The 72,089-nt window shown below is 35.8% G+C and overlaps 2 protein-coding genes across 2 annotated transcripts; one reads left to right on the plus strand and one right to left on the minus strand.

Annotated features, from left to right (window-relative positions):
• Window positions 1–18,487: 18,487 nt before the first annotated feature.
• On the plus strand, window positions 18,488–29,599 carry JCHAIN (joining chain of multimeric IgA and IgM). The gene is made up of 4 exons (XM_003808990.5): window positions 18,488–18,719; window positions 22,931–23,054; window positions 27,853–27,933; window positions 28,603–29,599. The coding sequence occupies exons 1-4, from the start codon at window positions 18,656–18,658 to the stop codon at window positions 28,811–28,813; spliced, it is 480 nt and encodes a 159-aa protein (XP_003809038.1). The 5' UTR covers window positions 18,488–18,655; the 3' UTR covers window positions 28,814–29,599.
• An 8,625-nt stretch (window positions 29,600–38,224) lies between these two features.
• Window positions 38,225–55,613, minus strand: ENAM (enamelin). Its single transcript, XM_003808989.5, has 8 exons — window positions 55,560–55,613; window positions 53,389–53,457; window positions 53,229–53,273; window positions 52,438–52,479; window positions 50,567–50,827; window positions 49,245–49,307; window positions 47,285–47,338; window positions 38,225–43,116 (listed from the first exon to the last, which is right to left on the minus strand). The coding sequence occupies exons 1-8, from the start codon at window positions 55,611–55,613 to the stop codon at window positions 40,276–40,278; spliced, it is 3,429 nt and encodes a 1,142-aa protein (XP_003809037.3). The 3' UTR covers window positions 38,225–40,275.
• Window positions 55,614–72,089: the final 16,476 nt, after the last annotated feature.

Genomic DNA, 72,089 nt, shown 5'->3' on the forward strand with positions numbered 1-72,089 from the left:
ATATCCTGGTTCAGAAACTTTCATTTACTATCCAGATAGTAAAAACTTTCGTTTACTAACAAAATTTACCGCATACATGGCTGTCCTAAAGTTTTACCCCAAAACAACCTTTCCAGCCATACCTTTCATTACTACAAAAACCTTCAATGCTAAGCTAAGTACTCTACTATGCTTTATTCTCATTTGTCACTTTACCAATCTTCTGGGTGTTCAGAATTACCTGTATCAGAAATTTATAAATCATTGCAGATATCTTTTTGGTTAAGAAATTCTCACGTAAGCCCATCCATAAGGGGACCTGTGCGAAGCTATTTGAAAAGTTATTTTTGGTAGCAGCGAGTTAGAGACAACCTGGATATCCATCACTGGAAGAGCAGATCAATAAAATGTTGTGGAAGAACAGCATGGAATTTAGGAGCATAGGGTGATCATACATTCTGGCTTGCCCTGGATGGCCCTGTTTAACCTGTTATCCCAGTGTAATTATTAATAGCACCTCCTTTCACTCTCATGATTAAGATGATAATTTTTTTTTTTGAGACGGAGTTTCACTCTTGTCGCCCAGGCTGGAGTGCAATGGTGCGATCTCAGCTCACTGCAACCTCCGCCTCCCAGAGTCAAGAAATTCTCCCACCTCAGCCTCCCGAGTAGCTGGTAGTACAGGTGCCTGCCACCACGCCTGGCTGATTTTTGTATTTTTGGTAGAGACGGGGTCTCACCATGTTGGCCAGGCTGGTCTCGAACTACTGACCTCAGGTGATCCACCCCTTGTCCTCCCAAAGTGCTGGGATTACAGGCTTGAGCCACCATGCCTGGCTAAGATGATACATTTTATAGTGATTTTAACTATATAGTAATTGGAAGCAGTAGATTATATATCCATATGGCAACCTGAATGGATTTTTAAAACAATGTGCTAAGGGAAAAAAGTAAAAAATAGAATGTAATAAATAATATACCATTCACAAAAATTAAAAATGCAGGCACAATAATATAACAATACACATTTTGTAGGAATATAATCAAACAAAATAATATACATTAAACACAAAAGAATAGCTGTTTGTGGAAGATGAAGAATGGGATAAGAGTTGGAGATTAAAAGGAATAGAAGAGGACATTTCCACAGACCAATAATAATGTCAGGAACTGAGGAGAATAATTAACTGCACCTGAGATTTAATTAAAAAACAAATGAGCAAACAAAAAATGACTATATCAATTCCTAACTTAAAATCCTGCAGAAGCTTCCCAACGTCTATAGCAGGGGCGTCCAATCTTTTAGCTTCCCAATGTCTATAGCAGGGGTGTCTAATCTTTTGGTTTCCCTGGGCCACACTGGAAGAAGAATTGTCTTGTGCCACACATAAAATACACTAACACTAACAATAGCTGGCTGGGCACAGAAGCTCAAACCTATAATCCCAGCACTTTGGGAGGCTGAGGTGGGCAGATCACCTGAGGTCAGGAGTTCAAGACCAGCCTGGCCAACATGGTGAAATTCTGTCTGTACTAAAAATACAAAAATTAGCCAAGCGTGGTGGCACACGCCTGTAATCCCAACTACTCGGGGGGCTGAGGCAGGAGAATCGCTTGAACCCGGGAGGCAGAGGTTGCAGTGAGCCAAGATCGCGGCCCTGCACTCCAGCCTCGGTGACAGAGCTAGACTCCATCTCAAAAAAAAAAAAAAAATCGCAAAAGAACTTACAATCTTTTAAGAAACTTTCCAGAGTTGTGTTGGGGTGCATTCAAAGCTCTCCTGGGCTGCATATGGCCTGCAGGCTGTGGGTTGGACAAGCTTGGTCTATAGGATCAAATTCATATGCTTCATCACCACAGTCCTGCATAGATCTCAAACTTCCTCTCTATCAATTATGTGTAATTGTACCTGATTTTTGTTGTTAGGTGGACAGTGACTTTTTCCTTTAGCATCCGTAGCCAAGTTCAGACTCCAAAGGTTATGGTTTCCAAGATAGACACTAGATTAAATAGTAATCTTTCTTGGCTGGAGTGGGGTGTGAGAAGGTAGTGGAAATGCAGTCAGTCAGTCCAGGTATGTATGTTTCTGTACTCTGTCAGCACTTCAAAGCAGTAGCCTTTAACAACTTAGTGTCTTTTGAGCTTCCATAGTTATCAGCATAGCTCTTCAAATTTAAAAGTAATTAACAAGGTGAAATATTTAATATACAGCTTTCATGAACTTAAGACAATAGTTGAGTCTCGGCATGGTGGCTCTCACCTGTAATCTCAGCAGTTTGGGAGGCTGAGGTGGGCAGATTGTCTGAGGTCAGGAGTTTGAGACCAGCCTGGCTAACATGGTGAAACCCTGTCCTACTAAAAATACAAAAATTAGCTAGGCGTGGTGGTGCACGCCTCTAGTCCCAGCTACTCGGGAGGCTGAGGCAGGAAAATCGCTTGAACCCAGGAGGTGGAGGTTGCAGTGAGCTGAGATCGCGCCACTGTGCTCCAGCCTGGGTGACAGAGCAAGACTCTGTCTCCAAAAAAAAAAAAAAAAAAAAAAAAAGAAGACTATAGTTGAATGCGTATTATGTTGTTTTTTAAATTTTTATTATTATACTTTAAGTTCTAGGGTGCATGTGCACAACGTGCAGGCTCGTTACATGTGCCATGCTGGCCCATTGCATCCATCAACCCGTCATTTACATTAGGTATCTCTCCCAGTGTTATTCCTCCCTCTGCCCCCCACCGCACGATAGGCCCCAGTGTGTGATGTTCCCCACCCTATGACCAAGTGTTCTCATTGTTCAGTTCCCACTTATGAGTGAGATCATGTGGTATTTGGTTTTCTGTCCTTGTGTTAGTTTGCTCAGAATGATGGTTTCCAGCTTCATCCATGTCTCTGCAAGGGACATGAACTCATCCTTTTTTATGGCTGCATAGTATTCCATGGTGTATATGTGCCACATTTTCTTAATTCAGTCTATCATTGTTGGACATTTGGGTTGGTTCCAAGTCTTTGCTATTGTGAATAGTGCTGCAATAAACAGCATATTACGTTTTTTCCCAGCATCACAGACTAGGCTAGGATGACTGAAGCTGTCAAAAGAAGTAGCTTTTCTTAAAAATGTGCATAAAGGTAGTAATAGTAAAAATAATGATTTGATATAAGAGTTATATTGGGAAAATGTATTCTTGGTGTTAGTACCTATCAATATATTTGGATAATTTAATATAACCCCAGAAACATGCTGAACTATTTTTGGATGCAAAAAAGAAAGAAAGATTATTTTTAGTTATAAGAAAGAAAATGGATGAAGTTTGCCATCTGCTTTCATTTCATCTAGTTTCATCTGTCAGAAACCACTTACTCTGAAACAAATATGTCACAGATTCTTTTTGCAAATAAGGTCTGTATCTATTTTAAGTCCCAAAAGTCCTAAAAGTGACTTGGAAGTAAAATATAGAGCTTCTACTGAAATATTTGGTAAATATTTGAAGCTTTTAATCTTTAATTTAACTTAATTTAAAATAACTGACTGGATGTTCCTCACCACAGATTTATGCTTTCTCCTTATTAGGGAAAATGAACTTAGTATGGCACTTACATATGATGTAAACACTCTGAATAGAAGAGTTAGAACAAGAAAATTGTATTTTCTTACCTACTTTTCCAACTAAATCTTTAGAGTTCCCTTTTGGTGTTCTTTCATATCCTTTTTTGGGGTGCCATCTGATATTGCTCTTTATGAACACCTCTCTGCATCTAGAAAACAGGTTTGGTAGCCTTCATTACAAAATGAAGAATTTAGTGAAATTACGACACTGCTTTCCCTTCCAAACTCTAATTCAACTAAAAACTTGGCAATTACTTTCTAAACATTATTTAATCCCTTTTAGTTTTTTCTTTTCATGGGAAAACTTGTAACTACAATTATTTTGATTTAAATATTGACCCAGTGATAATTATAGCTTTGGTGGTGAAGGTCTTTTGAAACACAGCCCATGTTAAAATTTTTTCTTTAGTCACCCCTCATTCTCTATAGAATCAAATTCTTATCTCTAAGTCAATATTCAGGGCCTGCCTTTATCTGGCCCCAACTTATTTTTCCAGCTGCTTTCCCACTTTCATGAATTATATGTTCTAGCCAAACTATGTACTCATTTTTTTCTCTCTTTTTGAGATTTTTATTCTCTTGGCCTCTCTTTGGGCTGTCTCATATTTCAATGCTTATATGGCCTTCAAGGCCCAGCTAAGATTGTTTCTTCTCTAGGCTGTCTTCTCTGATATACTTCGTTCTATTAACATCTAATACTCCCTAACTCTTCCTTTCTTAGGGATTTCTAAACATTTTCTCCTTTGTGTTAAGACTAGTTATGTACTTGTCTTGGCCGGGCGTGGTGGCTCATGCCTGTAATCCCAGCACTTTGGAGGCCGAGGTGGGTGGATTGTTGGAGGCCAGGAGTTACAAAAATTAGCCTGGTGTGGTGGTGCATGCCTGTAGTCCCAGCTACTTGGGAGGCTGAGACAGGAGAATTGCTTGAATCCAAGAGGCGGAGGTTGCAGTGAGCTGTGATCACGCCACTGCACTCCAGCCTGGGCGACAGAGCGAGACTCCATCTCAAAAAAAAAAAAAAAAAAAAAAGATTTAAGCAGGGGCCAAGAAATGGGAAGTTAAGTTTTGTATATGTTTGATTTGAGGTGTCTGTGAAGCTATTTAAGTGTCTAGATGTCTTCTAGACAGTTTGATATATGGATCTCTTTAGAGAAAGAAATTTTTGATGTCTTTAAAATTCAGTTGAAACGTGGGACCATATTTGATATTTAACTAAAGGCAAATAAAATATAATTTTGGGTTGTTCTGACTTAAGTAACTAGCACACATGAACTAGTAGACCAAAAGTGTTATACTACCTACCTGCTACTAGAGTTATAGGACTACATATCTCCAGGTGTCAAATTAAAAAGGCTTGGATTGGCTGGGCGCAGTGACTCATGCCTGTAATCCCAGCACTTTGGGAGGCCGAGGCAGGAGCATTGTTTGAGGCCAGGAATTCGAGAGCAGCCTGGCCCACATGGTGAAACCCCATCTCTACTAAAAATACAAAAATTAGCTGGGTGTGGTGGCCCAGACCTGTACTCCTAGCTACTCAGGAGGCTGAGGCAGGAGAATCATTTGAACCTGGGAGGCGGAGGTTGCAGTGAGCCAAGATTGCACCACTGTACTCCAGCCTGGGCAACAGAGTGAGACTCTGTCTCAAAAAAAAAAAAAAAAACCAAGCTCTGTTAAATTTCAATAAGGTATTAGAAATTATTAAAAATGACCTAAGAATTTAATAAGCTATTTGCAAATGTGATCTTGATCTATATCTATTTTGGGTAGAGATATATTATTTATGCTATGAGCAAAGGGGAATCATTGGAGGGTTTTAAACAGGGAAGGATTGGAAAATTGACAGAAGGAAGTTGGTGCAAGATGGTGAAAGTCATCAGAGTGATGCGTTTTTGTGTCTAAATCAGGGTCCTGGGAATATGGATATGAAAAGTAGGCAGATCAAGAGCTAAGCATTATGCTAAAGTAATTGTTTATATGTTGTAGCCATGTTCTAGCATATTCCATGCTTTACACTTATCAATTTAATTTTCATCAATCTTGTGAAGTATGTACTACAGTGATGCCCACTTTATAGATGAAACAGAGAAAACAAGATTTTATAACTTGTCAGAGTCCCATTTGCACCCAGGCAATAACTGACTCCACAGCATTTGCTCTTTTGTTCAGTAGGAAGACTAAGTAGAAGTGTCTCTTAAGACACATCTTTACAGTTGCATCTGATATTTTAAAAATAACTGACTGGATATTCCTCACCACAGATTTATGCTTTCTCGTTATTAGGGAAAATGAACTTAGTATGGCACTTACATATGATGTAAACACTCTGAATAGAAGAGTTAGAACAAGAAAATTGTATTTTCTTACCTACTTTTCCAACTAAATCTTTAGAGTTCGCTTTTGGTGTTCTTTCATATCATTTTTTGGGGTGCCATCTGATATTGCTCTTTATGAACACCTCTCTGCATCTAGAAAACATTAATATATAAAATTACACACATATGAAGAAAAGTGATAAAGTAATATGCCAGCTGAGTAAAATGGTATACAAGATACAAGATGAATTTATTAGCAATGAAGAAACAAAGTAAAAGAGTGAACAGAATGGAATGACATTTAGACCTGCTTGAATTCGTTTGAAAGATTTTAGGGTTTTTTATGAGGATGAACAGGAAGGAAAGAGAAATAAATTTATGGTAAGGAAAATGACAAACTAAAAAAGATTCTGAAACAGGAATTAGCAGATCATATACAGGAAAAGGAAAGCAGACATATTTGACTAGAGCAGAAGCCTCTCCAGAAATCAGAAGTTTTCTTAAAGCAGAGAAGGACCAGACCACTGCAATGGATGAATTGAAGGGAGCATATTCTTTTTGTTTGAGGGGTATCCTGGAAACCTTACTTATTATTGTGTCTCTGGAGAGATTACCATGAAATCTAACCAGATTTTTTTTCAAATGAATTTTTGGAAGTAGGCCCTTTTTAAATTAGGACCTGCCTGGCAGGTGATATGGTGAAGGGAAATAGCTCTGTGTGATGGTCAAACCACTGACATGTAATTTCTCAAACAGCAATTCTATGAAAAACCACTGCAGGTGCAAGTTTATTTAAAAGCTGACCACAACACAGGTGCAATTCTCCTCATAAACATTTAACCACAGAAGGACTACCCTAAAAGTCTATGTGGAAAGCTGTTCGAGAAAAAGAAGTCAATTTTTTGGTTTGTATTTTTTAATTTTTAGTAAGAATTTGGAATGAAGTTTCTTCCTCATATTTTGAGTTTTTTTTTTTTAATTCAGCTTTTGCCTCTGTTTTTTTTTTTTTGAAATGGAGTCTCACTCTGTCGCCCAGGCTGGAGTGCAGTGGCATGATCTTGGCTCACTGCAACCTCTGTATCCCAGTTTCAAGCAATTCTCCTGCCTCAGCTCCCGATTATCTGGGATTACAGGCATGCGCCATCATTCCCAGCTAATTTTTGTATTTTTAGTAGAGATGGGGTTTCACCATGTTGGCCAGGCTGGTCTTTAACTCCTGACCCCAAATGATCTGCTTGCCTTGGCCTCCCAAAGTGTTGGGATTACAGGTGTGAGCCACTGCACCCAACTGACCAGCTTTTGCCTCCTGATATCTAAATATAAATTTTACATATACTGTGCTTGGATAGAGATCAATATTTGAAGAAACTCTGCATATAAGAACAAAAATGTTTAGGGTTAAAAAATGCCAATTAGTATTATCAGACATTTAATGAGGTTGGAAGTCACAAAGATTAGGAAGGAGGGTATCAAAGGGTATCAAAGTTGAGTAAAAATGCTCTGTTTGACTTTTAATCATTCAATGCTTATATAATATCAGAAAAAATCATTCAGTGTATATCTCTGCAAAAATAGCTAAATATATATATATATCTTTGAGACAGAGTCTTGCTTTGTTGCCAAGGCTGGAGTGTAGCGGTGTGATCTTGGGTCACTGCAGCTTCCTCCTGGGTTCAAGTGATTCTCCTGCCTCAGCCTCCCAAGTAGCTGGGACTACAGATGTACTTCACCACACCCAGCTAATTTTTGTATTTTTAGTAGAGCTGGGGTTTTACTACGTTGGCTAGGCTGGTCTCAAATTTCTGACCTCAGGTGATCCATCAACCTCAGCCTCCTGAAGTTCTGGGATTACAGGCATGAGCCACCGTGTTCAGCCAGCTAAAGCATTTTTGTTAGACAAAATCATTTTTGATTATTTCACTTATTTAAATTACGGATTTCTAAGTTTTGTATCATTTCACAAGGTATACATAATCAAAACATCACATTGTGAAATGATTCAGTCTAATCTTTCAATTCCCCCACCCCCAAAAAATGCCAATTAGAAGAAATTTCTCCATATAGATGTGAAAAAATAGTATTAATGGCTCTTGGTATTGTGAGAGGTAAAATGGACTGTAAGTTAAGAGGCTTATGCTCTCTACCTTTAGCTTTAGAATGACTAAGATTGATTCTGAAGTTCAAAATAGATTCTAAGCTTGTACAATTGAAATGGGGGAAAAGGCCGGGAATGGTGGCTCACACCTGTAATCCCAGCACTTTGGGAGGCCAAGGTGGGTAGATCACTTGAGGTCAGGAGTTTGAGATGAGCCTGGCCAACATGGTGAAACCCCGTCTCTACTAAAAAAGACGAAAATTAGCCAGGTGTGGTGGTTTATGCCTGTAGTTCCAGCTACTGAGGAGGCTGAGGCAGGATAATCGCTTGAACCCAGGAGGCGGAGGTTGTGGTAAGCCGAGATCATGTCACTGCACTCCATCCTGGGTGACAGAGAGAGACTCCATCTAAAAAAAAAAAAAAAAAAAAAAAAAAAAATTGGGGGAAAAAAGTTAATCCTATGAAGTGCATGGTGTTGTTATCTACTATGATTCTCCCCCTCACTCTGCTGCAGCTACAAGTGCCTTCCTTCCTGCTCCTCATCCTGTGTGGGCCAAGCTCTTTCTTATTTTGTGCTTTTTACTTGCTGTTTCCTTTCTTGGAATAGTGTTTGCCTGACTCTAGGTTAGGCAGAATAATGTCCCTCCCAAACATTGCAAATATAGTTGCAATTGCTTCTGTACTCCTTAATATTATTAAACATATTTTAAAACTTTTATTGATAATTATTCCAGATAAGTCATGTCTGCTCTTGTGGATTTGGACACAAGTAGTGCCCTACAGGAGTTTCAGGAAGTTCAGAGCAACCCAGCAAGGATCTTGGTAGGAGGACCGATTGTCAGATCAAGGGCTATACCTCAGTTTTGTCATAGTAAAACAACCAGGCTGGGCGTGGTGGCTCTCATCTGTAATCCCAGCACTTTGGGAGGCTGAGGCCAGTGGATCACTTGAGGTCAGGAGTTCAAGATCAGCCTGGCCAACATGGTAAAACCCCGTCTCTACTAAAAATACAAAAATTAGCCAGGCGTGGTGGTGCATGTCTGTAGTCCCAGCTCCTCGGGGGGCTGAGGCACAAGAATTGCCTGAACCCGGGAGACGGAGGTTGCAGTGAGCTGAGGTTGCGCCACTGCACTCCAGTCTGGGCAGCAGAATGAGACTCCATCTCAAAAAAAAAAAAAAAAAAAAAAAACACCAACACAAAAAACGTCTTCCTCTTTATCCTTTGTTAGTAATTTTATGCTTGACTGATTTGTGAAATTCTGGGATATTTGGGGACTTTTAGTTTTGTGGTATTAAGTTAATAGCAGTTATATATTCATGATAAGTATATATACACACACATATAATGAATTTTCCACTTTGTTGGAGTGGAGATGGTTTTTGATGGAGTGGAGATGGTTTTTGCTGTTAGCTTCTCTTGGCAGCAGATCTTTCGTTCAGTGCTAATAGAATCTTCCTTCAGTTTATTTCTCTGGATTGATTCAAAAGTTACTTTTGTATTGTCTAGTGTCTCAAACGTATAGAAGTTAGAGAGATGGTATACACGGAGAAGAGTTAAAGGCTGTGCTTTCAATGGCCATTTGACATATTTTAGAATCTATGTTTTAGGGAAATAAATATCTTAATTTCCTCTCTGTATTCCTTGCAAGTGTGTCATTTAATTCTGGGTTTCTGGGATTGTTATATATACCTGGTTGTAAAAGTAGTCATGGAGTTCCTCTGTAATAGACTTTGTAAATTTGTCAGATATAAAATGCTTATCTTGAGTATACATTTTACAGTATTCTTTTAAAATTATTTCTTTTTATGTCCTCTGAAATAAATAGATTCTGGAATATATTCATGAGAGTGCTAAGGAAATGAAAGACGATACTTTTTAGGGAGATCCAGGACTGATGATGCTCTTTCAATTCACTTACCACTTATAATAATACTGAAGATTCTGTCAGATATATTTAGGGTATCACACACACAAAAAGGATTTCTTTTTTCTAGCACATTTGGGAACACTTATAAGTTATTTCTAAATCTAAAAGATTTTTGGGTTACTTGGAATTTACAGATTGACATTTAATTCAAGGTTTCGTGTAGACTTCATATTTTCCCTCCTAATTTTTAGAGCTGATTAAGCAGTACTATTTATTAGTAAAATTTGTTTTCCATATAAAGTTCAAGGACAAATGGGAAATGTGAATTATTACACTAAATGTAGAAATTAATCCATTAAAAGGAAAATCAAGAGATTTCAGCTGCATCTTGGATTTAAGGCCAAGAAGCCTGTTAAAAAACATCATCGTCGCTTTTAAGAGTTCAAGTGGCAAAATGCCAGACTGCTATCAAGACTCCTTTTATATTAGGGAAGGCTTTCAAGGGGAGAAATGAGATGACATTAAAATAGAGAATAAAGGAGAGATTGGCCTTTTATGATAAGTATTCATGTTACCTTATGGATGAAACCCAGACTTTGAGTCTGTGTGATAGTATGGATTATGAGTTAACTTGAGATGAACTACTGCACCCAAAATGTGCTTATTAATGGACTGATATTGATAGAGATAGGACTTTAGATGTATGCTGCAAAAGTCTATCTTAAGCACTATCCCATTAAACATTTTTCTTAATGACTTCAATAAGGATCTGATGGCATGTGTCAAGTTTGCAGATACTGTAAAGCTGAGAGAAAGAACTAATGTGCAAGGTTTCTGAATCTGGATTAAAAAAGAATCTGAGACATTGTAATGTTGGTCTGAGTTTAGCAAGATAAAACTTAGGGACCAATGCTAAATCTCATGCCCAAATCCTAACTTGTTCAAATATTAAATATGGGAAAGTCATTACTTTATAGAAACATGTTTTTTAAAATGAGATTGTACACTTTAATTGAAGCCAATAGTGTAACATAGCTGCCAAAAAAGGAGATATTATCATCTTAAGTGGGATTTATTGAAAAATGTTAAGTTCGGCTGTTGTTTGTACTGTCCAGATTACACTTGACTATTGAATATGTATCTAGATACTACTCTTTAAATAGGACATTGACAATATGGAGCCTATCCACAAAAGAGACTAATATTGTTAGAAGACATAAACTTAGAGGCAGTTTTCAACTCCTTGTGAAAACGTTCTCCATTCATCCTTCATTCAATCAATATACTTGAGGCAATCCTGCGCTTGTTCTTGGAAACAGAAGTAAGCAACAAGACAATGCCGCTCTTAAGGAGCTTTTATTTTAATGAGGAAGAGACAGTTACGACTAAGTAAACTAAAGAATTTCAAACAATAATAAAAACTATGAAGAAAATAAAACAGGGCAATATGATAGTGATTGGTAATTGGTTAGGAAGATTATCAGCCAGGAAAGTTCTCTCTGAGGCAATGACATTGGAGTTGAGACTTGGTGGTAAGGGGCCAGCCATGCAAGGCTATGGAAAGTGTTGCAGGCAGAGGGACTAAGACAATACGAAAGCCTTGAGCAGAGTAGCTGGAGAGAGATGAGTGGAAGGGGGAGGTGCAGGAAATCAGGAAGGCTAATGACTCTGAATTTATTCTAAGTGTAATGAGAAGCCACTGGAGGGTTTTAAATCAGATATGATCTGATTTACCTCTGAAAAGATCACTTTTCATGGTAAGTGGACAATGAATTGTGGCAGGTAAGACTAGAGAAGAGTTTGGAACAGTGAACAGTTTAATGAGTTATAACATGAAACCATATTTTCATCCAATTATTGCCTCTCAATTACTATAATTGAATTTTTCTTTGCCTTTTTGACAATGTTTTAAGAATATTCCATAATTTAAAAATATTTTTTCATTATTAAAAAATCTAGTTTATTTGCTGTGATTGTAAAAGTGCTATAAATAGTAAAGCTCATTTTTTAAAAGTCTAGTTCAGTCTAAAAGCTTGTATCTCAAACTCACTCTTAATTTCAAGTCTCCAATGCTAAACAAGATGGAATAGCGGTGCAGATTTTCCCTGCCATTTGAACCAACTAGAAAAAACTGACAAAATTTAAGAAACACTGGTTTTCTTCTTCTTATTATTATTATTATACTTTAAGTTCCAGGGTACATGTGCACAACGTGCAGGTTTGTTACATATGTATACATGTGCCATGTTGGTGTGCTGCGCCCATTAACTCATCATTTACATTAGGTATATCTCCTAATGCTATCCCTCCCCACTCCCCCCACCCCATGATAGGCCCCGGTGTGTGATATTCCCCATCCTGTGTCCAAGTGTTCTCATTGTTCAATTCCCACCTGTGAGTGAGAACATGCAGAAGAAACACTGGTTTTCAAGACATTAGGCAATGCAGGACAGTGATTTCGGAGAGACTGGAAACAAATAAGGAGACCATTGCCCCATGTTGCCTTGGAGAGAGTTCCCAGGCCATGGCTTCACTGGAGGAATTCTGCCAAACATTTAAGGAAAAATAATACTAATTCTACACAAACTCCTCCAGAAAATTGGAGAGGGGGAAATACTTCTAAACTCATCTTTTCGGGACAGCATTATTGTAGTAACAAAACCATGCAAAGACATTACAAGAAAAGAACATTTTAAACCAACTATCCCTCATGAATATAAAAGCAGAAATTCTAAGCAAAATTTTGGTAAATAAAATTCAACAATTTACAAAAAGGATGTTATATCATAACTAAGTGGGGTTTATTCTAGGAATGTAAGGTTAGTTTAACATTTAAAAATAAATGTAATTCACCATATTAGACAAAAAAAGGAAAACCATATGGTTATCTCAATAGACAGAGAAAACATATTTGACAAATATTCAATGTTCACTTCTGATAAAAACTCACAGCAAACCAGGAAGAGAAGGGAACTTCCTCAACTTGGTAAAGGGCACCCAAGAAAAACCTAACATCATACTTAAAAAACTGAATTCTGAAGATGTGAACTTTTTAATAGCTTACTGAGATGTAACTGACATACAGTGCACTGCACACACTTGAACTGTACAATTTGATCAATTTTGACATATGTGTACACCTGTGAATTCATTATCACCACTAAGATAATGAACATATTCATCATCTCCAAAAGGTTCCTTATGTCCTTTTATAGACTTATAGTCCCGCCTTCCCTTCTCTCTGTCCCCACCTTCCCAGATAATCACTGATCTGCTGTCACTATGCATTTGTTTGAATTTTCTAGAAAAAAATATAAATATACCCAAATATAGAATCATACACTATGTACTTCTTCTTTTTTTTTTTTTTTTTGAGACAGTCTTGTTCTGTCGCCCAGGCTGGAGTGCAGGGGCGAGACCTCGCTCACTGCAAACTCTGCCTCCCGGGTTCAAGCGATTCTCCTGCCTCCGCCTCCTACGTAGCTGGGATTACAGGCACCCACTACCACACCCAGCTAATTTTGGTATTTTTAGTAGAGACAAGGCTTCACCATGTTGGTCAAGCTGGTCTCGAACTCCTGACCTTGCGTTCTGCCCAGTTTGGCCTCCCAAAGTGCTGGGATTACAGGAGTGAGCCACTGTGCCCAGCCTGTACTTTCTTAAAAAAATTTTTATCTGGCTTCTTTCCCTCGGAATAATTATTTTGAGATTCATCCATATTGTGTCTATTAATAGCGTATTCATTTTTATTATTGAGTAATGGATATACCACAATTTGTTTATCCAATTTGTTTTTGGACATTTAGACTGCTTCCAGCTTTCGGCTATTACAAATAAAGCTAACATATCTTCCAAGTGAACTTCCTCCTCACCCATCCTAAGTTGGAAACTTTGGACATTTTCATTTTTACTTTATATAGCATGATCATGTATCATTTTTGATATTCCTGCACATCCACAACCCAAGGGCCCATGTCAGGTTCTCCCAGGAATGCTTTCCCCAAACTTCATTGCAGTTGGTAGCTGCATTTTCTGCAACTCCACAAGGAGTTAAGACATAATGATGATGACGATGATAATAATAAGTAACTAGTACTTACATAACACTTATTGTGTGCCGAGATCTAACTTCTTCACATGATGTAATAGATGTAATAAATATTAACCTGACAACAATCCTGTGAAGCATATATTGTTATTTTCCCCCTTTTACAGATAGAGGAAATTAAGAGAGATTAAGTGATTTGTTCAAGGTTTGTCCAGTGTTACCTAGCTAGAGAGTGGTGGAATTGGGGGATAAACCCAATCAGTCAGGTTCAGAGCCCTTTCTCTTAACTATTATGCTATATTGCTTCTCAATCTCCCCTGCTTTTAGGGTCCCTGATCTCTTGGGTGATTTTCTTGAAACTCTCCCTCACTTGAATCTGGGGAGAGGAAAGTGCCCCACCTTTACTCTCTACTCTCCCAAGGGTGAAGCGAGGTGGGATATGTGTGTGGGAGTCTCTTATTACAAACACTATGATTTCAACAAGGTAACAGCTGCTCTTATAACATCCCCCCTCTTCCCTCCCTAGTCTTCTAAAGACGAGATGGGAGTGTATGGGAGCGGTGGAGTGGTGGTTGATGGAAGTAGATTGAGTTTTGTTGCCTCTTTTTAGAAAAAAATTGTATGTGTACATAATAGTTATACATTGAAAACTACTGTTATCTTCCTTAGCCTTGCCTTCAATTCCTGGCCTCAAGCGATCCTCCTGCCTTAGCCTCCTGAGTAGCTGGGACTACAGGCATGCACCACTGTGTCTGGCTTCGTTGCCTCTTAACAAACCTTGGAGGAAATAGTTGGCTTGCTTTAGATTTGTGGTACTTAGTCATTCTTGTTTATGATCTGTGTGCCTTAGTTACCAATGCTGAGGGAAAGGAAAAGTTACTTTTTAATTATAGAAGCTATTATGGTAGTCCAGGAAAGAGGATGGAGGCTTGGACTAGGTTGGTAGTGAAAACGGAGAGAATCAGATGAATTTGGGATATGTTTTGGAGAGAAAGCCGACAGGTCATGCTGGTAAATTGGATGTAGGGGAGAGGAAAAGAAAGGAAGCAAAGAAGAGGATTTTGGCTTGAGTAACTGATGGAGGTGCCATTTACTGAGATGGAAAACTTGAGACAGAAAGAGATTGGTATGTGAGTGTGAGGGTGGATTGGTCATCAAGAATACTGTTTTACCTGGTTAAGTTTTAGATACCCATTTAGATAGCTACATGGAGATATAAAATAAAAAGTTGGACATAGGCATTCAGAACTCAGCGGGCAAGGTCAAAGTTAGTTATACATTTGAGAGTCCTCAGTGTGCCCTATGTTTAAAGGCATGGAATAAGGTAAAATTAATTAGGGAGAGGCTAAGAGAATAGAAAAGATGAGGATTAAGCCTTGATGTCCTCAATATTCAGAGGAAAATTTGGCAAGAGACCCAGAAGGAGTCACCAGTGAGACAGGAGGAAAACAGGGAGTTACATTCTCTGTGTCCCATGAGAATAAAGTCTTGTCACAATTTGAATATCCCAAAATATAATGAGTTGTGTCCATAGGGAGTGGAGCATCCAACTATTTCGGATGATTTTCAACTAAATGCTGAATTCAGTTATATAGAATATTGAAAAAAAATTGAGAGTCATGAAGGTGAGACTAAATTACCTTTAAGATCTCTTTCATCTAGCTGAGTCTATCACTGAATCTCTTACTACACAAATCTTAAATGTGAGTATAGAAAAATAAGCCTCTTTTTTTGCTGAGAATTTAGAACACATGGCTAAGTTCTCAATCACTTAACACACATGTAAAGGGTTCTACTATTCACATTTTACATTTTTTTAGTGGCAAAAACATAACTAAAACTGGCAAAGAAATGGTTTAAAAATTAAACTGGAACTTGTATTTGTATATAGTAGGTTAATGATAAAAAGAATATGCAACAGCTTACCTATAGTGAATTATAAGCAAATACAAACTTCAGCTAACTTTTCAGTATGGCTATTTATTTAAAAATTACCTTTATTAATCTTTTGTTCTTCCATAAATAGTTATTGCTGCTAGTTATTCTGCACTCCCTTACTTCCTGCCCTAGGCCAGTCTTTTTTTCCATTAGTTTTCAAACTTCAGTGCACATCAGAATCAACTGGGATGCTTTTTGAAAATACATATTCCAAGGTCACATCTCCAGAAATTCTGAGTGTTACCAAGAAATCCATATTTTAACCAGTACTACAAGTGGTTCTAGTCAGATGATCCCTGGAGCACACAAGGCAAAACACTAGTCCAGATCCTATGTTGCCAGCATAGGTAATTCTCTTCTAATGACAAATGTGTCACACTTTATTTTTATTAATGCAATTTATTTTAGATTTATAGTTTACATAATCGAAATATAAAAATGCAAGATTGGCCAGGCACAGTGGCTCACGCCTGTAATCCCAGTACTTTGGGAGGCCGAGGCAGGCAGATTACCTGAGGTTAGGAGTTCCAGACCAGCGTGAACAACATGGAGAAACCCCGTCTCTACTAAAGATACAATACTAGCTGGGCATGGTGGCACATGCCTATAATCCCAGCTATTCAGGAGGCTGAGACAGGAGAATTGCTTGAACCTGGGAGGTGGAGGTTGCAGTGAGCCGAGATGGCACCATTGCACTCCAGCCTGGGCAACAAGAGCGAAACTCCATCTCAAAAAAAAAAAAAAAAAAAAGCAAGATTGGAAGAATGAAAATATCAAATATAGAGCTTTTCTTTAGGTTAGTAATTATGAGTTAAATAATCTTTGCTGTTATAAAAAAGGAAACTTTTGGAGAAGTTTTAATTTGTTCCCAAGGATTTACCCAACTTGCTTTGGGAAGGCAGTCTAGCCTTGAGTTTATTTTTCAAGAATTAAAAAGGTATCCAGCTGACTATTAATTACTATTTTTTTTTGAGTGATTGAATAAGTCAGTTATTTAGAAACTTCAGTTGGGGGTGAGGATCTTTTAGAGTGGTTGATAGTTGTTTTGACCTCCTGACCACAAACTGAAATAATGTGCTTTCAGGTCTGTTTCTTTTTTTAATAAACTGTCCATGTGATGCCAGTATATTTTCCCTAAACTCAGGTAGTTGCTAAGTCCTACTGATAGTAGAAATTAAAATAGGAATAAACTTGGACAGTATAGTAATATTGCATATGACAGTGCCTGGCACTTTGTTCTTACAGACTGTCAATACATACTCTGAAGAAGTGCAATCATGTGCTAGCCTTTAATGTCTCTTTCATCCTGTCATTTCGTATTTCTAGCTTTGAAGTCTGCTTGCCTTACTTATGATTCTGAAGTACTCCTAATTACCTCTTAAAATTCTAGGAGTCCCTTCAAAAATTAGAGCTGAGAACCAAAAGTAACACAGATTTGATGCTGTTGTGTAACCAGCATATTCTTGGAACCAACCTTGCCTAAGAGACAGGAAATTCCAGCATGTTGGAGTGGGAGTGCAGGGGGTGCTCTGTCCAAAAGCTCAGTTTAAAAAAATGACACTAATTAAGTGAAAAAAATTTTACACAAAATACTGCAGTGATTCAGTTTGCTGTTGAGGCATCTCAAAAATCATCTTATGGGTTTGCAATTCTGAAAGGTGTAACTAGACACAAGATCCGTCTTAATGCTATCAAATTAAAATATGGCAACTTATTTATCTGGTATATACCCGCTTCTTTTTTTTTTTTTTTTTTTTTTCGAGATAGAGTCTCCCTCTGTCACCCAGGCTAGAGTGCAGTGGTGCCATCTCGGCTTACTGCAGCCTCTTGCATCCAAGATTCAAGCGATTCTCCTGCCCCAGCCTCCCGCATAGCTGGGATTACAGGCCCTCACCATGTCCAGCTCATTTTTGTATTTTTAGTAGAGACGGGGTTTCAGCATGTTGGCCAGGCTGGTCTTGAATTCCTGACCTCAAGTGATCCACCTGCCTCGGCCTCCCAGAGTGCAGGGATTACAGGTGTGAGGCATTGCGCCCAGCCAAGTATCTACCAGCTTCTAATTCCAATTCCATGTTTGAGCTTATAAAATAACTGAAAGTAATCAAAATATATTTTGTAAGATATATACAAAATACAGATTTTGTGAGATATATACAAAATACAGATTTTGTGAGATATATACAAAATACAGATTTTGTGAGATATATACAAAATACATATTTTGTGAGATATATATAAAATACATATTTTGTGAGATATATACAAAATATATATTTAAATCTGGTAGCTTGGTTAATTAAGGACTAGTATAAAAAATTAACATAAGATACACTTGGGACCTTAAAGGACTTTCATTTCTCTCCCCTTCCTTCATCTCTCCTCCTTCACTTACCTTCATTTATTATTCTAGGCATGACAAGTGTCAGATGTCTGATTTGAAGACTAATATGAATATATCTAGGTAATAAAATGGAAAATCCCTATTTCAACATTCTTAATGGAATCCTTCCTTGAAATTATTATTAGTCTTCTGGTTTAAACATTTATATAGTGTAAATGCAAAATAAAAATGATTGTATCAAATTATGGTTTTTATTTGGATGCTTTGCAAGAAAATACTTAAATGTGAGTCATACATTTTTCCAGTTCAGCATTTAAACTTCAGACTTCAACCACAGTTGTGATTGCTTTTAGTTTGTTAGCTGCCTGGAGTGTTATTTTAAGAAAGCAGAAGCACCATCATTTGCACACTCCTTATAGATCACACACCTTAACCCTGACTTTTTTTGCTCCAGTTTTTCAGAAGAAGTGAAGTCAAGATGAAGAACCATTTGCTTTTCTGGGGAGTCCTGGCCATTTTTATTAAGGCTGTTCATGTGAAAGGTATGTGATATTTAGAAAATGATCCCAGATCAAAGGAAAAATATAGGACAGATCTGTTTTTCAGTTTTAAACATTTATGCCTATGCTTTGGTTGGCCAGTTAGCCAGCTACTTTTTCCTAACATGCTTTCATCTTTCTATGGCAGTTGTCTTTACATAGATAAGACTCTTTTTATTCTTTTTTCTCTTGTCTTACTTACTTGTTTGCCTACTACAAACTAGAGAATAAGAAATTAGCTAACTACAGATAGTCCTGCTTATATGAATGTCCATATTGAATCTTAAAAATCTATAATCCTTCCCTTGAGTCTCTTAAATTAATATTCTGGAGAAATGAAATAATAATTACTGTAAGTACAACATGGAATGCATTGGGATTTTATTTCCCCAAAGAGGCTGGTATTGGTTTTAACAGCTTTCCTGGATCTGAGCCCACAGATTTATTATGACCCTTTAACAATGTTTAATGTTATACAGGTTGCCTATAAATTGATGACTGAACTTTTGTTATTTTGTTTACTGATCTTTCAAACAACTTCAGAAATGGAATACATTCTGAATTTAGAGGTACAGTATTAAACAATTTTCATTTAGAAGGACACACTAAAATTTGTCTGGATTGTTCCTATCACTGAGTCTGTGGTTCTTATTTCAAGATGAATAATGACAGAAATGTGATTAAGAATAGGCCTTATATATATATTTTATACTAATTTAGCATTAAGAATAACTTTCTAATGATTTAAAATATAAAATATTAGTAAAGCATGTACAATGTAAGTATATATACATATCTAAAAATATATGATATATATAATGGGGCTACTTCCCTATAAACCCTATAAAGTTGAAAGTTGAAAATATCATACTTTCAACTTACAGTGACTTTATAGGGAGGTAGCCCCATTGTAGCTGAGGAGCATACTGAATACATATCACTTTCACAGCATCATAAAGTAGAAAAATCATAAGTAGAACCATGGTAAGTTGGGGACCATCTGTATATAAAACAGCTATCACTTACTGAATATGATATTCTAGGTATCATGCTAATTCCTTTACATGTAATATTCCATTTAATTCTCTCAGTAACCATATGAGAATAAATACTATTATTACTTCTGACATACAGTTGAGCCAGTTGAGACTTACAGAGGTGAAATAACTTACCAAAGTCATACAGCAAGCAAGAGTGTAAGCAGAACCCAGGCAATCTGACCCTATAGCCCGCACTCCTACTATCCTATTCTGCCTTGTGTAAGGCAATCACTTTTTAGTAAACTCATTATGGTCATATCTAGCATATGTTGTTAAATCTATTTTCTTATTTGTTTGAAGTGAATTAAATTTAACAAATATTTATTGAACACCTACTATGTGTCAGATGCTCTTGGAATAAAGTAAGGCACAGTCCCTAATAACAGGTTTGTTAGGAAAAATACTGCCTGTTGGTGAGAGCAAATGCTAGACTCTAAGTCTTGGTGAATTGAAAGTATTTGTACCTTTTCTGACAGCTATGTATTTCTGATAGATATTAGGCTGCCTAATATTTTTCTATATTAACTTCCCAGGTTTCTGGTAAGGAAGTAATCATATGCCGTAATAGAATATAGACATTTTCTATTTAAGACTTAATAGTCAAGTCACTCCTCAACAATCTATATTTTTGGTCAGGCATTATGTGCTCATTTATATTTCATTGAGAAAAAACTTTTAAGAGTCATGGATACACAAGTAGGAAAGAGGACATCATTTAAGTCATTTTACCTCTTTCAGATGTTAATGAGTTATTTCATTACCTTGAATTTACTCCATAATGTTTCTTTCCAATATTACACAGACTGTGTCAGAAGATTCATTAGGAACTTATGAATAATGGTATAATAATGCATTATAAAGTACTTCAAACAATTACAAGTACAATAACAATGGTCTTAAAATGTTTTTGTAGTGGCTCTTATCATTAAGACTGAAATACTGCATTAGGTCCTCTTTGCTCTGGGAATCGTCTCAGGAATAGACTTCCAGTTAAAATTATAACTATTCTGATCATTTAAACTTTATAACTTGAATTCGTATACTAAATCTTTGTTTTTTTTTTTAGTTGAGGCTTAATGAGAGGAATTGTTAAAGGTCACTTAGCTAAAATTATATGAATAAAGCATATTTAACATCATTGTTGTAATTATTATTATTATTATTATTTTTTTTGAGATGGAGTCTCGCTCTGTTGCCCAAGCTGGAGTGGAGTGGTGCAGTCTTGGCTCACTGCAACCTCCACCTCCCAGGTTCAAGAGATTCTTCTGCCTCAGCCTCCCGAGTAGCTGGGATTACAGGTGTGTGCCACCATGCCTGGCTAATTTTTGTATTGTTAGTAGAGACGGAGTTTCACCATATTGGCCAGGCTGGTCTGGAACTCCTGAAGTCATGATCCACCCGCCTCGGCCTCCCAAAGTGCTGGGATTACAGGCGTGAGCCACTGCACCCGGCCAACATCATTGTTATTATTAATTAGCACTCTTATTTAATAGCATTACTTATGTAAAGCTATTATTGAATTTTTAAAATCTGGTAATTTGCCAGGCGTGGTGGCTCACGCCCATAATCCCAGCACTTTGGGAGGCCGAGGAAGGTGGATCACCTGAGGTCAGGAGTTCGAGACCAGCCTAACCAACATGGTGAAACTCGGTCTCTACTAAAAATACAAAAATTAGCTGGGCATGGTGGCACATGCCTGTAATCCCAGCTACTTGGGAAGTTGAGGCAGGAGAATCACTTGAACCCGGGAGGTGGAGGTTGCAGTGAGCTGAGATCACGCCATCGCACTCCAGCCTGGGCAACAAGAGTGAAACTCTGTCTCAAAAAATAAAATTAAAATAAAATCTGTTAATTGATCCAAACCCAGATGATACAAAATTTCCTTTGTTTATTCCTTGCAATACTTATTATCAAGGTCAGGTGCGGTGGCTCTGTAATCCCAGCACTTTGGGAGGCTCGAGACAGGTGGATCACTTGAGGTCAGGAGTTTAAGACCAGCCTGGGCAACATGGTGAAACTCCATCTCTGCTAAAAAAAATACAAAGATCTAGCCAGGTGTGATGGTGCACACCTATAGTCCCAGCTACTTGGGAGGCTGAGGGAGGAAAATCACTTGAACCCAGGAGGCAGAGGTTGCAGTGAGCTGAGATCATGCCACTGCACTCCAGCCTGGATGACAGAGTGAGACAATCTGTCAAATAAACAAACAACTTATCAGACCTCTTTGTCTAATATTCAGATTAGACAATAAATGTTGACATTCAAAGTTAAGGCTTTAATGGTCATATGTGTATTTATTCATTTATTCATTTTTTTCTGTATACAGGCATATTCAATTGAGATTGTACCTCATAATATTTCTAAATTGCTTTTGCAAATTTACAGCACTTTATATCTATATATACTCTACCTTTTAAAATGATTCTTTTTTTCCTTTTTTTTTTGAGATGAAGTCTCACTCTGTTGCCCAAGCTGGAGTGCAGTGGCACGATATTGGCTCACTGCAACCTCCACCTCCCAGGTTCAAGTGATTCTCCTGCCTCAGCCTCTTGAGTGGCTGAGACTACAGGCATGCACCACCATGCCCGGCTAATTTTTGTGTTTTTAGTAGAGATGGGGTTTCACTATGTTGGCCAGGCCGGTCTTGAACTCCTGACCCTGTGATCTGCCCGCCTCGGCCTCCCAAAGTCCTGGGATTACAGGCATGAGCCACTGCGCCCTGCTTAAAATAATTCTTATAAGAAATATAGCCTTCTTTTTTATTGAATCATGTACTATGATAATCTGATTGTTATTATGAAAAGGCAGATAATTGTGGTAGAGAATATTTAAAAGTCTTACAAAATAAGGTTATCTTGGATGAAAACATGCCTGTTCTTAACTATAATACAATTTATACAAAAAAAAATTTAAGTACAAATGAGAGTTTAGGAAGGATGCGAAAATCAGAATTCTTTCAACCCAGATTCCCATAGACTGGTTCAAGAAAAAAGTGAAAATTCCTTTTAGAGTACCTTTGGATTTCCTTCACTGTGATGTAAGATTCTGCTTAGAGAACAAATGGAGAAAGCTGAGACAAACCAACCATAAAACTATTTTTCTGCAGGCAAGAAAGATAAAATAACTCAATACAAAATTTGTTTTCCTTTCTTTTTAATACGTTTACCTTTCAAGCCCAAGAAGATGAAAGGATTGTTCTTGTTGACAACAAATGTAAGTGTGCCCGGATTACTTCCAGGATCATCCGTTCTTCCGAAGATCCTAATGAGGACATTGTGGAGAGAAACATCCGAATTATGTATGTGGCATTCCATATTCCTTTTTTTCCTGTTCTAAGCAGAGATACTTTCTGACACTGAGCATTGTTTGAATGTAATACCTGCCTCTTTACTCCCCTTTTTGCTGTGTAGCACTTTACATGAGTAAAGAATTGAGTCTTATGAATGAGCTTGAGGCAATTTTATTGAAATTAGGGGTAAGAATGAAAGATTACAGCCAATCTAAAATCAGTGGGCTACATCAAAGTATAAACAAAGTTTGTAATCTAGTCATCAACATGCACTGTTTATATGGAGTTATTTCTATTCATTTATTTTTGTTTGCTTGTTTTTGAGACAGGGTCTCACTCTGTCACCCAGGCTAGAGTGCAGTGGCAAGATTACTGCTTACTGCAGCCTCGAACTCCCAGGCTCAAGTGATCCTCCTCAGTAGATGGGACTACAGGCATGCACCACCCCACACCTGGATAACTTTTTATTTTTCTTTAGAGACAGGGTCTCACTATGTTGCCCAGGCTGTTCTCGAACTTCTGAGCTCAAGCGATCCTCCTGCCTTGGCCTCCCAGAGTGCTAGGATTACAGGCCTGAACCACCACGCCTGGCCAAGTTATTTCAATTTGAATCAGAACTTTCAGTTGCCCTTGATCAGTTCAAACTGAAACTTCAGATAACACTAAAGCCTTATTTTGTACCATATATAGATAACTGAGTCTTTTATACTGTAACCAGATGTCTGCATCGAGATAAGGCAGACTGATCACATTAACTAATTTGATTCGATCTCACTTTTAGATTGGATTTCAGATATTCATTTCATTTCACACACAGTCCAGAGTTATATGCTATACAGCTCTTTTTCAATAGCAAGTATGCTAATACTATTTGAGAAATTAGATTTCTATTGGATCCAATCAGTTATAAGTTTTCCTTGTAAACCACTCCTACCTTAATAGTTTTTCCCCAATCAAATCTCCTATAGAAAGAGAACAGAGCATTCCATTCCATTCAATCAATGGAAAAAGTATAATGTGTTTAAGAATTTTGTTTTAAGTTCTGTCTGGGACACTTAATAGTTGTGTGTTTTTGTATGCAAGTTACTTATCTACTTTGAACTTCAACTTTTTCATCTTTAAATGAGGAAAAAAATCATGCTTAACTCATAGGATTATTGTAAAAATAAATAAAGAATATTCCTTTTAGAGCTTATATATTTCTGGGACATATTTAAAAATATTTACTATTATTTATTCACCTAATCTATGTGCCAATTATTGTCACCATCCTGCTTAAAAGTCTTGTGATGGTTTCCCCAACATTGATCTTAGGATATATTACAAATGCCTTGGCTTGATCTACAAAGCTTAGCATAACTCTCAAGATCATCCATTGCCACTTTTCTTTTACTTTATGTTTAAAAATTCAGCACTACTGGGGCTGGGCACGGTGGCTCATGCCTGTAATGCCAGCACTTTGGGAGGCCGAGGCGGGTGGATCACCTGAGGTTAGGAGTTTGAGACAAGCCTGGCCAACATGGTGAAACCCCGTCTCTACTAAAAATACAAAAATTATCCAGGCATGGTGGCAGGTGCCTGTAATCCCAGCTACTCGGGAGGCTGAAGCAGGAGAATCACTTGAACCCGGAAGGTGGAGGTTGCAGTCAGCCAAGATCATGCCATTGCTGCACTCCAGCCTGGGGGACAAGAGTGAGACTTTCTCAAAAAAAAAAAAAAAAAAATTCAGCACTGCTGTAGTGTCTCTATTTCCCCACATTCACAGTGCTTTTACATCTGCTAGTTCCTCTGTTTGAAGAACTCTGTCCCACCCCTCTTAGCCTAGTTAACTCCTTCTCAATGTGCATGTCTTAGTTCAGCCATCACTTCCTCTAGCAGATTTTCTTTGACCACTCAGATCCTGCCCACATAGCTTCGTGTTAGGGATAGAATAGCTGGAGTAGTGGGTAATTGGAAAGAATGGCATACATGACATTGGCACTTAAGCCATGTTGAAGAGTGTCTATCTTACGTTTAAACCTCCAGGAGATTTTTAAAATCTCCTCCATGATCTTCTAATTCATCTTTTTATTTTATGAAATGATTCTTTTTATATTACATTGTTTACTGAAATCAGATAATTCAGATATTTCATGACACTTTGCCTGATGTGTTGATCTTCTGTTCTGATTTCTGAAAGTATATTGCCATTGCTGTGCCATTATGGTATTATTATTATTCTTCTTATCATTATTTTGAGATGGAGTCTCCCTCTGTCACCCGGGTTGGAATGCAGTGGTGCGATCTTGGCTTACTGCAACCTCTGCCTCCTGGGTTCAAGCAATTCTCCTGCCTCAGCTTCCCCGAGTAGCTGGGACTACAGGCACGCACCACCATGCCCAGCTAATTTTTTTTTGTATTTTTAGTAGAGATGAGGTTTCACCATGTTGGCCAGGCTAGTCTCGAACTCTTGACCTCAGGTGATCTGCCCACCTTGGCCTCCCAAAGTGCTGAGACTGCAGGCATGAGCCACCGTGCCTGGCTTTTTTTTTTTTTTTTTTTTTTTTTTTGAGACAGAGTCTCACTCTGTTGCCCAGGCTGGAGTGCAGTAGCATGATCTTGGCTCACTGCAACCTCTGCCTCCCAGGTTCAAGCAATTCTTCTGCCTCAGTCTCCCTAGTAGCTGGAACTACATGTGCACTCCTCATCGCCTGGCTAATTTTTGTATTTTTAGTAGAGACAGGGTTTCATCATGTTGGCCAAGCTGGGCTTGAACTCCTGACCTCAAGCAATCCACCTGCCTCAGCCTCCCAAAGTGCTGGGATTACAGGCGTGAGCCACCATGCCGAGCCTGCCATTATGGTATTATTCCCAACTCCATTACTTACTAAAATGATGTGACTTTGGGCAAGTTACTTAACTAGCCTTTTTCCTAAACTTTAAAAAAAGGGATAATTATGTATGTATGAATTTATACACATATACTTTATAGGGTTGTGAGGATTAAATACAATAATTCATAAAAGAACAGTGTTTGGCTTATAGTAGCCTCTCCTTTTTCTGATATTACTGGAGTCTTTACAGTCTTATTAAGAATAGTTTCATTCATTCATTCAATGAATGTTTATTTAGTAACTGCCAAATATTAAGGGTTGGTGGTGGGGATAAAACAGTTTATTTAAAATATAGTCCATTTCTTAAAATAATTTATAGTCTAACAGGAAACCGTAAACAATTAAAAAGGCAATTACAATTCTGTATTGTAAGTGCTATGATAGGAATGGGCATGGGTTGTTATAGGAGTACTGAGGAGGGGCACCCAGTCCAATCCTTGGGGAGAGGAGAAGGGTGGCAGTGGGAGGCAGGAAAGGGTGTTTGGAATAAGTGGTGGGATGGATGACGGCTGTTAGCTCAATAGGAGTTTGCTGGCTAAATGCGTGTGGGGAGTGAGAGAATTAATAGGTGGGGCAGGTCATTCCAGGAAAAGGAAACAGGATTGCTGTGACGATTATATGAGATCATCACGTAATATGCTTAGCATAATACCAGGCACACTGTAACCAGTATTATATGTTAGAACTGTTATTGTTAAGATGGGAGATGAGAAAAGCATGGTACGTTTGTGGAATTGCAAGTGATTGTTTACAGCTGGCATGCATTGTAGATGGTGACATTGTGAGAGATGAAGCTGGAGAGTTAGGGGCATATTAGGATATGTGCCTTCTATGCTATTTTGAGGATACCCTGTTATCTGTGGAGAGACACTAGAGGTTTTAAGCAGAGAAGGAAATTAAGCTTGCATTTTTAGAAAGGATGTTTGGCAATAATGTGGCCAGTGGTTTGAAGGGGTCAAGACAAAAGGAAGACATTGTTACAATCTAGGAGAGGATAGTGGTGTCCTGAATTAAGGCAGTAATAATGAGAAGAGAGGCAAGTGGATGGATTTCACACATGAAAATAATTAGAATCAACTGGACTATGAGATTGATTAGATATGTGACGGGGGAGGATTCAGGTATGATAGCCAGGTTTTTGGCTTGGATGGTATTTCTAAATACTGAGTTAGGAAACACAAGGTTTTTGTTGTTCCTTTCGGTAGGGAGGGGTGCACATGAGAAGGAATGATGACTTAGATAAAAAAATTTTAAAGTTAATGAAATCACCTGAACTCGTTGACAATCATCTAATTTTTCATGGGACATCACGATGAAAAAGTTCCAGCTTTGCTACTTAATTGTTGTGTGAACTTGGGTGGATCACTAACCTCTCCTATTTATGATTTCCTCTCCTCTAAAATCTGGATAATAATATCTGTCTGTCCATTTCACATATATTGAACATATTCCATATGCCACATACCTAGCTAGGCACTGGGAATACATAAATGTTTTTGCCTCAAGGAACTTACATAGCCCAGGGAAGCAACCACTCTGTAGACAAGCAACTATGATACGGCATTCGATATAATAAATATATATGAGCATTAATGAGACTGCAGAGGAAGAAGTTTGCTGAAGGGTGGGGATAACATCAATGTAATTATTACAGAGGTAAAACGTGAGTTGAGTTTTAAAGGAAAAGCAAAAATTTGCCAAGTCAGCAAAGATAGTTGACAGCGGAGTTGTTGTGAGGTTTATTTTGAATGAGAAATATTTAAAATATAGCAAGTTACTATAAAAATCTGAGTAACGGTATTACTCTAGAGTGCTTATAGAGTACTAAATACAATAAGTACTGTTCTGATGAAATAGTGGCAGTATACTCGTTACCAAAAATAACAATATCTGCATTTCATTGTTTTAACTTTGTTTTCTTTCTTTTCTTTTAGTGTTCCTCTGAACAACAGGGAGAATATCTCTGATCCCACCTCACCATTGAGAACCAGATTTGTGTACCATTTGTCTGACCTGTAAGATATATTTTTTTCCATAGTAATATAGATGTGGAAGTTAATAGCTTTTAATTTTAACCTTGTTAGTAAGAATGTTTTTAAAAATATGTCGGAGTATAAACATTTACAAACATAATCTGAACTTTTGAATACATTAATTCCTATATTAATTATTAGGTATCATAAATTCATAAAACTTTGTCACAGATAAAATTTAGCTATACATTTTTTCTAAAGAAAAAATCACTGGCATTCATAGAAAGGCCAGTTTCTCTTAATAGTTCAATAAGTGGATTTGATCTTATAAACAGGCAGGTGTTTCTTTGGAAATGACAGACTCCAACATCAATTTTTTTTAAAATTCTCCCTTTCTTGTCACTATAAATAACTTATTTAAACAGATATACAGTTGGGAATAAGCCTAACATAGTAGAAATTGCTGTATGGTGTAGATAAAACAATCACATTATCATATCATTAATTATATTGCTTACTTTCAACTAATATATATTAAAGATTGGAAAATCCCATAAGCTATTCTGTATTGTAGAGCTGCTTATGTCTGAAAGGAGTCATCCTTTGCCGTCATGTCAGAGCTGCAAGAACTAATTGATTTTGGATTGAAATGTGTAGTCACATTTTGAGAGCATTTGAGGGGATTGTCTAATACATATATTTGCTTTTCAGCTGTAAAAAATGTGATCCTACAGAAGTGGAGCTGGATAATCAGATAGTTACTGCTACCCAGAGCAATATCTGTGATGAAGACAGTGCTACAGAGACCTGCTACACTTATGACAGAAACAAGTGCTACAGAGCTGTGGTCCCACTCGTATATGGTGGTGAGACCAAAATGGTGGAAACAGCCTTAACCCCAGATGCCTGCTATCCTGACTAAATTAAGTCATTGCTGACTGCATAGCTCTTTTTCTTGAGAGGCTCTCCATTTTGATTCAGAAAGTTAGCATATTTATTACCAATGAATTTGAAACCAGGGCTTTTTATTTTTTTGGGTGATGTAAAACCAACTCCCTGCCACCAAAATAATTAAAATAGTCACATTGTTATCTTTATTAGGTAATCACTTCTTAATTATATGTTCATACTCTAAGTATCAAAATCTGCCAATTATCATGCTCACCTGAAAGAGGTATGCTCTCTTAGGAATACAGTTTCTAGCATTAAACAAATAAACAAGGGGAGAAAATAAAACTCAAGGAGTGAAAATCAGGAGGTGTAATAAAATGTTCCTCGCATTCCCCCCCGCTTTTTTTTTTTTGGCTTTGCCTTGGAGAGCCAGAGCTTCCGCATTTTCTTTACTATTCTTTTTAAAAAAAGTTTCACTGTGTAGAGAACATATATGCATAAACATAGGTCAGTTATATGTCTCCATTAGAAAAATAATAATTGGAAAACGTGTTCTAGAACTATTTACAAAAATAAAAATAATTTAAGGTGAAATCTCTAATATTTATAAAAGTAGCGAAATAAATGCATAATTAAAAATATATTTGGACATAACAGACTTGGAAGCAGATGATACAGACTTCTTTTTTTCATAATCAGGTTACTGTAAGAAATTGCCATTTGGAACAATCCATTTTGTAACTGAACCTTATGAAATATATGTATTTCATGGTACGTATTCTCTAGCACAGTCTGAGCAATTAAATAGATTCATAAGCATATACCTGTGTGAAATAATTTGTTGGAAAAAAGTTTCCTTATGTTAACTTTCGTTATGTAAGTTAACTTGTTATTGATGAACGGTTTGTAAGTATGATGTAATGAAGCATTAATCACAGAACTCATATATGTACATATTTGAGGTGGCTTTGCCATTTTATACCCATAATTAAATAAAAGGGCAAAATCCCCCCTGATAAATACCATGTTTATCATGGCACATAAAACTTTATGGCAGAAAGCCAAGGCCAATTGACATATATATTTAAAGGTACTATGGAAAGTAAATGCTAACTCTGAATTTAAAACAGTGGGAAGATGATTAGTAAGAGTTGGTTTCTTGAAAAGGAATTGTTCTGGTAATAGTCATTTTTAATGACTTCCACCGATTATTCAGTGTTTCTTTAGGGATATGCATAGGACACTGGTGCTTCAGTAGAAACCCCAGTTTTGGTGTATTAAAGATACATCCATTCTTGACTGATCTTTAATCTAGAGTGTGGTTTTAGCCAAGTCTTTGAATTTCATTTCGTCAGTAAACATTTATTAAATATTAACCAAATGCACAGGATTGGTCTGTGGTGGTGAAGTTATGGTAAGCGCCCTTGAGAAAGTCACTATCACTGCTCACTCCCCAGAACTGTGCTTAGGTGTCATCTTCTCTGTGAGAACCACCCTGACTACTTTTTAAATATTTCAAACCCCATTTCTTTATCTTAGTCTACTTCCCCCCAAGTACTTATCTCCCTCTAGCAGACTATGTAATTTACTTATGTGTCATGTTTATGGTCTGTCTCCCCTCACTAGAGTGTAATCTCCACAAAGGCACGCACTTTTGCCCATTGATGTTTCCTTACCATCTGGAACGGTGTCTGGCACATGGAAGTACTCAATACATATTTGTTGAATGAATGAACATGAGTGTGGCTTAGTTGAAGAGATAAGACATACACATAAATAATTATTATTTGGCAGAGCCTGCTGAAGGCAAAGAAATAGCTTCCAAAGTGCTATGAGAATTTATGGGAGACTGCTTCTGAAGAGACCCCTTACTTTCTCCTCATCTTTGCCTTAGTTTCTCGGTGTACCCAGTAGAAGAAGTTTTGTAGATCCACATTGCAGATCCTTATAGGAAAGACCCCTATTCCAGCATTATTACCTCATAAATGCTAGCTGGAAGAAGACTGCAATTCGTAGTCCCACAAGTCTTCCTTCTTTCAGAAGTTCAGTTAAACTCTGATACTACCATACTAGTAACAATTTAGTACTTACTATGTGCTAGGTACCAATGTAAGTGCTTTATAAATATTAACTCATTCAATATAAATCTGGAGTAGCTGGTGACTCTTAAATGAGAGTTATTCAGGATAGATTAAAGCCTTTCTTTAAGTTGTATTCAAACATTTGCTGGTATTAGTGGAACATTTAGAGGGGCACACTAAGGAATCAATGTAAGATGTGGTGGCCATGAAAGGAGCCTCTCAGTTCTCTGCAAGGAATATAATTGACCTATAGTTCTGAGATCCACTGTGTTTGTGCAAGGGACACTAAGAGAGGTCAGTTCCTGGGAGACACAGGACTCTTCTGATGGGGCACTGACTTGGGGACTCCTTTTTATCTTTGCTGAAAATTTCTTAGCACTGCACCTCCAGACATTATCTGTCCAATCATCCTTCCTATCCTCTTTGCTCCACATGGGTAAGACCTGCATCAGGATCCGAAGACTCAGCCTTCTTCGGCTCCCTTCCCATTTTCCCTCACAGATGTTTTCCTAATAAATCTCTTGCACCCACTAATCTCATCTTGCAATTCTGCAGGGTCCAAATTAACACAATACTAATTATGATCTATCTGATTTAGTGATGATAACGATGATAGCATTCTTCAAGTACCAAATGATTTATCTATGTCATCTCATTTTATCCTTACAATAACTTTTTGGGTATTTCATATTATAAATGAGAAAACCAACTAAGTGGATAATTAGCCATTTGAGTGGTTCACTTATCTAGTAAATGGCAATGAAAAGTCTGAATCACTCTGCTATAGTCTTAACAAACATCAATTGAGGCTCTTAGAGAATCATTATGTCCACTGTAACATTTTCTTAAACCTCATGTGATATTTTGAGGTTAATGTGACCAATTCATTGACCTGTCATAAGTCTATTATAAGTTTTGCACTTTTTGCCCCCCTTTTTAATTTGAATTAAATGGATGACATTTTAAAAAGACAGGCATAAATAGGTACAATTGGTGAGAAATGTTTTTCTTCTGCATAGTTCTTGACAAGTTAGCCATTTGCTCAGGTAAGCACACTCAGCAGCAGCCAGATGAAAATTATATTAATCAGCAATAAGAATAAAGCCCTTTAATGGGATTTCCAGGTCTTGGCTTTGGGGTAGCAGTATAGTCTAGTGGATAAATCCATGGTCTATATTGAAATACATACTGTAACATTGGCCAAGTTAATTCAAAGATTGCTTCCTCATTTGAAAAATGGGAGCAAAAATAACTACATAGATTTTTATAAAAATAAGGATGCATGCTGTGTCTGCATATCACTTATTACCACTGTGGTAGCAATTAGCAACAATCCATAATTTACAGTTGTTATTATGTGTTAATTTTCTTTGGCTCTTCTCCCTGCCTAAACAACAAATAAGAAAATAATGTAAATATATGTGAATATATATTGGGTCAGTGATTTTCTGGGTTTTTTTTTTTTTTTTTCAGACGGAGTTTTGCTCTCGTTGCCCAGGCTGGAGTGCAATGGTGCAATCTTGGCTTGCCGCAACCTCTGCCTCCTGGGTTCAAACGATTCCCCTGCCTCAGCCTCCCAAGTAGCTGGGATTACAGGCATGCGCCACAACGCCTGGCTAATTTTTTGTATTTTTAGTAGAAGACGGGGTTTCTCCATGTTGGTCAAGCTGGTCTCAAACTCCCGACCTCAAGTGATCTGCCTGCCTTGGCCTCCCAAAGTGCTGGGATTACAGGCATGAGCCACTGCGCCCGGCAGGATCAGTGATTTTTCAAACTTTAAAGTGTATGAGAATTACCTGGAGGACTCATTAAAGTAGATTGCTGAGCTCCACCTCAGAGATACTGATCAAGTAGCTCAGAGATGCAGCTGGAGACATTGCAGGTCCCACAAATTCCCCAGGTGCTACTGAGGCTGGAAATTACAGGGGACCCACTACTTTATAATTGTAAACCTCCACTTCCATCTAGTGGTTGAGTTACAAAATACAATGAATATACGTTTTTAACACGCATTGTTTCATTTAATTCTCCTAACATTGCATAAAACAAGTACTGTCTTCACTTTAAAAATGGTAAAACTGAGCTGTGAGGGTGATGAAGTAACCTGCCTAATGTTTTTCAGGTATTTGGAGAACTGATGATTAGCTCCAAGGCTGTCAGACTCCAAAGCCAAAGCTCTCAGTCAGTATGTTATCCTGTCTAAACATCCTTCAAACCATCTTCCTCGGTAATTCCACTTCTGAGGAAATAACCAGAAATACAGACAAAGAGAGATAGAGATATCTATTACAATGTGATTTATAATAGTGAAAATTCATAGGAAACTTTAAGTCCATCATCAAGGGAATGGTAATATAGGTATACTTCAAAATATTTTACATACAACCGAAGTGAAATATCATGTGTTTTAAAATTTATGGAAATTGATATACAAAGTGAAGAGGAAAATGTAGGATTTTGCATAAAGGAGTGACTTTAAGAAAATTCCAGGCTGGATGTGGTGGCTCATGCCTGTAATCCCAGCACTTTGGGAGGCCGAGGCGGGCGGATCACAAGGTCAGGAGATCGAGATCATCCCGGCTAACACGGTGAAATCCCATCTCTACTAAAAATACGAAACAATAGCCGGGAGTGATGGCCGGCGCCTGTAGTCCCAGCTACTCGGGAGGCTGAGGCAGGAGAATGGCCAGAACCCCGGAGGCGGAGCTTGCAGTGAGCCGAGATTGTGCCACTGCACTCCAGCCTGGGCGACAGAGAGAGACTCCCTCTCAAAAAAGAAAAAAAAAAGAAAATTCCCTACACATACATGGGAAAAGCCTTGAGGGAAATAGGCCAAAATGTTATTTTTTTGTTTCCTTTTACTTTTTAGTATAGAATGTTCCAAATATTCTACAAAGACTGTATATTTTATAATTAGAAAAGTGTTAATCATTATTAAACTTTTAATATCAGTTAATTAATACATTAATATTAATTTTGGTGAAATTCTAAATATTTATTCATTTGCATAAGATAAAGAGAGTGGTGTTTACTTAGAATCTACTCTGTACTCAGCACAGTGTTATGAGGGCCACATAAGAAGAAGAACTGGGTCTCACTTTTTCAGTTTTCCTATTTCTTCTATAGGCAAAACTAACACAGGAAAAAATTAGCACACAGTATAAGACACATTTGTGATTAAATATTAAAGATTGGCTGGGCATGGTGGCTTACAACTGTAATCCCAGCACATGGAGAGGTTCAGGTGGGTGGATCACTTGAGGCCAGGAGTTCAAGAAAAGCCTGGCCAACATGACGAAACCCCTGCTCTACTAAAAATACAAAAATTAGCTGGGCGTAGTGGCCCACGTCTGTAATCCCAGCTACTCAGGAGGCTGAGGCATGAGAATCGCTTGAACCAGGGAGGCGGAAGTTGCAGTGAGCTAAGATCGCATCACTGCACTCCAGCCTGGGCAACAAAGCAAGACTGTCTCAAATAAATAAATAAATAAATATTAAAGATCATGTACTGTGAGCCTTCAGGGAAGCTGGGTTGTTAGGACTGGGGTAATCTTGGAGGAGATGTTAACTGAATGGGGCCTTTCCTGATGGAGAATAGAACCTTCTAGAACTACATGAGCCAAGCAATGAAAGAGGAAGAAGCATAACACAAATGTCAGAATGGAGACAGGATCAGCCTGCTCCCGTTTCTCTTTCTGTCTTGAATCTTTCACTTATATGCTTAATTTATACACATCCCCTCAAATTGGTGATAGTTTTTTCATTGGTCAAGACCTTTCTGTTCCTTCCCTGGTGAGTGTGAAGTTGCCACTTATTTAGAGGGAGCAGCCTACCACTTTGCCACCCTTACCACTTTGCCACTTTGTCCACCGATTGATTGAATCACTACCACCTGGGAGCATGTTAATACCACAGAATGGTGGGCTCTGCTCCAGAGCCTCTGAATCAACATCTGCATTTTAACACAGTTCACAATCATATACACATTAAAACCGGAATAATGCTGGCATGGCATGCAACACTGTCAGAAAACAGCCTGAATCCAGAGGCAGCTGCCAATGTGGTTTAACAGATGAGGGATGGGACTGACAAGGTCTTCTCTGAACAAAATTTTGTTTTCTTTTTCTTTTTCTTTCTTTTTTTTTTTTTTTTGAAATGGAGTCTCACTCTGTCACCCAGGCTGGAGTGCAATGGCGTGATCTTGGCTCACTGCAATCTCTGCCTCCCGGGTTCAAGCGATTCTCCTGCCTCAGCCTCCCAAGTAGCTGGGATTATAGGGGCCGGCCACCATACCTGGCTAATTTTTTAGTATTTTTAGTAGAGACGGGGTTTCACCATGTTGGCCAGGCTTGTCTCAAACTCCTGACCTCAGGTGATCCACCCGCCTCGCCTCCCAAAGTGCTGGGATTACACGAGTGAACCACTGCACCCAGCTGAGAAAAAAATATTTTTACTGAGTTAAACCACAGCAAATACTGTAATATTTTCTTAAAGCTAATGTGGCATTTTGGGGTTAGTGCGACCAATTCATTAACCTGTCATAAGTCTATTATATTGCTTGCACTTTTTGCCCTCTCTTTTTAATTTGAATTAAGTGGGTGACATTTTTAAAAGGCAGGCATAAATAAGTACCATTGGTGAGAAATGTTTTCCTTCTGCACAGTTCTTGACAAGTTAGCCATTTGCCCAAGTAAGCAAACTTAGCATCAGCCAGATAAAGATTATATTAATTAGCAATAAGAGTAAAGCTGGCGGCCGGGTGCGGTGGCTCACGCCTGTAATCCCAGCACTTTGGGAGGCCTAGATGGGTCGATCGCCTGAGGTCGGGAGTTGGAGACCAGCCTGACCAACATGGAGAAACTCTGTCTTTACTAAAAATACAAAATTAGTTGGGTGTGTTGGCCCACGCCTGTAATCCCAGCTACTCGAGAGGCTGAGGCAGGAGAATCGCTTGAACCCAAGAAGCAAGGTTGCGGTGAGCCGAGATCCTGCCACTGCACTCCAGCCTGGGCATCAAGAGTGAAACTCCGTCTCAAAAACAAAACGAAACAAACAAACAAAAAAGAGTAAAGTCAGCCAGTCGCGGTGGCTCATACCTGTAATCCCAGCACTTTGGGGGGCCGAGGCGGGCGAATCACGAGGTCAAGAGATCGAGACCCTCCTGGCCAACATGGTGAAACCCCCTCTCTACTAAAAATACAAAAATTAGCTGGGTGTAGTGGTGCGTGTAGTCCTAGCTACTTGGGAGGCTGAGGCAGGAGAATCGCCTGAATCCAGGAGATGGAGGTTGCAATTAGCCCAGATTGTGCCACTGCACTCCAGCCTGTCTCAAAAAAACAAAACAAAAAAAAACAAAAAAAAAAAAAAAGAGAGAGTAAAGCCAAGTAAGCACATTCAGCATCAGCCAGATAAAAATTATATTTATCAGCAATAGGAGTAAAGCTTTATATAGTGCAGAAAGGAATGAGATAAGGTTATTTGGATAAGCTCAGAGGTAATCACTGGTCAAGCTCTGATGAGGCACAGAAACGGAAGTTGCTGGGTGCTCAGGTGGATGAAATGGGGGCATCATGAGAGCACAGAACCTTGCCTGGGATGTGAAGGGATCCTGAGAATAGCTTTATCTATTTCACAATTACATCTTTGTCAAATTACAGATCAGCTTCCTCTTTGCCTCTTCATTTGAAAATTTTTCCTCTGCCAGCATGGAATTTTGCTTGTTACCAGTTGAATCCTATTTCTAAATCTAATTGACTGTAAATTCAAAGCAAGAAGAAAAGTTTCAGTGGCTGATGTTATTGGACTAGGGGTGAGGTGGAGCCACACGGAAGTGCATGTGGACAAAACCTAATGCTATATTTTACTGTGAAATGGTGAAAGTTTATTTTCCATCGAGTGAAGTTTTCTTCCAACTTTTGTTGGGCAGTTGGGACAGAGCTGTTGATTTTTTAAGTACAACGTTTCTGGTTTCTTTTTTAGTTATTAGAAATGAAGTTTGGTTTCCTGAGGTCAAGATGAATCTTTTTCAGTTTCCTTAATGTCATGATTGAAGGCGACTGGGGTAAATGAGGGAAGAGGAAACGAGTGGTCAGAGATACGTCTGAGTAATGTTAATAATACACATAACTCAAAGGTCATTACTTCTGCGTTTTCTTTAAAGGTGTATAAAGTTAAGATGCTGATGTGAGTGACCGAAGTGAAACATGTTATCTACATGTTTAGGTGCTCCAAAAAGTCAGAGAAGACTCTCCATGCTAATGGCTACTAGGCTGTTTACGGAGGTCTGGCTTGGCTCTACATTTTGTCATCCTACTTTGCTTCCTGTGTCAGGTGAGGAAATGCAAGATTTCCCCCAGGCACCTGGATTAATGCCCAACCATCCTCTAGAGAAGTTTATTGTAGGCTGTGCATATAAAGCAGATGTGTGTCAACCTTGCTGGATTATCTCTTGTGTTTATAATCCTCACATTTTTTTCTTCTTCTTTACCTTATCAACTAAAGACATCATAGACTATATCCAGCTAGTTTAGAATCAGCAGATGACCACTAGATGTAGGAACTCATCACAGAAGTGTAGTAGTAGCGGTAGGGTTCGGATGCTAAGACAAGAGGGTCACTTTTAGAGCCTCCCATATCCACCGCGTGCACCTTAACTTTACAGCAGACTTTAAAAGCTTTATCAATAACTTAGCAAGAGCATACAGAATAATTGATTACTTTACTGTAAGGAACTCATATCTGGTATCCAGGCTTGCAAATGCATACCTGTGCTGATGACGTCAAGAGTTTTCTGGGCCGGCCACAGTGCTCATGCCTATAATCCCAGCATTTTGGGAGGCCGAGGTGGATGGATCACTTGAGGTCAGGAGTTCGAGACCAGCCTGACCAACATGGTGAAACCCTGTCTCTATTAAAAATACAAGAATTAGCCATGCCTGGTGGCACACATTTGTAATCTCAGCTGCTTGGGAGGCTGAGGCACGAGAATTGTTTCAACTCGGGAGGTGGAGGTTGCAGTGAGCTGAGATGGCGCCACTGCACTCCAGCCTGGGCAACAGAGCAAGACTCTGTCTCAAAACAAAAACCAAAAAAAAAAAAAAAAAAAAAAGAAAACAGTTATTTTCTGGAGAGACATTTTCCCTTCTTTTCACTGTGTGTTTTCAAATTCAAAATATGTGTTCTTTTGGTCACACTATACATTTTTAGAAAAAATATTTACTTATGCTCAAGACAGTTTGGAAGTGTCACACTGTACTTTTTACATTTTACATTGCAGCGTTCTCAGATGGTAGTTTAAGTATCAGTGTCTCATAAATTCAGATATGTCAACATATCTGCCAAAACAATTATGTGAACCCATGCATTCTGGTGAAATGTGAAGTGAGTATCTTGTAATGAAAGTACTCATATTGAGATTTCAAAAAAATCATTTGGAAAAATAAACTAGTGAAACAATAACATTTTTATTTTGAAAGGATAATTCTTAAAAGACAGTTTTATACAGAATAAGTTAATGAATTTTTCAATGTGTGATTAAAATATAAAACTGGACAGGGGAGGGGAATGTAAGCAGTAGGGGATGGCCTGGATAATCTACCTCTAAGATCCCTTCTAACGCTGAAATTCTATGATGGAAATGTTGCTGAATATATAAAACTACGGAGTGGTGGCTCATTCAGCATCCTAGACAGTCACCTTTCAGGAAAAGCAGACTACGGTGTTTTCATGGGAGTGTTGAAAGTCATTAAAAAATGAATTGATATATATTTATTGGGTACCTTCTATGTTGAAGACACTGTGCTAGGTACTTCAGAAGATTCAAGGGCAAGATTCCTTTTCTTAGGAAGTTTTCAACGTTGTGTTTCCCCAAATTTTTGAGATCTTGTTATGAAATCTGCCCCTGAAAATGTATCCTAAGAAATCTCTTAAAGTTATAAAGTATGTTTTTAGGTAATTCTGAGACTTTTTTCCTGCTCTAGGCAAGGGATATCCAGGTAATAGGCCAACATGTTATTAATAAGAATAATAATCCCTGATGTATTATAAGCAAGGCATATAGAAATATCCACTTTTCAAAATAATTTACACAATTTATTCAAGATACCAAGAAAGAGTGTCTGTAAGTAATTCTGCATGGACATGAAGAATGTTAGTAGTAGCACATACTGGTAGAATCCCTTATGCTGAACTAGTTAAAAAAAAAAAAAAAAACTAAACATTGAGTTTTTATTTAAGACAGTGTTTCCCAAAATGTCTTCTACAGATCCTGTGGATTATGAATTGGCAGTGTGTGGCAAGTCCTAGTCTTTTTTCCTGGATGTGCAGTCTCAGAGCGGCAGTTTCTTCAGTTCCTCATTCTCCATCTTCCTAAGCCTTTTCCCTAGGCTGCTAGTTCTGGGTATCCTGCCTTCCCTTCTCCTTAAATACGTCTCTCTAACTGAACTGTGTCTACTTGGTAGAGACCCTAAGATAACTAAAAACAAAGTAGCTATCAGTGTCTACCATTTCCAAAATATATTCTGTAATGATGGTTAAGCTGGGCCAAGAAAAAATTAGGGTACGATTTGGAGAGTGGATACAAAAAGGAAGAGAGTGACATGCAGTCTTAAGATGAAAATGGTGTAACAGGGAAAAAGATAAATTGAAGGGAAGAAAGGAGTCAGAGAGGAGAGGGATTAGTTGGTAAGTGGTACATTGGGGGACAGAACAGATAGGTTGGAAGAGAGGAAGACATAATGGAGGAGGTAGACATAAAGAAGAGACTAGTAATGGTTCAAATAGCTAACTTAATATGTAAGAAGTGATACACAGAGAGAAAAAGATGAGGAATAGAAAGCTAAATACAGAATGGTTGAGGGAGAGAGAAAAGAAGGAAGAAAGCTAAGAAAAAGAAATGATAAAGGTAAAGAGAGTGGCAGTGGAAGAAAAAAAATACTTGAAGAGAATATTGAGTAGGAAAAAAACCTGACAAGATCAACACAAGCAAAAAACATACAGTGCATCAGGACTATACTGATGTGTGGATCTCCATAAGTAGAATGGAAAGTTAATCTGCCTTTCAGTCTTGAAAAACCAATTTTGCAAGTATGGAACTTTGAGAGCAAAAGAAGTCATCAAGCAAAAGGAAACTAACTCAGACAAGTGACTTCCAAGTTTCGAGGCAGGGATGGTCATGGCCTTCTTGCTTTTTTAAGGTCTGCACTAATCTGTGAAAGTGCTAGATCTGGTGATCCCCAGAGGCCTAATCTCAGCTCCACCTGGGTCTCTACTCCTATTGCTGAGAGGGGAGAAAACTTAAGGATCACCAAGACAGTCAGATACTTAATTAAGTCTTGGGGAAAAAATTTTGGGAACCATTGGTATAGAATGTCAGTGATTTCTCTTTCCCCAAGAATGCTTGGTTGAATAACCCCTAGGCCTGAAGTAGTAAGCAGTCTTGTACCTGGTCCTGTACATTGGTCCCTCTTTGAAGGAATTCAAATGGACTGTGTTCATCTGCATCAAGTGGGTCTACATTTATACTCTTAAATTGTTCCTCAGTAGCTAACTCAACCAATGTGTTAGGATTTTCAGTAGGCGTAATTGAATCCCCATCAAATGGGCTTTGCCTTCCATCGCTAGATGGAGTTCCAGTGGTGGAAGAGTGATGGTTTGCTAATTTGGAGCCAAAGCATGGCAAATGCAGAATGTTAGATGGTCTTTGCTGTTGCCTCTCACTTTCATTTTCTTGGACTTGACTTTGGATGCCTTCTGGATTGGAGCCTTCATCAGGTGTACCAATAACAAGCTGCTCAGGAGTAAGGTCAATAGTTCTTTCATTGAGCTGGTTGTCTTCAAAAACTTGTTCCAGAATGTTGTTCCCATCTCCTCCAAGATCATTTCTGAGACAAGGTGTATTCTTTGATTGAAGGGAACTGGCTTCAGGAAAGGGCATAATTTCCTTTTGGCCCAGTTGATTCTTTATAGCACATGGTGTGTTCCTCCTCAGAGTGGACACATCATCTCTAAAAGGGTTTTGGCTTTCCCTCTTCTCTGAGCTGTTTCTTTGGCCTGGTAGGGTGCTTGTTGGGGAGACGATATCTCTTGTCTGCTTGGTATGACTACCATCTGTATACAGAGGACTGGTGTCTTGGTTCTCCCCAGGTGCAAGACCATAGGATGGAGTGTAGTCTTGTAGAGCTAGTGGATTGTCCTTGGGCCCTGTGGAGCTACCAGCACAGCAAGAGCCTCTCTGGCTTAGGTGAAATAAATGTGCTTCTTTTTGACCTGATGGGTAACTTGGTGGGATGAAGTTAGGGAAAGATGAATGTTCTCTCTCTGGAGAATTCATCCTAGTTATTTGCATGCCATAGTTCAAATTCTCACCTTCATGCCATATTGGATTTTTCTGAAGCCCAGCTGGGGTGTTACTGTAATAGGGCTGGTTACCTTTCTGGTCTGGTGGCCTAGCTGGGGCTTTTTGTAAATGTGTTGCCTGATCCCAGATATTTCTGTTAAAATACGGCCTTCTTTCTCTCTGCCCTTGGGCTTGTATCCTGTGGTCCCAGGAATTCCGTGAAGGAAATAGAGTGCTTTCTTCTGGTCCAGCGGCATTATTAATGTAGTAGCCCCTGCTCTCTATAGGTGGTGGCATAGTAGGAGCTGTATTATATGATGGAAAATTCTCATCCGGGCTCCATGGGTAAAATTCACTATAATAAAAATCCTCCCTTGGTTTTGATGGATTATCTAAAGAATAGGGAAGATATTCCTTTGGCTGATTTGAGGTATATTGTTCACCTTCATAGTGCCTAACTGTTGGGCCTCCTTTGAAGCTCAACTCTTCACCCCATCTATTTTGTCCAGGAAAGACTTCATCTCCAGTTGGATCAACTGGGTCCTCTTCATTATAAGGGACTGTCTCCTTCTGGTCTGGGGTATTTATGGGGTAGAGTGGACTTTCTTTTTGCCCCATAGTATTGGGAGAATCATCTCTCTCATCCCATGTATTGCCTCTAAGGTACGGTGAGTTTTCCCTGGGATCATATGGGTTATATTCAGGGTAGAAAACACTTCCTCTAGAACCATGGGAAGGATGGGGTAAATGTTCTTCTTGCCTCCCTGGATCTTCCTTAAAAGGTGGAGAGATTTCTTGGTGGTCCCAAGTATTTCTTCCAGCAGGAAAATGTTCTTTTGCAGGAGAAGGGATTTCCTCAGGGTATACAGCAGGCTGATATGAGCTGTGCTTTAATTCTGGCTGATTAGTTTCTGATTCATATGGCATCCTTCTTGACCCTAAAACAATCCCTTTGGGCAAATTCTGGCTTTGGGTTTGTCCATCAGAATTTGGGACTTTTCTGGAATCTCCTCTTGGGTAATAGGAGTTTTCATGTTGATCAACAGAATTAAAATTTGGGACTGGCATATAACCCTCAGAGTGAGGCAGTTTATAATTTGATTTATTAACTTCATACTGTTGAGAGTTTCTCCAGGGGCTGGTTGGATTCTTTGTAGGAACTATTATTTGTTCTTTGGGACCCAGGGGCTTCTCCCTTGGATTTTGGATTTTTTCATTGCGAACAACAGGGCCAGGTTTGGGACCCAGTGGGGCAACAGTAGTTCCTACAGGGTGTTTATTTGGCCCCTGAGGCTTTCTTCTGAGATTTGCTGGATTTCCTGCATAATTGGGATAATTGCCTCTTGAAGTAGGAGGGTAAGCTTTGTGATAAACTGGATTTCCTGGACGAGCTACTTGTTTACCTTCCCAAGCAAAGGAGTTCCACCGAGGACCCCTTGGAACTTGTTGATTTCTGTAAAAAGGCCTATTCTGTCTGTGCCCCATGACAGTACCAGTGAAATACCACTGTCTTCCTGAAGGAAAATTTCTTATATTAGGATATGGATGATTTTCACGAATATTTGGCTGACTTGGTCTCCATGGGATTTGACTTCCTGGCCCTCCCTGGCCTGAAGCGTTGACTGCAGGGAGTGGGCCAATCCCATTTTGAGCTGGAGGGTTGTTCCCAGTGTTTAGTCCTGGGGTACTGTTTCCTGTGGGGCTGGTGTCATTTCCTCCCTGACTCCCTTTAGGATTTGGTTGGGTAGAATTCGTCTCAGTGACTGTTGAATTAGCTGTGGGTTCTGTGCCTGGACTTTCTGCTTTAGGAGGATCTTCTTCTTTGGGTTTTTCAAAATCTTGTTCAAACATTTCTTCTGAATAATAAGGAGGGCGACCCCCAAAGCCATGATATCCAAAATATCCAAAGTAAGGATTCTGTAGGAAAGAAAATGGAAATCAATAATTGCCCTTTGTTTCCCACCATGGTGTTTGGAATTTTTTAGTATAACAGGGAAATCTTATCAGCCACATGTTTCTTTTAACATCATTAGCTTTACTTTCTTTCTTGAACTTTGATTCTTCCTTGGTTTCCATGACCATACTCTTTCTGGTTCTCTCTCCTGGTATTTTTTTCTGACCACTGCTCAGCTTTCTCTTTTTAGGCCTTATACATCTGAGGGGTTTTGTTTGTTTTTCTGTTTTGTTTTTAATGATTTCATCCTCCATCCTCCTAATTTTTTTGTTCTGTTTTTACATACCTCTTTTAAGAATTCTATTGCGCCTGTAATCCCAGCACTTTTGGAGGCCGAGACAGGTGGATCATGAGGTCAGGAGTTCGAGACAATCCTGGCCAACATGGTGAAACCCCGTCTTTACTAAAAATACAAAAATTAGCTGGGCATGGTGGTGCAGGCACCTGTAGTCCCATTTACTCAGGAGGCTGAGGCAGGAGAATCGCCTGAACCCAGGAGGTGGAGGTTGCAATGAGCCCAGATCGTGTCACTGCATTCCAGCCTGGCAACAGCGAGACTCCATCTCAAAAAAAAAAAAAAAAAAATAAATAAATAAAATAAAAAAAAATAAAAGAAAGAAAGAAAGAAAAAAGAATTCTATTGCATCAGCCCATGCTTTTAATAGGCATAGATTGCTAACAACTCCCAAAGGCATAATTCTAACCCACAACACTCTCACCCAAGGTTGAGGCAGCAAAACATCTCCACTAAAGATTTCATGAGTACCTCCAACTGAATGCACCCAGAACTGGGCTCATCTCCCGTGAAATCTCCTCCTCCGATGTTCTATATTTAAGCAACATTCACCACTATCTGTACAGTTTCTTAAGTTTCTGCTCTCTCTTAGTACTTCAGACTATTAATAATCAGGTCCTATAAAATCTAAACTTTCATCTTTGTTCCCACTTCCTTAATCCACAGTACCCCTGAACTGTTACAGTAGTTTTCTTACTGGCTACTCTGGATGCAGTCTTACTTTCCTTTAATCTTGCTTCTGTACTGCCATCAGAGTATTAGAGGCTGAGAGTGGGTATATGGAAATTTGGCCCCTTTCCTCTTTAAATTTGTATTTAAAGTTCTCCTTTACAAAATAAACTCTAAATCCCTGAACATAACATCAAAGCAGTACGACATGCTGCTAAACAGTGGGGCTCTAGACAGATGTGCATTAAAATCCCCATTCCACCAGTATTAGTACTATGACTCTGGGCCAACCTTGGTTTATTCATTTGTAATATGGAGATGATAATAAAATAACGTCTACCTCATAGGTTGTCATGAGGGCCAAATGAGACAAAATAAGTACAGCTCAGTGCCTGGTACTTAGTAAGTGCCTAATAAGTGTTATATATTATATAATAATAATACAATTTTTTATAATAATCTGGGCTATAACTATTACATTCAGCCTCATTTCCTCCCCCTTGCACTTTATGCAGTTGCAAATCACAACTACGCTGAATTCTCTGGGTTCTCTATTCTTTTTATGTTTCAGTGCCTTTGCACATGGCTTATTCATATTGAAACTTCTTCCATTGACACATTTACTCCTCCTGGCAAATTTGACTCATCCTTCAGAGCTCAGTTTGACTTCTACCTTCTGTGTCTTGACTTCCATGGGCAGAATTAGGTCCTATTCCTAGGAGTCCACAGCAGTACAGATTTCTGTCATCACAATTATCCCACTGAATTTCAGTTTCCTATTTTCCTGGGATTCTTCCATTTAATTCTCCCATGTGAAGGTTTTGAATGAAAACATTATGCTTCTCATCCTTGTTTTCCAGTACCGAGGAGAGTGGGATGTTCTTAATAAATTTTCATTTAATGAATGATTTAATCATCACGAACTCAGTCAGTATGTTTGTTAGACATTTGTGTGGCATTTAGATCATTTGATTTTTCTTTTTAAAACAAATGCAATATAAAGAAAAGTATTTTAATCCCCATTTGTGGATGGAGATGAGAAAGACAGGCAAGGAAATATCTCCCAAGATCATGCAGGAAATCAGGTAGTGCCCTCAAGAGGTAGAATACAGACATCTTAGTTTTTGAGACAGGGTTTTTCTTTGTTGCCCAGGCTGGAGTGCAGTGGCAAGATCAGGGTTCACTGCAGCCTTGAATTCCCAGGCTAAAGTGATCCTCCCACTTCAGCCTCCTGAGTAGCTGGGACCACAGGCGCGTGACACCACATTCACCTAACATTTATTTTATTCTCCCTATGTTGCCCAGGCTGGTCTTGAAATCCTGGGCTTAAGTGATCCTCCTGTCTCAGCCTCCCAAAGTGTTGGGATTACAGGTGTGAGCCATTGTGCCTATCTAAATTCAGATTTCTTTCCTTTTTTGTTTTTTGAGACTGAGTCTCGCTCTGTTGCCTAGGCTAGAGTGCAATGATGTGATCTCAGCTCACTGCAACCTTCCCCCGCTGGGTTCAAGCGATTCTTCTGCCTCAGGCTCCACAGTAGCTGGGATTACAGGCCAGCACCACCACACCTAGCTAATTTTTGTATTCTTAGTAGAGATGGGATTTCACCATCTTGGCCAGGCTAGTCTCAAACTCCTTACCTCAAGTGATCCACCTGCCTCAGCCTCCCAAAGTGCTGGGATTGCAGGTGTGAGCCACCCGTGCCTGGCCTAAATAAAAGCTTCTTAAAGCCTGTGATAACTGCCTGGATCTTTCTGCTTCCTTTCTTATGTTACTCATATGAAAATTAGAAGTGCCACTTTCTAGGTTGCATACAATTATCTGAATCATTTTTATTTGGGGTTATTTCATGATATATTTGAGAGCGCCTTATACCATTACTGACACAGTAATCTTCAATGTTATTTTAAGAACAATCTCTGCCAGTTGCAGTGGCTCATGCCTGTAATCCCAGCACTTTGGGAGGCTGAGGTGGCTGGATCACTTGAGGCCAGGAGTTCGATACTAGTCTGGTCAACATGGTGAAATCCCATCTCTAAAAAAATACAAAGATTAGCCAGGTGTGATGGCACACACCTGTAATCTCAGCTACTCGGGAGGCTGAGGTATGAGAATTGAATTGCTTGAATCCAGAAGGTGGAGGTTGCAGTGAGCCGAGATCGTGCCACTGCACTCCAGCCTGGATGACAGAGCGAGACTCTGTCTTACAAAAAAAAAAAAAAAGAAAGAAAGAAAGAAAAGAAAGATAAGAAATTGGCAGTCATTGCAGGGACTGAGCAGAGGAGCAACAAGATGAGACTATTGTTTTCACAGGGTCACTTTGGCTGCCATGCTAATAATAGACTGTGGGAGATGAAAAGACTTACTTACAAAATGTATATATACATAATCTTAAAGCTGAAAAGGACCTCTTAGAGCAGGTAATGCCAACCTCTCTTTTGTTTGAGATAGTCTCGCTCTGTCACCCAGGCTGGAGTGCAGTGGTGCTATGGCTCACTGCAACCTCCACCCCCAAGGCTCAAGTGATCTCCCACCTGTCTCAAAAAAAAAAAAAAAAAAAAAAGAACAATCTGTCGCCCACTCTCCAGTCAAGCTATTAAGTTACCACAGTTCACTGAGGACATATCACATATTTAGGGAAAAAGAAGTAAGCTCCAGTGGGGTGGGGTGCTATGCCATAATCACTAAAATGACTTTTTAGATGACATAGAGCTGGAATATTAAGAGTATATCACTCTGTGATATACATTTGGTTCTTCTCCTAGTGTGGTATAGTGAAAAGGCCATTGAGCAGAGTAACAGAAGACTTGGGTTCTGGGTTCAGTTTATCCAGTAACTTAAAAGTGAAATTGAGTAGTAATTGATCTTTTCTTGGCTTCAATTTATTTGTATTAATATAATCAGGAAGTTAGAGATCACTTAATTTCCTCTTGAGGATAACATTCTAAGAAACTCTTACTTCTTTCTCTGTTTATCACTGTCTGGAGTCCAGCATCAATCTTTGGACCACTGGCTTGATTTGTTTCACTTTTTTATTTTCTAAAAATCACGGAAGCTTGAGCTACAGGTTCATGTGTTGGATTTTAACTTTCTTATTAGATGTGGATAAAAAAGCAGGGGCGAATGGACTGTAATTTCTAGTGGAGAATGTAGTTTTACTTGTACTTACCCCGCCTTCTTCATTGCTCATTGGTGGGCGTCCATAACCTGGTGGTGGTAACCTCTGAGAAGTGAAAAACACAGTGAACACAGGAGAAAACCATGTTCGATGCTGCCATTTGTTTGTAAGACTCAGGGTGTCTAAAAATAGCTCAAGTCAATGATTGAGCTCAGTTAGTACTCTGAGCTTTTAGCGTTTGAGTTATTAGCTCTCACAGTCCAGCTGCTAAGAATTATGATCTAACAGTGAATACTGGTAAATACAAAGGCTTCAGCTGGATCCTAGATTATCCTACTTAAAATACTCTGTATGGCTGCATCTGTTGGCAATCCTCCTTACCACCTCTAACACTCAAAAACATACCCTCCACAACCCCCAACAAACACACACCATGCACACACATACAGAGAGAGGGTGAGAGAGAGAAATTTGAGTGCTGTTAGAATCCAAGTATCCATATTAGAACATCTAATAATAGAGATTAAGTAACGATGTTATTTTTAGAATGTGGCTTCATGTTTAGGGGGACAAACTCCAAACTGACAATCCTTGAATTATTACTATGATATTTTTATTTGACTAAAGTTAATTCTCCTAATCAAACTTGGAGGCCGAGTTTCTGCTTCTCAAGTTTTATGTAGATGAGATTAATAGTTACTTCAGCATGAGAATCATGTTTATCTGTTTTTAAAATCTTTACCTTGTACTGCCTTAATTTCCTTAGTTCAGCGTAGCCAGTAAAAGGAAGTCACTCTTTTAAGGAGGAAAAATGTAAGGAACTCTTACTCCTTAAAATGAATTGTTCCTCACTGATAAAAAGCCTTCTTGGTAATAGAGTTGTAGACAAGGAAAACCTATGTCATAGCTGAATGAACAGTTAACAAATATTTCCTGTTGTTTTGTTTGTTTAGCAGCAACTGGCCTTTAACATTCTTTAGTTCAAAAAGTTTATTTTGCCATTCGTATTTTTAATGCCTATGATGCAATTTCAATATTATTTTTTATTTTAATGATTTTAAACATTTAAGATTCTTTGAGGCTTCTTGTAAATAATATTTTGCAAGATCTCTTTTTTTTTTTTTTTTTTTTTTGAGACGGAGTCTCGCTCTGTCACCTAGGCTGGAGTGCAATGGCACGATCTCGGCTCACTGCAACCTCTGCTTCCTGGGTTCAAGTGAGTCTCCTGCCTCAGCTTCCTGAATATCTGGGATTACAGGTGCCCACCATTACGCCCAGCTAATTTTTGTATTTTTAGTAGAGACGGGGTTTCACCTTGTTGGTCAGGCTGGTCTCGAACTCCTGACCTCAGGTGATCCGCCTGCCTCGGCTTCCCAAAGTGCTGGGATTACAGGCATGCACCACCATGCCTGGCAAATTTTTGTATTTTTAGTAGAGACGGGATTTCACCATGTTGGCCAGGCTGGTTTTGAGCTCCTGACCTCAAGTGATCACCCACCTCGGCCTCCCAAAGTGCTGGGATTACAGACGTGAGCCACCTTGCCCAGCCCCAAGATTCTTTATAATGATATATCTGTGGCTAGAAACAGTAAGATAGGATGAAAATGTCTAATCATAGCTCACCCTGTGGTTTTCAAACTCTATTTTGTCCTGTGTCCCAGTTTCCCCATTACATTAAATGAAGATAATTTGTGTGTTTTTTAAAAATTTCTTAAGGATGTGGGGAAATAGTAATGAAGTAGTGCAACTTTTTAAAATTAATTTATTAGCTAAGTTATCAGTATCTGTTTGGCGATTTAGGTTGTATTTATGTCACCAATTTGTCTGAGTATGAAATTCAAAAAATTCTCTATTCTTTTTCTGCATGATTACTGATGCGCTGGTTTTGTTTCATACCATCTACTGATTGGTATATGGTATTCCATTAGAATGTATGAATTTATATTAATTTAAATTATAACATGCTAATATTATTTTTCACTTACAGTGTAAAGAAAAAAAAATTTCTCACCTGTGGAATTTGCCATGGTGGTTGTTGATAGGGGAATAGCCCATTTCCAAATGGTGGGAATGCCTAGAGAGAAAGAAAGAATCAGAGTGATGTGGTATTGAAAAGAATACATAAAAAAATGAAGGAAACTAACTACAATTGAAACTTGGGAGTCTACATCTCCCTTTGCATTAAACTCTGTGTTTTTTATAGGGCAAAGACGATAATGATAATAACAATTAGTATTATTGGACACACATTCCAGGCTCTGTGCTGAGCATTTTATATTGTTAAACTCATTTCATCCTCATATAACCATAGAAGATATAAACTATTACTATTCCCATTTTACTAAGAACATGAAGTTCAGAGAAGTTTGGTCACTTGCCCAAAATCTCATTGCTTGTAAATCACTGAAGCCAGGATTCCAATCCAGGAGTGTCTTTTCATTCAATTTTGTACTCCCTATGTCTGTAATAGTGTCTGATAATAAGTGTTAACTGACCAAAAGCCAGTATTTTCTTTTTATTTTTTTGAGACAGAGTCTTGCTCTGTTGCCCAGGCTGGAGTGCAGTGGCGTGATCTTGGCTCATTGCAACCTCCACCTCCCGGGTTCAAGCTATTCTTCTGCCTCAGCCTCCTGAATAGCTGGGATTACAGACACGCACCACCAAGCCCAGATACTTTTTGTATTTTTAGTAGAGACAGGGTTTCACCATGTTGGCTAGGCTGGTCTTGAACTCCTGACCTCAGGTGATCCACCTACCTTGGCCCCCCAAAGTGTTGGGATTACAGGTGTGAGCCACCACGCCCGGCCTAAAAGCCAGTATTTTCGAAGCTCCCTCCACACTGGATGAGATCTTGAGAAACCATTTGCACACCTTCTTACCTTATGTCATACTAGTACTGGAAGCAATGTTAATTTAAGAGCAATATTTTAGAGCATCAAAGCACAGATTTGGATGAAACTTCGAAACCATTTAGTTTACTCATGGGGAAACTGGAACCTAGAAAGGTGAAGTAACTTGTTCAATAGCATACAACTAATAAGGACCAGGCATAGGACTTGAACCTTTGATTCTCGACTGTTAGATTAGTGCTCATATTATTACACCATGTTGTCTCTGTAATTTAAAAGGAGCTTTTAAAAGGCAACAGTATTTGGGTAATTTCAACCAAACAAGATTGGAGTCGACTTGCCATGCAGTTTTGGATGCATGTCAAAACAAACATTGGTATTGCAACAGAGTACCTGCATTGAAGTGTGTATATGGGGGTGGCATGGCCCTCCAAATCTCTCCGAGGCCATTTACAGATATGAAATTTTTCTGTGCAAGTCTCACCTGAGGGGGTTGAGCTTCCTCTTCGGGCTGAGGTTGATTATGTGACGGCTGCTTCAAAGGCCGCTTTTGTGGTGGCTTTTTTGACTGAGTCTGGTTGGGTTTCTGGGTTTCTTGGGTCTGATCAGTCTTGTTATGACGTTTGGGTGCTGAGGATTTCCGTGGATGCCATGTGTTGGGTGGTGGCTGAGGCCACATGGGCATCTGGTACTGTGGAAATTGCTGAGGGAGACCGTTTCCAAAGAAGGGCCCCAGGTGTGCCATCTGAAAGGGTAGCAAATAATAGTGAAATCATAATAGAGCTGTGATTCAGGCTGTCTCCATCCTCTAATGTCAGCCTCTAAAACTCAGCCAAAGAGCTTAAAAGTCCTATGGAACTTGACTTAACTATGGAAGCTTCCAGATCTTTAGTTAGAATTTCCTTACACATTGTCTTACAGAATGAACTTCCGTCTTCTAGGAAGCCAAACAACCAAAACAAACCAAAAGGCAGAATTAGGTGGGAAATCTCAGTTTAAGAATTTGACTGATGGTTTTCTAACTCTGAAACCCTAACTCAGGTCAGAAGTATACAAGTCAGGTTACAGAAGATTTAATGTTGTATTCAGAACCCATGTGATTTGTTATAAGGCTGGATGAAGAAGAGAAAAAACAAAAATAAGATAAAGTGAGACTGTAAACAAAAAAATAAAAAACAAGAAAAAAAGGAAAAGAGAGGATAAAAATTCAGTCTGTGTAAACACACTTATATGGTGTCTATGGTTCTTGGTTACAGGTGGATCCTCATTAAATCCATTTTTGTTATCAGAATCACCACAATTACAAAGTTGGGCAGGGAAGCAAAAGTAGTTATAATCTAAAAATGTTAATTTATAAATTTATGATAATTTATAAAAATGCTAATTTCTAAATTTATGATAATTTATGAATGATCAGTCTTGCAACATCAGTTCTCATTCCAATATTTCCTCCCTGGTTTAACACCTGTCTCTATCCCCAGTCTTCATTAATTAGTCTCTTGCTATCTATTAGATGATGTACCCACGCTTTGTGGATTGATGAAATTCAAAATTGCAGATATTGCACTAAGACACAGGATTTCATGACAACTAAGTTGGTAAAAATTCCAAATCACAGGTAAAGTCACTAAAACTAAAAACAAGGGTATGAAAAAGTTGAGCCAATCAAAAGTCGAGGAAGAGGAAATTTACAATGATTATTTTAGGCAAAGAGCTTTAAAAGAGAATGACTTGGATAAAAAGGGTTACAAAAAAATGGATGTAGTCCTTGATTTTCCCCTCAAAATGGCCCTCATGATCATTCCATGGAAATCAAAAGTGATGTGTAGTGTTATTGTGTTAACATACAATTTTATCAGAAAAATTGTGCCAAAGAACCACCTGATACTTGTCTGTTCTGACAATTAGCATACAGTGACAAGAATAACCTATATTTATTTAAATAACATAAAACTTGCTTCATAACTGTAGTGTTATCTTTCAAGATAATCCAAGTAAAACTTACCCCCCACCAATACTTACTATGTTATTTTTATTGTCATTATTTGTGACATCTTATGTGATATTTTCCCAGAACCATCTTTTCTTGACTATACATTTGAGACTCAGTCTCAAATAAATAACACTTCTCATTAATAATTATTTTGATTTACATGAAAGAACAATAGTAATGAATAAGAAGAAAATTTGGTGTGAGAGGATAGGGGCAATAATTTTTCCACCTTGAAACTTTTGTAACGATTACATTATACTTAAAACATGTGGATTGGTGTCTCTATTGGCTAAGGCAAACTTTATAATGCAGTTATCTAGATAAACAAGAAATCATCAGAAATAACATAAAGAAAAACTTACATGTGGGCCGTTCATAAAGGTGAATTGATTATACCGCATCATCTGCAACCAAAGGAATCCATTAATGTGATACAAAGTGAAACTTTTATTAAATCAATGCACAAATCGTAAGAAATAAGTAAAATTTCTTTTTTTAACCTTAGAACTTCCCAGTGTAAAAATTTCTGATCTTAATGCACAACAGTCATATTACCTTTCCCTACTTATGCTTGAATTTTAAGTAAGTATACAATTAAAGAAGCTTCTCAGGCACTTTAACTTTTAAGTCAGAATTTTATTTTGAGAAGAATCAATAAAGAATCATAGAAAATAAAAATCTGGTCTACTGTAAAGTTTTTGAATGTTCTGTTCTATTAGAGTTCAGGATTTGAGAACATGAGAATTATGTGACAAGATGATTCATCTTTCTGATATGTATTGAATTTGATTAATGATCTGGGATATGAATCATGTGAAAGGTATTTCTATTTTTAAGCATCTACCTTCTAATAACCCTTGGTACAATTGGTCACTTTTGCTAGCTAAAAAACTTAGCAGATAAGGTAACATCAACTAGATTTTAACACAAATCCACATTTACCTTGAAAAGGAACACTGAAGTACATAGGTTGGCTGATGGCTGGGGAAATTACTACTTTGCCTCGATTTGAGAGTTTAAGACTTTCAACTCTCCCTCTTTTTACCTTTTTCATAAGAAATATATATCAGACAATTTTCCAATATTCTCCTTTTTAGTAAATGTGTAGGATAGGACTCTGGATAACTTCTCCTCTGAGACTGAACATACATACCTCCTCACTTTTACTGCTAAATCCAGGCATTCGGGGCATGTGCATCTGGAAGTAAGAGAATGTCAGTGACAAATGCAGAACATCAGTTGAAATAAGCTCAACAATTGTTCCCAAGCTATGCAACGACAAAGAGAAGAGCTAACATTTAAAAAATACTCACTGGCATAGCAACAGAATTACCAAGAAGCCCTAGAAAGACCAGGAGAATCTTCATTTTTCCTTTTGGTACCTAGAATAAAAAATTGATTTTTATTTTTGGTCTGTGAAATAAGTATACTTAGGGCAGTCTGCACTTATCTAAGTACTAGCCTACTTGTCTGTCAAGGAGAGTATGGAAATGGATGGGGCCCCTGCTGCCATTTTTATTTTATGTCAAGAAACTATTAGACAGTTATCACCTGGTACTTTTCAAGCTGCCAAAAGAGTCAGATTAAAAGGAAATATAAGAGTTTGTGTGTGAGAGAGAGAGACAGGGAAAGAGAGAGAGACAGAGAGAGAGAGAGAGAGAGAAAGAGAGAGATTTCATAGCACCAGAATGTGAAAATTAGAAATTAGGAGGTTATCCCCCAAATAGGAATATTAATGGGTTTGAGTTTCTAGTTACTAGTTGATTTATAAAGAAATAGTGATGTCCAACTACATTCATTGTACAGAATAATCTGTTTCAAGGAGGGCACACTCCAAAATCAAAACTTTGTGCTACTTTCTAAGATGTTATAGATAATATTCTGTTATATAGAGACTAAGTAAACTGGAATATTCAGAATCTTATTTTTTTCCTGGTTTCCTCTATGGTTCCTATTATTATTATTATCATCATCATTACTTCCTTTAAAAATCACTTATGTGGCCAGGCGCGGTGGCTCACGCCTTAATCCCAGCACTTTGGGAGGCTGAGGTGGGCGGATCCCCTGAGGTCAGGAGCTCGAGACCAGCTGAGCCAACATGGTGAAACCTTGTCTGTACTAAAAATACAAAAATTAGCCGGGTGTGGTGTCTCACACCTGTAATACCAGCCACTTGGGAGGCTGAGGCAGGAGAATCGCTTGAACCCAGGAGGAGGAGGTTGCAGTGAGCCAAGATCGTGCCATTGCACTCCAGCCTGGGCGACAGAGCGAGACTCTGTCTCAAAAAAAAAAAAAAAAAAAATCACTTATGCTCTAAGATGGTTAGGAAAATAGGAAGAAATAGGAAATAGGCAGAATAGTAAATTTATCTCTTTATTAGATACCTTGATTAAACATATAGACTTATGTATGGAGTTTGGAGATTGTTTTTAAAGGGGTTCATTCATTTATCCCACTCTAGTTAATTATGAAAGACTTGTAAAATTAAGTCTCGTATTTACATCTTGGAACAAGGTTTATTCTGAAACATTTACGTGAGTAATTTCTTAAGAAAACTTTCTATTTGCATATACAATAGAGGAAAATAAAAGGTTTTAATCAGAATGATTCATTTTCATCGTATATCAGATATAGCCCATTTCCTAGCAGAGTAACCAACATGTAGACACCCAGTTGTTCATTCCTTTCATTCTTTCTTCCTTTTCTGGACATAAAATCTATCTAGCATAATTGGAGCCAATGCTCACCCTTCTGTTTACTTCCTATAGGAGCAACATAAATGACGCTTTAGCATTTTTATAATGGACATTTTCCTAAATTGTGGGTGTAATCAGTTATCTTTCATACATTAGAAAAATTGGCAGAATGTAATTAAACAAAGGAAGCAGTAGTATGTAAATACCTTTCCTACTATTTAAAGATTTTCAGAGTTAGAACATCATAGAGAATGAAAATAACAGCTGAATCTAGTGTGTTTAGTATAGGTTACAACAATATGTGGAAACTAATAAAGAGAATACTGGTGAAAGCTTTCTTTGCTAAATGTTTCTAAGATTATGGCCCAAGATTTAAGGGTGCTTTTGGATGGTTAATTTCTGCCTTGCTTAATCAGTCATCTCATCTCTCTAGTAGCTGTCACAGTGATTCTTGATAACATATGTAGCCTTTATATTTGCAAGTAGAAAACTCATTTTCTCTTTTGTAAAATTAATATATTATGTTGGATGACTGAGATCCCTTCCATCTCTAAAAGTTAGTGATTAAAGTCTATAATTAGTTATTTTTTGAGTTGAAAGTAACACTCATAATGATTGCCACAAAGTACAATGACTGTGTAAGTTCTTCTTGCATTCCATCTGTGAAAGCAGATGCTCTTTGAGTCTTCTGATACATTTCAGTAGTGTTTGGCCCTCTCAAGTGTATTTCTGACAGTATCTAGTTTGAGAACCTGTATGTATTGGCAAAAATAAATGAAAGTACTCACCAAGTTATCTAGTTTAGGAAACGAGGTTCCAAGCCTGCACCGAAGCACCAACATTTTTTTTCAGCAAAATTTTTATAAGCCTTTAAGAAAAATACAGCTTTAGCCTGAGAAGAAACTAAAATATAGAAATGGAACAAATAAATGAAATGAATAGCAAAGCTTCAGTTCTAAGGCAGCACGTCATGTTAATTATTTTATCCAGTCATACCTGTATTAGGGGGCCACAAAATCAAGTTTAATCTTCTGTTGCTTTAAAAGTAGGATGAAAGCTAAATCAGAGAGGAAATGACACAGGCACTGTATTTTGAGATACTTCTAGGGCGATGTTGACAAAACTAGACTTCACTATGGGGAAATGTACAAAGTCACAGTAGTAAAGGAGGTCTAAGAAGGCTGGAAAAAACTTACAAGAAAAACAAATACACCAAATAAACCAAGGAGTTTAAAGTTTTATCAGAAGATTAGTCTGCATACAATGATTATACAACCAACAAGAAGGAATGCAATAAGGAGAATTAACCAACATCTATGAATTAAATTCATTATTTGACACTATATGTAATTTATGTTGATAATCTCTAATACTCACCCAATGCCAATTAGAAGCTGTAATATATAAAAAATAATTTTTACTTGAATTTTGTTAGCTTGCCTTTGAAATATATTCTTAATGGTCTATAGTGGAAATAACTACAAATTGCTGAAGCCAGGGAGATCTCAAGAAGCAAGATACATTTATTTCTTAATAATAAAACAAAAATTCTTCACTCAGATATCATGTTCAGTATCAAAAAGGCTCAAAATAAAACGATTCCTCCTTGTCAGAAAGCTTGGCACAGCAAGGTTCCATTTAAGCACTGTGGTAGACCTGCATAACCAATCAGCTTTGAGGAAAATGGTTTTGCCATCACAAGAGTTTAAGGTAAAAAACACACATCGAATTTAAAATCTAGAATGTGTTATTATAGGAGCTGTCAAGTCAAGTCTCTTATTACGTATAATAACAGTCCAGGAAAATGAGCTTACAGCAGTAAGATTTAGAAGATGCTTCCCTTGGTGAATTTGGCTTTCAAGGTATAGAAACTATGTTTATAACAAAGATATTTCAGGAACAAAGGCGAATATTAACTGTATGCTATTGTCATAAGTCAGTTGCCTTCATCAAAAGGCAGGCTAATATATATATTTACTTAATATACATTTTATATGTAATTAAAATGAACTGGAATGTTATATCCATGGATGAAAACTCAGTGACTTGATTTACTTTGTATTACATAAGGCTAGCAGGACAAAGTGTTCTTTTTGAAGTCAAATATAATCCAGTCACTGGGGATTCAGAATTTTAGATGAGTTGGGTACAATGGCAAATGAACTCTCAGCTATCATGATAATACAACTTAATGAAAATAGGACCTGAGTAATTCACTGCAGCAGTTATGTTATGGATTTTTTTCCTGAAATCTGACTTTCCATAATAAAGATTTCACTTTCAAATAGAAGGGCCAATTGCACTTTTAATTGACAAGAGCAAGCTTTGCTATCTTTGCTTAACTTGGATTCTCCTGTTCTCTTATGGCTTCACAAGAGAAAACATTTGTTGTGGCGATGTTTGCTTATTTTAATGTTGGGATTTAAAAACGAAGAATGAATGAATTTGATGGCAAAACCTGTTCCTACTTGGTATGATTGTGTATATAAGTTAATCCAGTGGTTGCCCATGGTGCTGTTCTTCCAAGGACAGAGAAGTGCTGTGTCATTCCTTTTGGGCCAAATAACATTGTATTTCTTAGTGCCTCCCTGCTCCACATATTTCGTGCCACAAATAATAAAAATGTGCTAGAATATTTGACTTTAAGTGAAGCTAGGACTATCTTTTAACTCTATGTGTATCCAAGATGTGCAAAGTTAAATCTGCTTCAAGTACCTGCTTGCCTTTGTCTGATTTTGTAGAAACTGAGTAGTATTTATCATATTGTGTGCACATTGAGATGAATTTGCAAATGGTAGGGCACTTACGGGACAGTGACCTACAGTGTGTTCTTGGAAGTGAAATAGGAGTTCTGATGCTGGATGACCTGGCCTATCCTGTGCCCATTCATGTAGAGGGTAATTTTTGATTTTGGCCTTACCCATATAGGTTGTTGGGAGTTGCCACTAAACCTCACTTTTGATCACTTTCCTCTATTTACCCTTGTTCTCTTGGCCACAAGGGTGGTTAGTTGTCATGAAATAATTCATGTTTCTAAAATCCAGCCAAGCTATTGAATGAGTGACTTCTTAGTAGTGTTGGATTGGATTGGGAGAATTACCAAATTTCCTTTCATTTAAAGGAAAAAAAAAAAAGCTCAAACTTTATAATTTTTTTTTTTTTTTTTGAGACAGAGTCTGGCTCTGTCACCCAGGCTGGAGTGCAGTGGCACGATCTTGGCTCACTGAAACCTCTGTCTCCTGGGTTCAAGTGATTCTCCTGCCTCAGCCTCTCATGTAGCTGGGATTACAGGCATGAGCCACTGCGCCCAGCCTATAAAATGTTTTGAAATCAGTCCTTTATGAGTTTTTCCCCCTTTACTTTATCTCTATTTATTTTGTAAATTATTTTTCCCTTCAGACAATTACAACTGTTTGTGAAACATGTTTATGATTTGGCTTACTTTTTTTTTAATGTATCTCTTTGATTTTTTTCTCTACATTACCCTTCTCAGTCTTAAAATAAGATGTGTTAACCTGGGAGCTGAAACCTAAGAAATTGCATATTAGAATTTGTGCATTTGTGTGTAAATGTACCATTTTTTTCCTCCCCCTGAAAAAGAACCCATATTCTCCAGGGGGCCTGTGAACTTCTTCCTTTGCCTCCACTCTTTAAGATCCCCTCATTGCTCTATATTTTAAGCCAGCAGGAGCAGAAAAGTCTTTTGATTTCAAACTCTAGATGTGAGGGAAAGAGGCTGGGTTTTGGAATTGCCAGATCTAAGTTTAAACCTTCCACAAATTATCCAGCTGTTCAATTTCCTGTTCAGTAAAATGAGGGCAATACTACCTTCCTCATAAGTTTCCTCTAAGAAATGAATGAAGTAATAAATATAGCTTGGGCCACAAAGTGGGACTCCATCTCTACAAAAAAATATATTAACCAGGCACAGTGGTGTGCGCCTGTAGTCCCAGCTACTCGGGAGGCTGAGATGGGAGGACAAGAGGGCTCCTCAAGGAGCCCAGGAGGTCAAGGTTGCAGTGAGCTATGATCGCACTGCTGCCCTCCAGCCTGGGTGAGGCAGAGAGAGACCCTGTCTCAAAAAAAAAAAAAAAAAAGTGAAATGCCTGGCTCCTAGTAGCCGACTATCAGTGACTGACTGATCAATACACAAAGGTACTTCATTGTTCCACATTACACCTTATAATGATTTACTAAGGATTTAAGAACAATAAATGCAGCCATAGTTCTCATAGTTCTCAGAGCAAATAGATCCTCTAAGTACAACTATGAAGGTAAAGTTCTGTGGATTATTATTAACAGAACACTCCAACACTGCAGGATCACTGAATGAAGCGCCTGAGACAAAGTAGTGTCTTAGGGATCCATTACTGGTGCCAAATAGTGTCTAAGCATCCACAACCTTGAATTCTTTCTGAAACCATTCATTCCTATAGCCTGTTCTCAGGCTATAAATGCGAGAGATCTTTCTATCAGAAGAGAAGAGGAGGCGCAGTTTAATTCCTCACAAATTAAAGGGTTGATAATGCTTTATTCCATAAACAATTCCTGAGCTTTCTCTTCATGCAAGCCCTGACTTGGGTGCCCACCCATCCTGCACAGGATATTAGGATAGCAAATTTTCTGAGCTAGAACTCAGTGGTGGGTTCAAATTCTGATTCCTACAACTTACTTGTTTTAGAATTTTGGTCAAATGACTTAACCTCTTTAAACCTCAGTTCCTCATTTGTAAATGGGAGACAACATTCTTTTCACGGGTTTATTAGGCAGATCACGAGGTCAGGAGATCGAGACCATCCTGGCCAACATGGTGAAACCCAGTCTCTACTAAAAATACAAAAATTAGCTGGGCTTGGTGGCACGTGCCTGTAATCCCAGCTACTTGGGAGGCTGAGGCAGGAGAATTGCTTGAACCAGGGAGTCAGAGGTTGCAGTGAGCTGAGATGGCGCCATTGCACTCCAGCCTGGGCAACAGAGCAAGACTCTGTCTCAAAAAAAAAAAAAAAAGGAATTTAATGAGATAACTTAAAGTTCTTAATATATACTTCAACTAAATATTATAAATAAATAGATAAATGTTACCTATTATTATCATTAGAGCTTTCTCAATAGTTGTTTTATTACTGCTCACTGTCACATTTCCTAAAGATTTCTGAAGAATGTTTCACATCATTGTGCTTACTTATTCATTAAAAAAAGACAGCAAACAAAAAGCCTCCCAAAGAAAAACTGAGCATCTTCATAGAGTATAGAAAAAAGGAAACTAGGGCGGGCATGGTGGCTCATGCCTGTAATCCCAGCACTTTGGGAGGCTGAGGCAGGTGGATCACCTGAGGTCAGGAGTTTGAGACCAGCCTGGCCAACACGGTGAAAACCCATCTCTACTAAAAATACAAAAAAATTAGCCAGGTGTGGTGGCGGGTGCCTGTAATCCCAGCTATTCTGGAGGCTGAGTCGGGAGAATCACTTGAACCCGGGAGATGGAGGTTGCAGTGAGCCGAGGTTGCATCATTGCACTCCAGCCTGGGCATCAAGAGTGAAACTCCATCTTAAAAAAAAAAAAAAAAAAGGAAAAAGAAAGAAAAAGAAAAAAGGAAACTAGATTACAGTGTTTGTCAGATTTTATTTAATTTAAATTCTACTTTTTGTCTACTAATAAGAAAGTTGCTCAGTGAAGTCAGTGAGTAACTGTTGTCGGGTGGTGATTTATTAGTATTTGGATAACCCTCAGAGGTGGTGTTTATTTCCTGGGCTTCTAGCAGTAAGAACTCTCTTACATGTACTCAAGATCAGCTTCTTTCTCTCGTCACCTTGAGAAGAAAATAAAATCCAATGGTTAAGAAAACAAAACCCAATGGTTAAGAAAACAGGCATTGGGGTTGGAAATACTGAATAATGTATACACTGTGCTTACAACAGTGTCTGACCCAGTAAGTGTTTCAGATGGGTTAGGTGTCATCTCATCATGGAAATAATACATTATATCTCATTACATTTCTTACAACAATTTTATGGTTTATTTCCTCCTTTGCCATAAAAAGAAGTATGTAGCACTCTGTGTTTTCCTGTCACTCTGGTTACTAGGAAGCTCAGAGCTAAATTTGATTCCTAATTAACAGAGGATCCAGGTTATATGAAGCCAAAGCTAATTAGATTTTAAGGGATCTCTTTAAGAAAATGAACATAAAATTAGGTACAAGCGTAAATATTTGTTTTGATGAACTATAGAAATGATCCCTGAAAGTACAGTCTCAATATTTGTTTTCATGCGACAATAAATTGTAACAAATTTCAGATTTTAAAAAGCTGACAAATAGTACAAATATCACAAAATCCAGAAAAGCAACTTAATATTTTTCCTAACTGCCTGAAGCACCGCCGTAATAACATCTGATTCTATACATTTCAAGCCTTACTTTCCCTCTACCACATACGTTTCTAGTGCCAGCTTCAATGGACACATTCATATGGAAATATGAGCCCTGATCCTGCACCTTCGGGTTGCATGTTGAATGAGTAGGCATTGAAAGTTAGGCATGGGAGGTAGAAATATTTCTGGAAGCTGTTCCTAGATGAGGAGGGCCAGCAATATTTTAACTATATACAGAAGTTGACTGTGAATTGCATAAATACATCCCACTAAACCCAAACTAAGTCTCTCCCCATCTCAATTTCCTCAAAATACCCATGAGTTTCCCAATATCATTGGATTTGACAGAAGTGTGATGAAGGGAACATGGGAGTAGAAAGTGACAAGAGTCTTAATCACTTGCGGGAAAATTTTACAAAAACTCATGGTCACATGAACATATTGTCTGGGTCCCTCCTAGGGAGTGGAAAAATTCTGTGCTTCATTAGTTTCATGGCGACTCTGTCTCTGACCCTATATTAAGGCTGTCTGTGAACTTTCTGCTTGGGCCTACCTCCTAACTATCCTAACCTTATTATTATTTCTTGCTGTGAACAATCTAAAAAATGTTTTGAGAAGGGATATGTGTATATATATGTAATACATGCATATATAAATTTATTTATATATACAAAATATAAATTATATAATACATATATGTATCTACATATATACATATTAATATAATTTATAATATGTATATCTATAATTTATATTATGGATATACATAATAATATAATTTATATTATTATAGTATAATTTATATTATATATGTATATACATAATACTATAATTCATATAATTATGATTATAATTATGTTATAATATAATATAATATAATAATAAAATTGTATTATAATATAAATATTAATATACATTATATGTTAATTACATTATATACAACATATATTATATATGTTATATATAATATACAATAAATATTATATAACATACACATAATAAATATTATATCATATACAAATAATAAATATAATATAATATAAATATTATATAACAAATATTATATAATATCAATATTATATAATATTATATGATATCAATATTATATAATATTATATAATATCAATATTATCTAATATAAATATTATATAAATATTATCTAATATAAATATTATATGAATATTATCTAATATAAATATTATATAAATGTTATATAAATATTATATTATATAACAATTACATAAATATTATATAATATAAATATTATATAACTGTTATATAAATGTTATATAATATAAATATTATATAACTATTATATAACTATTATATAATATAAATATTATATAACTATTTTATGAATATTATATGATATAAATATTATATAACTATTTTATAAATATTATATAATATAAACATTATATAACTATTTTATAAATATTATATAATATAAACATTATGTAACTATTATATAAATATTATATAATATAAATATTATACAACTATTATATAAATATTATATAATATAAATAGTATATAACTATTATATAAATATTATATAATATAAATAGTATACAACTATTATATAAATATTATATAATATAAATAGTATATAACTATTATATAAATATTATATAATATGAATATTATATAAGTATTATATAAATATATGACTATTATATAAATATTATATAAATGTTATATTATATAAATATTATATGAATATAATATAAATATTATATAATATTATATAAATATTATATAAATATAATATAAATATATAATATTATATAAATAATATATAAATATTATATGAATATTATATAATATAAATATTACATAAATATTATATAAATATTATATAAGTATTACATAAATATTATATAATATAAATATTATATAAATATTATATGATATAAATATTATATAAATATTATATAATATAAATATTATATGATATTATATAAGTATTATATAATATTATATAATATAAATATTATATAAGTATTATATAAATATTGTATAATATAAATATTGTATAATATAAATATTATATAAGTTTTCTATAAATATTATATAATATAAATATTATATAAGTATTATATAAATATTATATAATATAAATATTATATAAGTATTATATAAATATTATATAAGTATTATATAAATATTATATAATATAAATATTATGTAAGTATTATATAAATATTATATAATATAAATATTATATAATATAAATATTATATAAGTTTTCTATAAATATTATATAATATAAATATTATATAAGTATTCTATAAATATTATATAATATAAATATTATATAAGTATTCTATAAATATTATATAATATAAATATTATATAAGTATTCTATAAATATTATATAATATAAATATTATATAAGTATTATATAAATATTATATAATATAAATATTATATAAGTATAATATAAATATTATATAAGTATTCTATAAATATTATATAATATAAATATTATATAAGTATTATATAAATATTATATAATATAAATATTATATAAGTATAATATAAATATTATATAAGTATTATATAAATATTATATAATATAAATATTATATAAGTATTATATAAATATTATACAATATAAATATTATATACATGTTATATAAATATTATATAATATAAATACTATATAAATATTATATAATATAAATATTATATAAATATTATATACTATAAATATTATATAAATATTATATACTATAAATATTATATAAATATTATATAATATAAATATTATATAAATATTATATACTATCAATATTATATAAATATTATATACTATCAATATTATATAAATATTATATACTATCAATATTATATAAATATTATATACTATCAATATTATATAAATATTATATACTATCAATATTATATAAATATTATATACTATCAATATTATATAAATATTATATACTATCAATATTATATAAATATTATATACTATCAATATTATATAAATATTATATACTATCAATATTATATAAATATTATATACTATCAATATTATATAAATATTATATACTATAAATATTACATAAATATTATATACTATAAATATTATATAAATATTATATTCTATAAATATTATATAAATATTATATGCTATAAATATTATATACTATAAATATTATATAAATATTATATACTATAAATATTATATAAATATTATATACTATAAATATTATATAATATAAATATTATATAAAGATTATATAATATAAATATTATATACATATTATATAAATATTATATGAATATTATATAATATAAATATTATATAAATATTATATAAATATTATATGAATATTATATAATATAAATATTATATGAATATTATATAATATAAATATTATATGATATAAATATTATATAATATAAATGTTATATGATATAAATATTATGTCATATAAATATATAATATAAATATTATATAATATAAATATATCATATAAATATTATATAATATCAATATAAACATTAAATAAATATAAATATTAACTAAATATAAATATTATATAGTAAATATCTCATATGATATCATATGATAAATATCTCATATGATAAATATCTCATATGATAAATATCTCATATGATATCATATGATAAATATCTCATATGATAAATATCTCATATGATATCATATGATAAATATCACATATGATAAACATCTCATATGGTATCATATGATAAACATCTCATATGGTATCATATGATAAACATCTCATATGGTATCATATGATAAACATCTCATATGGTATCATATGATAAACATCTCATATGGTATCATATGATAAACATCTCATATGGTATCATATGATAAACATCTCATATGGTATCATATGATAAACATCTCATATGGTATCATATGATAAATATCTCATATGGTATCATATGATAAATATCTCATATGGTATCATATGATAAACATCTCATATGGTATCATATGATAAACATCATATGATAAATATCTCATATGATAAATATCATATGATATCATATGATATAAATATTAAATAATATAAATATAATATAAAAATTATTATTATATATTATATATTATATATTATTATATATTATATATGTATTATATATTAAATATTATTATATATTATATATTATTATTATATATTATATAATGAATTTTTATATTCATTATTATATTCATTATTTTATATTTTATATTTTATATTCATTATTATATTTTATACTTTTATATATTTTATTTTATATATATAAATTTTATATAAATTATATATACATAAAATATATAAATAAATTATATATATATTTTATTTTATATATAAATATATAAAAATATATATTTATATATTTTAATTCATTATATATTTTATAAAATATATAATGAATATTTTATATTCATTAGTATATTCATTATTTGATATTCATTATTATATATTATAGAATAATATTATTATATTATTTATTATTATAACATTATTATTATTATATATTAATATATATTATTATATATAATATTATTATATTATTTAATATATTATATTCTTATATTATATTATATATTAATAATAAATAATAATATTATTATGTAATATATATCATATACATTACATATGTATTATATATAAGATGATATATTATATATAATATATAATATATGATATATAATACATATATAATATATGTATTATAATATATAATACATATATATGTATTATAATATATAATACATATATTATATGATATATATTATATGATATATATCATATAATATATATCATATAATATATATATTTTATGATAATATTATATATTATATATAATAATATATATAGTATATTACATAATGTATATTATGTAATAATATATATAATATGATAACATATATTATATATAATATATATTATGTAATAATATATATCTTATGTAATAATATCTATTATATATAATATATATTATGCAATAATATTTGTATTATTATATATAATCTATCATAATATATATTATGTAATAATATTATATTAGTATATAATATATATGATTACATCATATATATTATGTAATAATATTAGATATTATATATTATATATAATAATATCTAAAGCATAATATATTATGTATTATAATATGATTATATAATATATAGTATTATATATGATATATAATACATATTATTATAAAATATATAAATTATTATATATACTATATAATATTATTGTGTAATATATATAATTATATATACTATATAATATTATTATGTAAGATATATATTATTATATATACTATATAATATTATTATATTATATATATTATTATATATACTATATAATATTATTACATACTGTATAATATTATTATATATATAAAATAATATTATAGAATAATATAATTATATAATATATAATATTCACAATATAATTATATAATATATAATAATATTCATAATATAATTATATTTTATATTAATTATAATATTAATAATATATTATATATTATATATCATTTTATTTAATAGATTATAGATTATATGTGTTATTATATAATATATAATATTTAATATATATTAATTATATATTATATAATATTAATAATATGTATATTATATATTATATATTATTATATATAATAGATTATATATTATATATCATTATATATAACATCTATTATATATAATTATATATAATATCTATTATATTTTATATATTACATATTATTATGTGTAATATCTATTATATATTATGTATTACATATTGTATATTCTTATATATAATATCTATTTTATATTATACATTATATATTATTATTATATAATACATGATATTTCTATTAGATATATTATTAATATATAATAATATTATATAATAATATTATTATAGATTATTATATAGCAATATTATATAATAATATATAATAATATAATATGATATAATGTATCATATTTTGTATATATTATATTATACAATAATACAATAATAATATAATATAACATAATATATACTATATTATATATATTATAATATAATATAATAATATATAATATTATTATAATTATATATATTATATATAATATATTATATTATGTATTATATTATATATAATATATAATTATATAATTATATATTATATATAATTATATAATATATTATATATAATTATATAATTATATAGAAAATATATAAATATACAATTATAATATATTATACATAATATAATATATATAAATAATATGTAATATAATATATAATACATTATACTATTATAATATATTATATATTATAATAGTATAATGTATTATATATTATATTATATATTATGTTATATATTATATATATTATATATATAATGTGTAATATAATATATAATGTATTATATATAATATCTAAATGTATAATAGATAATATATAATATATAATATAAATATAATATATAATATAATATATAATATAAACATTTTAATATATAATATAGTATATAATATAATATACAAAATATTATATAATATTATTAGTATATAATAAATATATATTAATAACACAATTTATATTTTTAATATGTACATATGTACATACATATAAATAAGATAACTTAATTAATAAAATAAAATAAACCTGTGACAATAAACCCTTCCTCATTACTATTGTCTTGTAGAAAAGAACCTTGGAATGTATAACAAGAATAACTTCATTCACTATGTGGTAGGCACTGTGCTAAGTGCTTCGAAGACTTATTTAAAATTCATGGAAACCCTGTGGGATAGGTACTATGATCCCCCACCGACATTTTGCCATTGAAAAAATAGAATCTTAATGAAGTTAAATAAGTTGTTCAAGGCTAAGAGGTAGAATAGGAATTTGAACTCAGATCCGCATGAGGATACTTCACTGTCAATAGTGTAGACATATACAATATCTATGTTTTTCCAGGTATCAGGACAGCAGGACAAATATTTTATAAAGTTCTTTTTTGTAAAAATCAAGTGTGGTATGAACTTAAATGAAATGGGCTTGAGAAGTTTCGGTTCTGAAGACTGACATAAATTATGATTTTTTGAAAGCCCAATTGCATGGAAAGTAGAAAAAAAAAGCCTTGCTTGTCTCGAAATCAAGAAAGTACTCTCTTGGTATTGGAAATGAAATGTATGCTGGGCCGGATGAATCAACTTTTAAATAAATAGTTACAGCAGACTAGATAATTGAGTCAGTTGAAGCTTGTTGAGTCAATTACATCATCTCCTACCAGACATCATCTAATTATTTTTTCCAGAGATGTTAGCACCTACACTGACACATCTACATTCAAACAATGCATACATTTCAAGCCCCTCTTCTTAAACAGGCCCATATATAGTGGGAGCAACCCTCAGTTTATAGCTTTTGCATCTGGTGGGTCCTTTCGCCACTGTATTATTCCATTTTCACGCTGCTGATAAAGACATACCTAAGACTCGGCAATTTACAAAAGAAAGAAGTTTAATTGGACTTACAGTTCCACGAAGCTGGGGAAGCCTCACAATCATGGCAGAAGGCAAGGAGGAACTAGTCTTGTCTTTCATGGATGGCAAGAGACAAATAGAGAATAATGAAGATGCAAAAGCAGAAACATCTGATAAAACCATCAGACATGGTGAGACTTATTCACTACCACCAGAAAAGTATGGGGGAAATTGCCCCCATGATTCAGTTATCTCCCACCAGGTCCCTCCCACAATACCTGGGAATTATGGGAGTACAGTTCAAGATGAGATTTGGGTGAGGACACAGCCAAACCATATCATTCTGCCTCGGCCCCTGCCAAATCTCATGTCCTCATATTTCAAAACCAATCATGCCTTCCCAACAGTCCCCCAAAGTCTTAACTAATTTTATCATTAACTAAAAAATCCAGAGTTCAAAATCTCATCTGAGACCACCTCAGCCTGGACCTTATTGTCCCTATCACTGTCAGCATTTTGCACAAAGCCATTTAACAAGTCTTTAGGAAGTTCCAAACTTTCCCACATTTTCCTGTTTTCTTCTGAGCCCTCCAAACAGTTCCAACCTCTGCCTGTTACCGAGTTCGAAACTCGCTACCACATTTTCGGGTATCTTTTCAGCAATGACCCACTCTACTTGTATTAATTTACTGTATTATTCCATTTTCTGATAAAGACATACCCGAGACTGGGCAATTTACAAAAGAAAGAGGTTTAATTGGACTTACAGTTCCACGAGGCTGGGGAAGCCTCATAATCATGGCGGAAGGCAAGGAGGAGCAAGTCTCATTTTTCATGGATGGCCGCAGGCCAAAAGAGAATAAGGAAGACACAAAAGTGGAAATCCTTGATAAAACAAAATCATTATATCTGGCGAGACTTATTCACCATCACGAGAACAGTATGGGGGAAACCACCCCCACGATTCAATTATCTCCCACCAGGTCCCTTCCACAACACATGGGAATTGTGGGAGTACAATTCAAGATGAGATTTGGGTGGGGACACAGAGCCAAACTATATGAGCCACCAGTCATCACCTCAGTTAATCCATTCACAGGGAGTGGACCTCATAAGGTCCCCCTCAGGATGTTAGATGAATGTATCCTTAGACTCCAAGTTTTCATACTTCAGATACGTTCTCTTTTTCCTTGCAATAGATATTTAACACATGTGGAAACTGAGGCTCAGGGTGATGAGGTAACAAACGTGGGCTTAGGATCCATGGAGCATGGGTTTGTACCAAAATCTGTCTATCTCTGCTTTCCACTTGTTATACAATACCTTAAGCACAGGGCTAGGCAAGCACCAGCACAAGGATCACTGCTTGACCGTAGAGTGCTGCAGCCGGCTGACAGTTTCCCTGTTTCTGGGATTGGGCCCCTCTCAATTCATCTGCTTCCTCTGGTAATGGGATCATTCTGAGCTCACCAAAAATTCAATAACTGCCTTATCCACGAGAAATGTGGAATGGAACACAATTTAGTATTCAAAAGATGAGTAACTGGAAAAGATTAGGTTTTTAAACAAATGCACATTTTTTTCAGTGTTTTTTCTTAAGGTTTTTGTCATAGACTTTCCTTTATTGTAAAGCTATCTGAGGAGAGAAAATAATTTAAAAGAGGTGACATATACTTTTAGTTTTTTTTTTTTTTCATTTCGACTCACTGCAACCTCCACCTCCCAGGTTCAAGCAATCTCCTGCCTCAGTCTCCTGAGTAGCTAGGATTACAGGCACACACCACCAAGCCTGGCTAATATTTGTATTTTTAGTAGAGACAGGGTTTCCCCATGTTGCACGGACTGATCTTGAACCCTTGACCTCAAGTGATCCACCTGCCTCAGCCTCCCAAAGTACTGGGATTACAGGTGTGAGCCACTGAGCCCAGCTACATTTTGTTTTTTAAGAACTAGTTTCCAAATGAGTGGAAGATTTCACCAAAAAGAAAGAGAAAAAGCTTCTCCAAATTGTAGAATCTCAGAGTCAGAAGAAAATGTAAGGGTCATCTAAAGAGCCGTGTCTGTCCTTTCAGTTCCACAGACTTCAAACCTTGAGATCATCCTTGACTCCTTTCTTCTGTCATTCCTGGGCAATCCTGTTAGCTCTGCCTTCAAGATCAGCTCGCTTTGCACATCTCCATGCACTGCGGTTCAATCTTACCACCTTCCTGGTTCCTCTGCTTCTTGCCCTCTTCAGTTTATTCTCAAACCCCCAGCCAGTGATATTCTAAAAACATAAGTCAGATCATGACCCTTCTCTGGTGGCTCCTTGTCTCAGCCTGTGTTAGAGCCAGTCCTTACAGTACCCACAAGACCCTGTGGAATCTGATCTCACCTCTCTGATGGCCAGCTCCTACTACTCTCCATCCCTCCTCTGTTACAGCCACATGGGCCTTGTTACTTTGGATCATACCAGGCATACAGCTGCCTCAAGACGTTTGCACTGGCTGTGCCCTTTGTCTGGAATACTTTTTCTCAAAGTCTGTATGGCTCATTCCCTTGCCTCCTCAATGTCTTCACTCAAATCTACCTTCTCAGAGAGGGCTTACCTCATGAAAATTATAGCTTCATCATCTTTTTAAATCTCTTTTCCTACTTTATTTTTCTCCATTGCACTCATCATCAATTAACACATATTTTCCTAGCTTAAATTTTGTTGTCTGTCTTCTTCCACTGCAACATAAGCTCCATAAACGCAGGGAGTTTTGTCTATTTTGTTCACTACAGTATCCCTAGCACCTAGAGCACAGCAGGTGCTCAGTAAATATTTGTGGAATTAAATAAAACCTAGTAACTCAGCCCTTTTATTGTGTAGATAAGGAAGTAAAGGCCTAGAGAGATTAGTTAATTTTTCTAGGGTATGCACCACTGATTAAGGTTCGTGGGGACGTTGACTTTCAATTTATTGTTCATTTCACTACATCAGAAATTCCCAGGAAATATTACATTCTATGTTTGAGACTCAGTACACCAGGTGATAATAGAGGGAGAAGCAGAGAGAGAGAGAGAAGGAGAGTGAGATAGCGAGAATGAGAGTGTGATACACACACACATACAGTCAGGGAGATAGAGAAGACAGAAACAAGAACAAAGACACAGAGGATAGAGACAACCCTAACTGGATTCATAACTCTAGCTGTGGCTCATCCAAGTACACCCTCCAGTCCTCCATGTACCATCAGGATTATCAGGATTAATTTTCCCCAAACCAGTAGTAATCCTATAACACCCTTGGTGGTTCCCTGGGAACTACAGAACAAAATGCAACTTTCTTAGCTTGGCATGCAAATCACCATCAGCCTCCTCCTATTTTCCCCAAAATAACACCACATATTTTTCCCTGACATGCTGATACTCTTGTCATAGTGTTCTGTTTCCCCTCTCCCGATTCTCTGGATCTTTCTACATATTTGTCCATCGGCATGTGTGGTTTATTGAGCCTAGAATTCCCTTTACTTCTAC

The sequence above is a fragment of the Pan paniscus genome, chromosome 3 (genome assembly GCF_029289425.2).
Source record: "Pan paniscus chromosome 3, NHGRI_mPanPan1-v2.0_pri, whole genome shotgun sequence".
Lineage (NCBI taxonomy): Eukaryota > Metazoa > Chordata > Mammalia > Primates > Hominidae > Pan > Pan paniscus.

What these genes read in the sequence shown, in the direction of transcription:
- ENAM (XM_003808989.5), bottom strand. Translation starts at nt 55,613, where the DNA reads ATGTTGGTGCTTCGGTGCAGGCTTGGAACCTCGTTTCCTAAACTAGAT. An exon ending in CCTTTATGAACGGCCCACAT is followed by an intron (nt 50,828 to 52,437) that starts GTAAGTTTTTCT and finishes CTACCCTTTCAG; the next exon opens with ATGGCACACCTGGGGCCCTT. An exon ending in CACCATGGCAAATTCCACAG is followed by an intron (nt 47,339 to 49,244) that starts GTGAGAAATTTT and finishes TTCACTTCTCAG; the next exon opens with AGGTTACCACCACCAGGTTA.
- JCHAIN (XM_003808990.5), top strand. Translation starts at nt 18,656, where the DNA reads ATGAAGAACCATTTGCTTTTCTGGGGAGTCCTGGCCATTTTTATTAAG. An exon ending in TAAGGCTGTTCATGTGAAAG is followed by an intron (nt 18,720 to 22,930) that starts GTATGTGATATT and finishes TTACCTTTCAAG; the next exon opens with CCCAAGAAGATGAAAGGATT. An exon ending in GAGAGAAACATCCGAATTAT is followed by an intron (nt 23,055 to 27,852) that starts GTATGTGGCATT and finishes CTTTTCTTTTAG; the next exon opens with TGTTCCTCTGAACAACAGGG.